Raw genomic sequence first — 69,543 nt, forward strand, 5'->3', positions numbered from 1 at the left:
AAGCTCGGGAGGGAAAGTCAAACGCTGGAGAAAAAAGTAGAGATGATCAGAAAGCAGATGAAGCTCCAAACGAGCGAACTCATCGTAAAGGTCTAACCGAAGGAGATTGGAGGTCATCGGAGAAGCCTTTTTCTGTGGAGGCAGATCAAGACGAGAAGCATAAACACAAACACGCACATAGTTACATTTGACAAGGCTGATAGCTCTGTTTGGATGGGGACCACGTCTCCCTATCTTGTGGTCTGACATGGTGGACTTTGGTATGCCTTCTTCTTCTTCGAAACCTTTCTTATTCTTTTCCCTGACTTCGCTTTCTGCACTGCGAGAAGAAGAGTTTCCCTGCTGTATTTATGTTTGTCTCTTTACCCTGACATTCTTACCTAACAAAAGAAACCATATTCCCACAGTTCCCCAGGGAGGACCTTCCTAGCTTTGTCCGGGTAAAGAGCAAATAAATATGTGTGCTGACCACAGAAACATGTGTTATTAACAACCTGTCAAATTTGAATAATAATAATAAAAATCTGATCTGCACATATTAAAAAGTGTTTCCTTATTTCATTGTTTGTTGTCTGTGTTATCATTCTCTCTTTAACTATCCACTTTATTTAAGGGCTGTCAAATGATTACATAACACCCTGATATTGTAGTGGTTGGTGGTGAGTAAACCTCAAATCAAAAGTCTCTTGTTCTGGTCAGGCCCACTCGTGTGTGTGTGTGTGTGTGTGTGTGTGTGTGTGTGTGTGTGTGTGTGTGTGTGTGTGTGTGTGTGTGTGTGTGTGTGTGTGTGTGTGTGTGTGTGTGTGTGTGTGTGTGTGTGTGCGCGTGTGATAACCGTCTAATCCCCTCACTGTGACTCTCACATGATGAAGAAATCCCACGGCTCGCAGCAGCCAGAGGCTAAGCACTGCATGGTTTCTCCACCTCGGCTCACATGCTCCTCTGTTCATGCAGTAGTGAGTGCTCCCCCGATGCTCCACTTTAGCTTGTGTCATTCAGACCCGCTAAAAGCACAGGAAGAATTGTCTCTAACATGAGGAGATATTTGGTGATAAAAAACATTTGTTTGCCGTGGTCGAGGAGGGACACCACGCAGAATGAGTCCAGTCCGCTCATACCGAAGGTAAGGAGTCACTCGTGCTACGTTGAGTTCTGAATATTTAGTACCTCTCTGTGTAGTTAAATGCTTGAGGCAGCATTAGTTCTCAAAAACCACGACATTTAGTTGCATTCCTGTGTGTCCATAGGAAAACTCCGCAAAAGAGGACGCTGAGGAGCTAAGCAATGTCTCTACTGAATTTCACCAAGCCGAGCCAAACAATGGAGAAGACAACAGCACCCAACCCCACTACAGATATTCTTTTATGGACTATTTCCTGAAATACTTCCTGTTCCTATGCAATCTGGTGTTCACAGTTCTGGGCCTGGTGGTTCTTTGTCTGGGGATGTGGGGCCTCATCAGCAAAGAGTCGTTTGCTCAGGAGAAGATCGGAAGTATCGGCACTGACCCAATGCTGATACTTGTGACTATGGGCTTCGTGCTGACTTTGCTCTGCCTGTCGGGCTGTGTGGGCGCCTTAAGAGAGAACTGCTCTTTACTGAAGCTGTTCTCTGCGGCGGTGTTGGCGCTCATCACAGCCCAGGTGCTGGCCGCCATTGTCGCCTACAATCTACAAGATCAGATTGGAGGCTACCTGCGGTCAGGGATGTTAGCTGCCATGGTGCACTACCAGGACGATCTGGATCTGAGGTTCATCACGGACGAGATTCAGTCTAATCTGCAGTGCTGTGGGGCAGACGACTACCGTGACTGGGAGCTCAACATGTGAGTAGAGGGTGACTTACTTGGGGGGGAAAAAGTACATGATGACTTATTGGTCATGAGGTATGAATGCCTTGATAGTTATTGGATATTCTTTCCCTTTCCTCAGATATTACAACTGCTCAGCTCCAGGAGTGTTGGCCTGTGGCGTCCCCGCGACGTGCTGTTTGGATCCTTTGGAGAACGGCACAGTGTGGAACTCTCAGTGTGGTTTAGGAGCCCAGCTGCTGGATGAGTTTAGTGCTCAGAGCGTGATCTTCCTCGGCGGCTGTCTGGGGGGAATCTCTCGCTGGATCGAGCAGCACGAGGGCCTGATAGGGACAGTTGGAGTCGTCCTACTGGGAGTCCAGATTCTGACTCTGTTTATCACAACACGACTGTTAGAAAGCATCCAGTGGCATAAAGTTTACATATAACATGGGATGATCACTATATTGTGTGCTGATATGTATTGTGTTCTAACTGCTTTTGGATCTCCACTTTATTTCTCATGTGTAGTAAACATACTGTAAACCACTGGTTCCCAACCTGGGGGTTGGGACCCACACAAGGGGTCGCCAAGCTTCTAGAAGGAGGGTTGCAAGGCCTTCTTGATTACGACAACTTTTTTTTTGTAAAACACAGTCGGCCTATGTCTCAGGATTTCATTCACTTCTGTAAACAAAACCTAATTAAATTGTTATTTTTCAAGTTTGGATTAATATTTAGGATATAAACTTTTAAAAATTTCACAGGATCATGGCACTTATAAAGCATCATAATGAGAATTGTGTAATGCTTCAAAACAGTGGCATGGTTTAATAACATGCTAAGTTTTGCAAAAAGGAAAAGAGGAAAAGAAAGAAAAACAAGAAATCCATGCTTTATATTGAGTTTGATTAAACTTGCTGCTGACAATTGTGTAAAAACATTTTTGCGTAACCAAGCTCCTTGTGGAGACTCCACTGCAACCTCAGGCAATGAAACAAGGACAAATTTAGCATCAGACATTAAAATGTCAGCTTGAGAGTCTTATGAAAAAAGATGATAAAAAGCCAATGTTAAAATCGTTTCTCAGTGAAGAGACTTTAGATGGCTGTATGCTTCTCGTGGGCAGATTACAGTGATATCTGAATAAGAAAGAACAAATAGCGAGTCAGATAAATTTACAATTTTTTGGGAATAATGATAAGGAGGTGTCCATCGGAGTCATTTGCATATTTCCTGTGGTATTTTCTCAGAAAACATCCTCAGTATCTCCTCACCACCTGCAATATTATGCAACGTCTGCAGCCAAGAACATTATAGCACAAACAGCGACAGCATTCTCCTTCCATCAGCAGGAGTCTGTAGTTCATTCATACACATATGGACACATGTAAGGACTCACAAACTCACCCTTATAATCACAATCACAAAAACATTTGGGTGCATTTGATACCAATATACGGTTTATGAGATCATTTTAGTTTTCTGGGTAATCCTCTACATTCTGTATATTGAAAGCCATGTAGGCTCAGGAGTGCTTATGCTGTTGGAAAACATGAATGGCTCACTGTATGCCAGATGTCTGATACATGCTCAGGGACAAAATGCTGAATGAGCTACATACATTACTAACTATGTTCTTAACAGCTGACTGTTGGGCTGCAACTTATGATAATTTTCACTGTTGGTTGTGGACAGTTGTGTTTTACTTTTAAAATAATTTGATCTATGAAATATCAAAATAATAGTAAACTAATAAAAATCACAATTCCTGCAACCCAAAGGTTACATCTGTAAAGTAATAATTACATTTACTCAAGTAATGTACTAAAGTAAAATGTTGAGGTACTTAAACTTTACTTGAGTGTTTTTATGTTATGCTAGGTTGCTTTATACTTCTACTTCACAACATTTAAAACTTCTGGGTCTCTGTCGTATTGAACAAACTGAAATAACGACGCCATCTAGTGGTGGGAGATAGAAGCTCCAGCAGTTATTCTAACCAATCAGGAAGACGTTTCCAGCAAAGATCGTTTATTTATAACAGTATCACTGTTATAAAAGTATAAAAGTATTCCACGAGGCGGAATTTCTGTCTTATCTTTTAAATTGGTGTGGTTTTTGTATTATTATTTAAATGTCGTAGCCGTCAAAATAGTTGTATGATTAATGTAATGTCATTCAAGAAAATCAAGCATAGGCCAGTTATAGCTACAGGTAAATCGGTGAAGGCGAAGAGCAATTTTCAAAGTAGTGATCTTTAAAAACCCTGAAATAATTCAAAGTGAAATTAATAAATAAATACACGGCAGGGAAACTGGATATATTTGTTCTCGAAACTCGGGGTGAAAGACCACGGTACCCGGAAAACAATTCAGAGTGAGAGCTCTTTAGTTCCTCCCTCTCTGTCGCTTGAGCTTTGTAGGTTAAAGGTTATACACGGTGCTCCACACGTGTTATTGTTTTGCTAAGATCATTTGTAATGCATTGTGCATAAAGTGCAGTATCATGGGGAAGAATAAGAAGAACAAAACTGAAGAGTCCGGAAAACAAGTGGGCAAGGCCGGACAACATTTAAGGTAACGTAAGGAAGCTAGTGTGTAACAGAAAAACAGCTAGCTAGCTACAGCAGCTAACTGTTATTAGCTCTCTGCGTTAGTTCAAGCACAGCTAGCTATCAAAATGAAATTCAACCTGTCAACATTATTCTCGTATATAACTGAAGACACGTACCTGCATTATATATGGCTTCCAAAGGCTAACTTGTTTCCCACTTTTCCCTTCTTGCTATGTGGACTGTATTGTGTCCAAACAGTGATAAGAAGCACCAACGAGATGGTAAACCCAAGAGAGCCAAACCAGACCACCTCGAGCACATCCCTTTTAGGCTCCGTGAGATAATGAAAAACAAGCAGAGAATGAAAACGGGAAACTTGAAGGTCAAAAAACTAAAAGACTGTAAGTAAAAAAAAAAAAGCTTCTTTATACTTTTGTGATGCATACGTTAACGTTACTTACTTTTTAACAGTCGTGTTTATTACTAGTGAGTAATGTGTTTCTGTCTCTTTAGCTGTCTCCCCTAAAGATAAACCAGAGGATTCCCAGAGTGGAGACATACCTGTCCCACATTTCAAGAGGGGAAAGACGGAAAGTGAGAAAGCATATGTTCGGCGCATGGAGAATGAGACGAAACACGTCCTCTTCCTCACCAAGAACCAAGTAGACAGAAAGCCTGAGCTGGATGCAGACCAACAAGAGAAGCCAGCAGACACGGGCAAGTCTGAGAAAAAGAAGCAGTGAGTACTCTTTGATTTGTAATCAGCAAAGCAGATGATATGTGTTCGTTCTGTTGTTGGATATTAATGAAGGGTAGTACCAATTAGGAGTCAATTAAACCCTATCCTCCTGCTTAGGGTCCTAATTGTATGCCATGTATGTGTAGGTGCTGTCTTCTTTGTTGGTCTGTGGCTAATATGTCATGTGCCTCCAAACAAGTGCAATGAAAATGCCCTACTGGGACAATAGAAATGTAATCTGTTGCAGTTTTATGTACTGTTTTTGAATAGTTTAAGTTTAAATTCAACAATATTGAACTTTTTTTATTGGGAAAAATGACATTATTGCACATAATAATGTTTAAAAACCCACCGTTCAGTTAAATGACAATGATGACAGTAATCGGCAACAGAAAATGGAGCACAGTGAAACACAGAAATGTAAAAGTGAGTATCATTCCTGGTTGATACGTGTCTAATGTATGTGATCTTCTTTGCTGTCTTTGCTACAGGCATGATACAAACAGATTACAGAGGCTACAGCAGAGAAAGTTGGACAAACAAGTAGACAAGCTGGAAAAAGAGATTTTTATAGGTAAGGAACATTGTGTATGTAAACGAGCAGTTATTTCTTGTGTCTCCTAAAACTCTAAGGGACTTTATGGCTTTATATTCTGCAAGTTTATCGCAGGTTTATCTTGTTTGGACAGCTAATGATTTTTGTTTGGTCTATTTTGGATCATTGTTGTAGTTTTCCAGCCCACAATTCAGCAAAAACGTTATATTCAACATACTGTCTGCTACCTGCACCAGCACCAAACGGGAAAGTTGCATTTAGCAACTAGCTGGTGAACATGTTGGAGAATTTAGTAGCTAAGGCGCCAGATATTTACTTAGTGGAGACCAGCACAGAGTTAAAAGGAGAGTAAGCATTGGTCTTAGATTCCTCAGGTGGACTCAAATAAATGCTTATGTTGCTTTGTGCCTGTTGTATTTGTAGATCGGTCATAATAACATAATAAGGCGACGTGAGTGTAACAACTTCTTCTGCTACTTCCTAAGAAGCCAAAACATCCACTAATGCTGCTTTAATCACAAAGCAGAATAGGATATAAACCGTGTTTGTTTATTGATATGAAGGACTGATTTGTTTGTTTTATTAGATCATGTTCCGTTCGGGGAAGTTTCGATGGCCCCGCCGTCTTTCAGCGCAAAACCCAAGAAAGCTCCGATCAGATCTCAGGTAACCAGCTGTGCAGTGTTCACACAGACTTATGCACAATTGACTTTTGTATTTATCTTCTGTTAGTAATTTATTTGTATTCTTGCACTGTGTTTACCTCTAAGTTACTGGCTGTGTTAGCATCTGCATCTGCATTTGTATTTGTTCATATATTTATCTTAAATTTGTATTTTATATTATCAATAGTAATTATTATTCTTGCACTGCTTTTACTATTTATGAATTAATTACTTTTTAATCACCTTGCATTTGATTTACCACCGTAGCACATACTTGTGACGGCTCTCTGTAGACGTGCTGGTGTCTAGACTATCACTTCTCTGCTGTGTGCTTTATTTTATTCTTGATTACTTTTGTGGATCATTGTTTTGAATGTGTCGTATTAAGCCACTGTGATTTATTTCTCCTCCACCAACATCCTCCAGAAGGCACCAAAGCAGCTGCTTCTCAACTCTCTCCTCGGCCACACGGCGGTCTCCACAAGCAAGCCCTCCATGGCCAGACAGAGAATCATGGAGGAGGAGAGGGAGCGAGCAGTGCAGGCCTACCGTCTTCTTAAGAAACAGAGAATGCAGGAGTTTAAGGACCGGACTGCCAATCTGGAAAAACTCAAGAACCCTCAGTGATGTTTCATGTCGAAGAGTTTATAAGACACTGACTTAAGTCTTCCGTGAATCTCAGATACTGAAACCGATCGTAAGATATCCATCAGCAGACGTGTTTGTGTTATGTAACTCTAGAACTGCCAGTGGGGGAGCTTACCACAGTGTAGCTACAGTGACTGTCAGGGAAACAAGCTAAACTTTGCATCCGCTGCCCACAGAATTAGGTGTAACCGTGTCCCATATTTAGCTCAAAAGAGAACCGGACATACACATTTTTAATTACATTTAAATGTCTAAAGATAAAGAAGACAAACTGATGATACCTAAATAAATACATCCTGTAAGGTGACTTCTCACCCCTGTGTCAGATGTTCTCTGGCAAGTGTTAAGTGTATTCACACTGTTTTAGTATTCTGCATCTTTAGGTTTCTACTATAACGTCATGTGTGGTGTGTTATACCATAACATTATCGAGGCAAAGATAAACCTTCAGCTGTCTGCTCTGGTCCCACTAGATGGCAGTCCTCCTGTAGAAAGCTGGTTTCATATGGTTTGTATGGAGAGCTGTCAGAACATGCAGACTGAATTGTTTTGGACTTTTTGTATTTCGATGGCACAAAATGTCTTATTTTCTATATGCATCCATGGCTGTAGACTTTGTAAACCTTGTTTCCCTTTGTACCTCCCCAAGAGGCTGGATTAATAAATCGCATCAGCCTTTTTAAATGCGGAGCACTTATTAGAGCCTGGCACAGCTATTTACATTTGTAATCCGTAAAAGGTTTACCCTCATGAACATGGCCTTTGTTTAAACATTGGCCTCTGGGACAAACTGTGCGAATACAAAGATGTTTGTTTAACAACTTCATCTTTCAAAGCATCCTCGATCTAAAAGCAAACATTACGCTGATAATATATATTTTTTGCAATAGTGACCTATCAAATAATATCACCAGATGGTAATGCCTAATTAATACGGAGGCCCTGTTGTCTGGACTGTGGGTCCACAGTCAGTTTGATCAGCTTTTTTTTTTGTTGTTTCATCTGTTTGTCCACAGAGGGTTGTCACAGTGACAAGGAAATGCATTAAGAGGGGACAGCTGCTTGCGATTGGTAGTGCTGACTCCCTTGAGCTGAGCTCAACCACCATTGGTTATGTACTCACCTGTGTCCATGTGCACAAGACAGCTATTCATATTACCAAGGGATTTCCAGCTGCTGCCTGTCAGACAAAGATGCCGTTTGATTTTTAGCTCAAGTCACTGATCAAGAATTAGTCAAGGTTAAAGTTATGTGTTTATTTACCCTCCTGAAAAGTGACAGCTTGCTAGTAACTATTTTTTTTATGAGATGAATTGGTAAAATCCAGCTTTGGCTCCTCTGGGACAGCCTGTTAAACATTAATCTAGATTTAGTTGGGTCAGTGACGTAAAACAGGTGAGATGTTGAAAATGCTAAGAAAACATTGTATCAACTGTCTGAATGCTGTTTTGTTTACATTTGGATATATTTGTCCTGCTTTGTTCACTCGGGTTTACTTCGCTGTCTAGCTGCAAGTTGTTTGCAGCTCTTTGCTTCTGTTCTGTCTGTGCGTAGGGGATCGAAGGGTGCAGGCACGAGGCATGACATGGTAAAATCGCCACATTCTTTTCCCCCCTGTTGTACATCTCTGATCGGCCTGGTTTCCAGTTTGTGAGTAATTTCCTTTCTGAACAAGTGGATGGAGGCTGCTGACAGCACAGGATGGTGGGAGTAATTCTAAGAGCGCGTACTCAGCCTGCTGCTAGGCAGCCACAGCTCGCTCAGAAAGTGTGTGTGTGTGCGTGATTTTATATATATTTATTAATATTTGTTCCTCTGTAGGGAAAAAGGAAGAACTGATCGTTAGTCAAAGAGAAAAAAACATTGAGAGAAACTCAGAAAGGAAAAGAGATCAAACACACTGTGCTCCTACACTGGCACGAACACACTAAGCTCCATGCTAATTTGTCCCTTCACAATAATGTTGTGATGGTGCTTACAGCGTGTTTATTTGCAGCACATGCAGCGTCTTATACAAACATGCAAAGAAGAAGATCTCCTGGCAGCCTTTTTACAAGTTCTGCTGTCGGACAATGTTGTTTTTATGAGATACTCCATCAAATTACATTGTAATGCCCCAAACTCAAAATGTAAGTGCATCCACAAGACTATTACAACCTTAAGTTCAAACTAGAGAAGAGCATCACATTTATTTATTGTCAGAGTGTACTGTGTGGGTAGTGTATCATTTCCCTAATAGTACTTTCAGTGCCACCTAAAATAGTTTTGTCTTCCAAACACTGCAGTATGGTAGCCAAATCGTGCCCGGGTGAAGCTGTTAAAGCTTAGCAAACATATGCAAATAACGGCTCGAAGCGGTGTACATGGTGATATTTGTGACATTTCCTGTTGCATTATCCAACATCTGCCTTCTCGTAAATTTGTCTCGTGTTACAATCAAAGGATCCAACAGCTACACAGTATTTAAGTAACCATTTATAGGTTTAATAAGTTAGAATTGACACCTTTTTACATACAATTCTATAAATTCAAGGCACTCTAAAAATCATACGGTTTCAGAGGATGTCTGAAAATTAACCTAATTTCACAAATGAACAAAGTATTACATATTTTACAGATGAACAAATTCCACTCAGTAGATTTATGAAACAAGATTATATTATATGGTGAAAACAACTTTCAATGTTTGTGAAAAATTAACATGGAACAGCTAAATTATAGACCTCGCCTTTGCTTTGAATGATCTGCACCTAATCCTGGTGTACGTTTGTCCAACATCAACCAACAGGAACAGGAAAAGACGGTTTTTGGTCTCTCTCTTAGCCTGAAGGCAAAGTTATTGCTTCCCCATAAAGATCCATACAAGCCACTCTTTCTCTTGATTGTCTATGTATATATTACTGAGCATTCAATTTTCGATATTGTCGGTTTTTTTGTATCTTTTATTTATGACACTTAGCCCTTAGTGCTTACAGAACCGACGAGCACTGCACGAACATCAAAGTAGAAGACAAAATAAAAAGGTCTGTGAGAGGAGCTGGGTCACATTACTGCATTTAGAGTGATTCAGGGAATATGTATTTTTTTGTAAGCGAGCCCAGAAGTTTGTGTCGTCCTGGTTCTCTCGTCAAAAAAGCCACTGGGGAGGGTTTTATCAATTGGATTTTTGATTATTGTAGAAAATAAGCTCTGAGGCGAACAAAGGTTTTTGTTACTCATTATCATATCACATATCGTAGTTTTAAAGTTCAGCATGATAATCTTCACAAATGAACATTTTTATGGTGTGTGTGAAGCCAACGTTGGGCTATAAAACAACTACACAGTCACATGACTTCAATGTCACCACCACGAAGCCAAAGGTGGACAAGTGTTTGGCGTGATGCCGTCCCTGACAACCTCTGTCGTCTCATTTAGCCACTTGTTAGCCACTGCCTGTGGGGTATTTACTGACATATTTTATGTCATAAAAAACAAAACGTTAAAACTTGTGTTAACAACAGACCTTATTTCAGGAATCAAAAACCCATTGACTCAACTCATTTCCAGGTTTTGGGACTACTTCCTGCAGCTGGCGAATCATCAGTGTGTTATTATATCAAGCCTTTTTTGCTATGGAGGAGAAAGGAGGGTACGTTACATTTGATACAAGGAACCCCGAGGGGAGAACAAAAAAAAACCTGTGAAGAATTCATAGCCGTAACATCTGAGTGTGTAGGTGCACTGTGCCCTCGACTCACGCTGCCTGCATGTGACAATCCTTAAAATGGCAAGGAATCTGAATCAGCTGAATGAGGCAGGGAGCTGCGACTTCCTGGATTGAAAGAGGGGGCTTTGACACGAGGCATCATCGCGTCTTGTTCCATCTGAAGCAAACGGTGAAGTTATTATCTCAGCAGATGTGACAGAAGATTAAGTTCTATGTTGGTGTTAAATATCGTGTGCTCACTCACCTTAGTCAGACCCTTGGCAATCAGGGCTAATTCAGTGGGCTGGTACACACAGCTTCGTAGCTGACCATTATAAGCCCCGTATGGAGACACTGGCTTTGTGGGCACTGGTAAAGAAAAGGCAGATTAATAAAATAAGAGTTTGTTGCCATCTAGTCCATTACTTTTGTAGTTTTAGACTTAACACAAGTTCCCCATTTAAAACAGGTAGGCTATGGAAAACAGAAATGGTACACTTTTAGGACATCTGCTATTGTTTAAACACTGCCCCTCTCTGTAGCATCGCACATTTACTCAAACTGGCCAGTTAAGTGAATCAATATTTGCTACGTCTCTCTGGATAAATTAGATGTCTCGCACAAGTTGGATATTGTAAAACTTTAAAAGCACCCTGCAGGAGGTTATACACTATTTTAAATATGTGACACTCAGACAATTTCCCTATATTTTTTACCAACCTGTAATCTAAATATTTTGATGTCACTGTTTTCCTCTTCCTACTTACTGTTCTGCTCTACAACCTACTGAAACTTCCAAGTAAAGTAAATGCGTTACGTTGTTTAAAGATTATATAACTGTAATGTGTGACTGATGGAAGTGCCTCATAATGTTGGCCAAGGACACAACCTTCAGTAAGTAGATCAGACTTTTGTCCAAAAAAGTGCGTATGTTTCCTGAATGGCACATATTTAGTTTTATCCTATAAGTAGATTCCCATCGGCACTGCCAGACACTAATACGTGTGGACAAAAAAGTAATTCACTGTTGGCGGGCCTGACGTCTCAGGCAGGTAAGTGCCAGAGAGAACGTGCATGTTACAATACACCTATTATGTTGTCTGCTTCATTTTTGCATATAGGCATCGCTCATAAAATGTTTGCATGACAGGTCCCACCTTTTATCAACATGTTCAACAGGCAGGACTACATTACACAGCAAAGCTGATCATTATTTCACAATCTTTTTCCTTTGTTGCTAGAGGCAACCGCAGATTAACGGTACCCCCCCCCCCCCCCCCCCCCCCATTAGCTACACTGTTGAGCTTTATTATTTCAATAGCTCACCTGTGCTTGGTTGTATATCTGTTGCAAGAACTATGTGCATGAATGCAATAATAATTAATATGTCATTCTAAAGGATTCAGCACCCATCATAATGTAGTTGAAGGCAATGTGACTTTGTCATTGAAAGTTTAATGGTAGAAAATAATGTGTCAGGCTTCACCTGTTGGAGGCTCGTCCATAGTGAAGGCTTTATTATCCATGTACACATTCTGGTGGGGTGGCTCCAGCTCCTTAAGGATGTTGCCATAAACATGGCTGCTGGCAGGATAAACAGGCTCTCCATCGAGTGGCTGCTCCTGGTCTGGGTCCTCCTGGTTCAGTAAGCAGATTTCTGGGATGATGTAGAGAAAGATGAACACCCAGGCATTGAACACTATGGCTACAGCTAGAGTAGGATCGTCCCAGCTGGGATCGCCGGCCATTCTGTTCCCGTGCATGTACATGACAATCCAAGCTACCCAGATAGCCATGGTGAAGAGCCCTGTGACCAGGATGAAGGCTCCGTCTCGGCGCCACTGCTTGTGCTTGTGTGTCAGTGAGAGCACAGCCATCAGCACCACAGATAACAACAGAACCATCACATAGACCAGTGCCGACACAAAGTCCTGGTTAGCAATGCTGCAGGTCAGATCAGGGATATTGACACCTTCGAGTGGGCTCCGGACCATAGTGATGATAAGCCACTCCGTGTTGATGATCACCTCGACCATCCACAGACCCAAGGCTCCCAGGCATAACATCCAGCACCTGGGCGCCCAGCCTCTCCGCTCCAGCAAAGCGAGCCACAACCCGTGCATCACCAGGCAGGCTAGACAGCCTGAAAACAGTACTCCGAAGAGGAACCTCCGTGCAGCACAGCTGGTGGCGTACTGACCCACAATGAAGGCAAACGTGAGTCCAAAGAGTCCCAGAATAAAGATCAGAATGCCAGCCTGCAGGGCCACCATGCCCTTCCTCTTCTTGTTTGTCACAAACGCTACGCTGGCCATGAGGATGACCAACAGAACAAAGGAAGTCACCACACCAGCAGCAGCAACAGCCTCCACCACGACCCCCCACACTGCAGTCAGGTCACACAGGTTGTAATATATGGAGCTGATGCTGGAGCCGCATCCATTTGGAGCATCGGTCGGTCCCATGGCTTTACTGCAGATATTGAAACGTGCTGCAACAAAATATTGATTGTTATTATTAAACATGCATGTAAATTCCTTAATGTTTGTTTTATAGGGACACATACAATTTACTTGGAGAAGTGCACAACTTTTTTCCAATACAATGTTTGTACTAGGCTATTATTTGCATCCTTCATTTTAAAAATAGGAATGGAAAGACAAACCACTGACTTTGCATGCATCTGAAACAAAAACATTTCCATAGAATATTACCTTTTCACAGCACAGTACATGAACTGTACCATCCACATACTATACCGAGCCAGTTGTGTCTCACTGCATTATACTGAAATTGCTGTCTACTTAAATTAATCAATTTGAGTCTCTGAAGAATCACAAAATTGCAGATAATCGTCTCCCTTGATTTTAATTACAACATCACATACAATCACAGCTCAGTGTAGCCTTGCTACACCATCTAATTTACATCATTATCATTGTAACATCTTAACAGGAGGCGTAATGAGTATTCCCCAGCCAGCATCTCAAATAGAGTTTAATTTATAATAACACTAGATTTTATTTATAAGTGCACTTTTCATTTGAATAAACAAAAATCAAAGTGCTACAGAGTAAAATGATGAAGCAAAATATAAAAAAAGCATATAATAAAAACATTAAAAAACATTACACAAGGCAACAGATGGATGGTTAAAGTCTAGCTACTAATTTAAAGAAAAGATTGTTTAGTATTCAACATTAATTCTAATCATTTCTCTACTGTCAATTAAAAATATATATATCTTGCAACATTCATAAATCTACTGTATATAAACATAGCCTCCAACTGATCGAAGGACATTGTCGATGTCCGGTTAAAACCACGTATCTCCAAATTGAGTGATTTTTTAAAGTAAACCAAGATAGCAACTGTTCATCTATGTGTAGCCTACCATAGCCCCCCCCCCCCCCCACACACACACACACACACACACACACAAACATTCATAAGATAAATAAACAATGTCAAAATTAATTGGATTATCTTTCACAAAGCTAAAAACAGGCCAGTTTAATAAACTCATGAAAAGTTTTGGCAAATGCTTTTCTTAGAATATTTTGTAAATGCGTACTAACAAAGACCCAAGCTAAAATCATTATGACAATGTCTACATAACCATAAACGGTAACATAATTATAGGAGTATTAGATTAGGCTGATATTATTATGACTTTCCGTCATGGGTTTCCTACCTGGACTTGAAGACAGAGAGCAGTTCCGCTCCAGCTGGTTCAGGTAGATTTCTCCCGGTAAGGATAACCTAACCGTGTCTGGAAAAAATATATTATTATTTTTCCTCGGGTATTATCAGGGCTCCTGACGGATGTTTCCACCAATTTCCGAGCGTTTAAAAGTTCACTTCTTGAATCCGCGGGTTTTTCCGGACATAATCATGCACAGTCCTCCATCTGCCCACTCCTTCCAAATTGTTATTGAACCATGTTATAATGAACTCAGCGGCAGTCGCATTAAAGTAGTTGTCCTGTAAAGTTAAACTATTATTATTGTGTGAATGTACGGACTCGGCTCAAAGCAACTATGTCTCTTCATCCAGCCTCTCTGGTGCTTGCAGCTTTGCATATTATGTGAGATTAGCACCCGGCCTACTTATTTGTTTCTGACAGTTTACATCCAAACAAAGGGACCTCTCACCTCTCAAAGTGAGACATTTCCACTTGAACACAGCAGGCTTTACAACACGGTCACACATGAGATGCGACATGTTTGACGTGAAGACGCTTTGATTTCAAGCACGATGATGAACTGTGGCTTTCACTGGTTTAGTAATTAGATCAGTTATTTGATTGGTCTTTAAAGGCAGTTTGTTTTGGAATGATCAGCTGCAGCATTTACAGCGGTTTATACTTTCAGGCCTACTTACAGTTGTTAAAATGAAGAATATTTAAACTCTAATGTATGTCTTTTAGTGCACTCAATTCAACTTTACTTGAGCTTTTTGTATGGAACATTTCATACAAAACATGTAAACAAACTACTAAAGGCTGAAACTATTTTTCTTTAAACAATAACATGTTAAAAATGAATAAATAAAAGTAAATAGAATAATAAAAAATAATAATAAATAATATAAAAATCAATGATTAAAGCTTTAAAACTAAGGCTATAAGATTGCTCCAAATTAAAAGTGAGATTAAAAAAGATAGGTCTTTAATTTCCTTTTAAAAATACTGAGTGAGTTTGCCATGCTAATATCCAGAGGCAGTGAGTTCCACAGTTTATGGGCATAAAAACAGAAGGCACTCTCACCGGCACTTTTATGGGACACATAAAAGTAAGTCAATGATTACATTAATGCTTTATACATACACAACATGCATATTGAGAATTATAATCGTACTTTGATCAACTTTCTCTTTTTTTAGGGATAAGTACTTCAGGGCAGTCATCCTCAGAGGGGAGGCTTTGCCTCCAGTTTTGCAGAGCCACCTGGTGGAACATTTTTGTTACAGGAGAGATGGACTCCTGTGGCATATCATCAAATCTGATTACACAACAACACAGATCTTGTTATTGATCTGTTGTAGGCCATTTCACTTAACAAACATTTGATAAATATTAACCTTGACCCATTGATTTAAGATTAAGATTTAAATTGTGGCTAAAAAGTTGTATTCGATATCATGGGATGCTCTTTTATGTCATACTTTAGTCTTCTAAGGCAAAGTAGAGTGTTTTTTTTTTTATATTTACTTACACTTATTGATTTCTCTATCTGTTTGCTTGTTTGCCTCGACGCTGTGAATATTCACACAGTCACAAAACTTCTCTCATCAGCTTTCTTCCTCATTTAGTTGTGAAATATGCAACTGGAAAAACAGTCACAGTATCACACAGAAATAGGTCTAATAATACACTGCAAAATTGAATTTACTGTCTATAGTGCAGTTTGGCAGATACGTTGACATGTTGGGAAATATCAGTGTGACACCAAACAACGGAATATAGTGTTTCAACCCATCTTTACGTGTTTTATTCCTTTTTTTGTTCTTTTCATTCATTGGACATGTGAAATGTGTGTTTATATCGAAAGCATCATGTTATGGAGACCTGGTTATCTAGTGCATCCCCTCGGGGTTCAGCACCAGAGTAAGGTCATCCAGGACACCTTACTGAAGCTCACTCTGGCATTTAGGCTGTACTAAACGTACTGTTTATACTGCGTGATGGAGCCCCCTGTAGTGCATCGATCCCTCAATGGATCCCGTCCCGAGGGGTGCTCTCACAAACACAGCAGCTCGTCAATCCAGCGCTTTGCATAGCATATTCTTAACAGGATCTGATCTCAAAGGAGAAAGCAATGTGACCTTCATGAAGGGCATGCCCTTTTCAGATGCACACATAAAGAGGGCTTTGGGTTTATTCAGTTTTCATTATGTAGCTCAACAACAGTTGCCTGAATTGTACTTACAACAATACTTTGAGCTGTAAACCAATCTAAGTCTAATAGTTTATTTTCCTCACCTGCCACTGACTTGTAAACTCTAGGTCAGTGGTACCAGGCAGTAGAAGAGAATATACCATAGCTGATTTTTTTTAAAGTTAGGAATCGTTTTCAAAAATAATGTTTTTAAATATAAGGAAAACCATTTTGCCGTAGTGGCAGGTGACCTGAATTTTTTTTATTTCATTCCCATATACTGTATAGAAAGAGAGCAGAGAGAAAGACAGAGCAGATACAGTGTTAACCAATATGCTCACACAAGTTTCAGCATTCATATAAAGCTCATGAATTATTATTAATTATTATTAGTGTGCATCTGAATCAACATTGAGAAAGTGAAACAAATAGAAAAGGTCACCATATACAGTTAGATGCTGTGCCTTGTTGTCTAGTCCAGTTTGCTGCAGCAGGCTTCATTAGGGCACCTCAGCGGCGCCGCTCTCCTCCGAGAACCTGTCAGGTTATTCATAGCAGTGGCTCAGGTTGGGGTTGTAGGACGTCTCTTCTGCATTTTTACAGCTGCCTGGGGCATCACCACAACCCAATTCACTCTGAAATGATGTCTCTTCTTGTCTGTCTCTATGCAGTGGGCATGGTAGATTTGGAGCTATTTTAAACACATCTGTCATATTGCAGCATGTTAGTATACATATTGTGATTGGACTAATGGCCTAGTCAGATGCAATGATTTTTTTTAAAACGAATATCGGATCCATACTTAGTTTATGTTTTTGAGAAGAGTTTAATTGGGATCTCAGTATTGACTGACCCATCTCTGACTGACAGATCAATGCGAACTGAGGGATACATCAAGGCTCTTCTAAATGGCTCTGTAAACATCTTTGTGGGCCATGATGACCAGAGGCGTTATCTGTTGTTGTCATTGCTGCCATTTGACAGTGAAACGTACTTCATGTTATTCTAGGATGTGTGATTCTCTCATGTCATGTGGCTCACTTTGAGTAATGTTTTGTATTGATTATCACAGCGGAGGTTAGTATGTTCCGTGCAAGCAGCAGACCATTAACTCCATGCCAAAGTGGAATTTTTATCACACACATTTATTAAACCCCTCTGCCTGCTGTGAAGTTTGTGAAAAGTGGACTTGATCAGTAACGTGACTACATAAGATCTTGATTGGCAGTTGAATTTGATCAACAGAGCTTGCCTTAAATTGATGAGCAGACCCAGCACCAATGAGATCATCCTCCCATTAGTGAGATTACCATGCCGTCAGATGAATAATTGCTCTCAGCTTAAAAACTGTGCAGCTAAATGAATAAAGAAATGTGACTGACTGCAGTTTGTCACACATATTGGAACCTCAATTACCTTTGGCAGATAGTCTCAGTGGCTAGCTACTGTAATTAATTGACTAATTATACGACCCTGATTGTACTTAACTTAGATACCATAAACAACATTTAGCCGTCCAGAGATTTGTTGCATTCTGAGTGCCATTAAACATGAAACTGAGTTAATATTGATTGTTAATAGTGCCTAACCTCCCTGACTTTTAAACAAAAAAACCCAACTAAAAACCATTATGCTGAGTCCTTGGCTGGCCCTGTGCCACTGATCAATGCCATGTAACATCCAAAAGGGAGCAATTCAAAATCAAAGCTGTCGCTATAGCAACGCCCCTGCCAGATTCCACCAATCAATGGAGTCTGTGGGGTTGCGAGATGCGCCAGGGAAAGGCCAGCGTCCTACATAAAGAGTGCGGGACAGGGAGCCGGGCGGCACACGGGGGCAACACACCTTTCTGCACTCACACGGCAAAGGCACAGCATCGAGAAGAAGAGTCAGGAGAAGAGAGGCACAGCGTGAGGAAGATAGGGGGAAAGGACAAAAGAAGAGAGGCAGGGAATAACTGAGAAGATATGGTACGCTCATGTGAACAAGGGATCCCTGCCTGGGTCGCTGTGGGCACCCTGCTCCTCTTAATCAACTCTGTCACAGTTAGAGGAGGTAAGATAACAAATGGCATCAGTAGTTTTAATTGTTTGCTTTTAAAGAGTTATATCACCTTTGCATCCTTCTTTTAGTACTCTACATTGTAAGAGAAGCTGTATTGTTCTATTTCAGTCCAGCTTCCCCCATACTGTCAGTGGGTAGTAGGGCACGGCATGAATGTGTGGCTCGTGCTCAGCCTCAGGGCAGGGGATGGGTATTTATCTATTCTACTTATCCTGTTCCTCATCTATCTGTCTGCTGGGTGCAGGGAAATACAGAAAAGTCCATTAGCTGGCTGGCTTTGTGTCGGTTCAGTAATACAGCACATACAAGTGCAGAGGTAAAGCTTTTCTTGCTCTTTAAAGAAGATCTGACTTTGACTGATTTTGAGCAAAGCTATTGAAGGCCACATTCCTGTGCTGTCCGATTACATTTCATTTGAAATTCCTCGTGAGCACAGACTCATCTAATTTAGGGACTGTGTATAAAATGTTTTATTTAATGCGTTCAGCTCTTCTCAGCTTGAGTGGGAAGGACACTGAAACATTTTTTTATTTTCTTTCCGAATCAGTAAAAAAAAAAAAAGTAACACTCGTAGTACATAGTATACACTGTTTCCCCAGGTGTGATGAATTTGGTGTTCTTTTTCCGATTGGCTGTGGGGTGCCAGAATCATTTGTAAAAATACACCCCCACACCATGCTCAGCTGGCTCAGGGTGCTGGCTGACTAATTGGAAAAAGGTTACTTTGAAGTGGGGGCGCTTGATTGTGGTAGAGATATGAAGACTGTGAGACATTCCAGGGAGCCAATGTGCTCCCCGTGTCTCATTAAACCCCCAGTAATATGCCAACGAGGCTGCTGATGGCTGTGGCAGAATGGAAACAGCAGCTTGTCCCGCTGAGTCTTTTATGTGGGATTCTCCAGTATGTGCTTCTTGTGCTTGCGAATAAGAGGGCCCATAGAAGAAGCCATCTGCAATGGCGCTGCAAACTCAGAATTATTTTCTGAACACCTGGTGTCGGAGGTTTTCTGAGTCAGCCACCTGTCTTGTCTTGTATCAATTGAAACCAGAACAATAGAAAGATCTGCCAGTCTTCCTTTTCCCTCATACATATTATCAGTTGTGGTTTAGGCGAGGAGTTAGGGAGCGCTTTTCCAGTTCTTGCTGCGTCAAAACTGATTTAAGTTGTAGATCAAACGCAGATGAATTTGGCTGTAAAATCAGAGCTGATGAAAATGACGGTGATCAACCAAAAAAAGGAATGCAGGTGCTAATGAATTAAAACAATCTCACAATTTAAAAAGTTCAACAAAAAGGAAAAGCTTATACTGTAGTTAATTGCAATTCCAAATATTTTTTTCTTTGCCTTTAAGAACTGATGGTTGTTTTGCTGTTAAGTGCTGCTTGTCCATCATCTTTATTTTCCACAGCTGCCCTGAAGCAGGAGATAGCATTGGACAATGGGGCCACGGTGCTGAATCACACCATGAGTTTGGTGCAGCGTATGGAGACCCTGCTGGCCCTGGGGAACGGCAGTGATGTCACTCTCCGGGTGCAGACCATCAACACGGACGAGGTGAAGGTGATCCAGGCCCACAGTCTGGTTCTCACGCTGCAGAGTGATGTGTTTGAGGAACTGCTGCTCAGTCGCAACAACAGCGCTGTGGTTTTGAGGGAGACTCCAGACTGTGTGGCTGTCTTTGAAAAGTTTGTCAGGTGAGGGTGACTCTGGTTGTAATCATTTGTTCAGAGTTATTTAGGTACAACCAAATGGAACCATACAAGAAAACGGAGCTACTTGTAGATGTGTATTGTCCACAAGTATTAAGTAACAGATCTTCACTCACCATTTTGTCTTTCTCCTTTGGAGAAGTGAGATGCTCCATCTTATGAAATATTCTAAAATTACACCTGCTGCTTGAGGCTCACAGTTAAAAATCGGACAGTGTGGGTTTATTCAGTGACTCAGATGTGAGGAGAGAAAACAAGATATGTTATATATAGTTTTAAAAATATCTTTAGATGACTATTCCAGCTTTGTTTTTCTCTTGCAGGTATCTGTACTGCGGTGACATCTCAGTGCGGCTAGATCAGGCCATTTCTCTGCATAGGCTGGCCAGCAAGTATCATGTATGGGGCTTGCAACAGGGTCTGACCCAGTTTATGACCCAACATCTGTCTAGTGATTCACCCACAGGCCATGTGATTGGCTGGTACAACTATGCATTACAAAATGGGGACATGGTCCTGCGAGACAGCTGCCTGCAGTACCTGTCCTGGAACCTGTCTTCTGTGCTGCAGAGCGGAGAGTGGAGCTCCATCAGTGAAGACCTTCTATTTTCCTTGCTCCAGCGCTCTGATCTCATTCTACAGAGTGAGCTGGAGCTCTACGAAGGACTGGAGGCCTGGATTAGCCAGAACCAGCCTGTCAGTTCAACGGTAGAAAGTGCCCTAAAGGCTGTTCGATACGGCATGATTCCCCCTCAGCACCTCTTCCGTCTTCAGAAGCAATCCCCCCTCATGCAGAAGCATTACGAGTCTATCCGTGATCTACTCTACCTAGCTTTCCAATTTCACTCCGCCTCACCTATCCAACTGGCCAAGTACTTTGATGTTAACTGCAGTATTTTCACTCCCCGTAACTACCTGTCCACCTCCTGGGGTTCTCCTTGGGTCATCAATAATCCCACCCGTGATGACCGCAGTTTCAGCTTCCAGACCCAGCTCGGACCTAGCGGCCATGATTCCAGTAAGCGAGTGACCTGGAACGCCCTGTTCTCCCCTCGCTGGCTGCCACTCAGTGCCAGGTCAACTTATACTGAGCTGGGTGCCCTGCAGCCTACACGCACAGATGGTGGTCGACCTCGCATCATTGTAACACCAGCCACTTCTAGCCCAGACTTTGCCGGTGTGAGTTTCCAGAAGACAGTGATTGTGATGACAAGACAGCAAGGAAAAGTGGTTGTTCGCCACGTCTACAACTTCCACCAGAGCACAGAGGAGGCCGGGGATTTCCTGGTGGATGCCGACCTGCAGCGCCGTGCATCAGAGTACCTGATTGACAGCTCCCTCTTTCTGCATATTGTAATAAAACCTCTCTACCATACCCTCCTTGTTGCCAGGAAGTGAAGGCAAGAATTTGGTCTGGCCTTGCCATCGGTTAGCCACCCTCCAGCCACACAACCACACGCACATATTCCAAAGTAAACTCATATCACAGCATGTGTTTATGCATCAGGTCTGTAGCATCTCTATTTGGCAAGGAGGTGTTTGTTACAATACAGAAAACTAAATTAAACAGCTCAGCAGTGATTATCACATAAACAATGGTAGGTTTTTCAGTATTTCATGTTAAGAAAAAGAAACACTTGTACTGTATTTGTTCAGGTATTCTATAGTCCAGCTCTTAAATGTATTAAATGTATGTGATCGTTATTGTTGTTTGCATAGGTATTACATAAGTCTTTCTTTAAAATAAAAAGTTATTGCTATTGATTTGATGTATTTCACTATTCAGCAGTCAAATATAGATTTTTAGTTCATGGCACTTATGACATACACGTATATACTTGTTTGTTGTTTACATTCCAACATGTAAAATAAAGTACAATCCCATTATCAGTGTTCCTTTGTATACTGTAGTTGACTTTCAAGACTTTCCTATTTATTGTTAGACATTATTTTAATCTAGCTTTTAAATAAACTGCACCAGTATGTGATTTCCACATGTTTGATTTGCAAAAATAAACTTTGTTGAAACAAAATGACTGATCTTCCTGCAGTTTAATATGTTTGGTTAATCACAGTAATTGTTGGGAAGCGATCACGCTTTATGTACAGAAAAAGTGCTCACACTATACAAACTACTTATCCCATGATGCTTAGTACGAAGCAGGATATGCGTCATCACGTCGTTGGACCCTTCAGCTGTCAGACTTTGGCCACCCTAAAAGTGCAGGTTTTGTTAGCAAACTAACTCGAACTGTACAACCCGCGCCGACTTTATTTAAAGTTGTGCATTCATCTGCTAATCGATCTTTGAACGCGCGAGCTGGTGATTGAAGCACTAAGATTGCACGAAGACGAACAGTTTAGTTTTAATCGCTGCTAGTTTTTGCACAAGCCAGCGATCCTGAGCGGGTGTAAGGCTAGATGCAGGGAGGGAGGGAGTAAAAAAAGGCAAAAGTCTTTGTGCTTCCCTTCCCCCTCATCAAAGCAAAGGGGAAATGTCTCTGTCTAAAGGAGGTAAGTGGGGTTTTTCCACTCTTTTTTTTAAAACAACCGTGCATATGTGTTAAATATCGAGGTGCAGTTTGCGTGGAAGTCATTTAGCTAGCTATGTTTGAGAAATGTAACCTTGCCAGGTGGAAAGCTGCATGTATGAGAGGAAGAAAAAAGAAGCTAGCCAGCATGTCTTTCCTGCTTTCTAACATTATATGAAGTCTCTAGACACACTGGTGTCTGAAGGTATTCATCATACACTTACTGATAATGTGCTAAATTATATGTTATTTTTAATAATTTAGCTAAATGCTAACCTCGCGTCTTCGTTTAAGTTGCCGTGTTGTGGTTGGCTAACAGCATTTTCACGACAATAAAAGACTTTTGCCAACCTGTAATTATCAACCAACTTGCCCCTCAGCTGGGAATCACCGCGCTGGGATTAGTTTCTCTCTTACGCTAAAGTGGGACCACAGGTGTTAGTGTTTTTCGACTTCCTGATAATGACTGATCGATTGTGTTGAGTCCATTTAGGTTTGGCCAGTGTATTCGCGCAAAAAAGTGTTTTTCTCCCGGTGGTGGAAATTCTTTTTATTTTAAAACAGACTGCGATGCCAAGAAACCATGGCGCTATCACACACTTGGCTTCCGCCAAGTCAGTCAGCGGGTGTGTGCTGTGTAATCACTGTACACTGTTGAATAAAATACACACCTTGGAAAAATCAAGGTCCTTCCTCTGCCACACACACACACACACACACGCACGCACACAGCATGATGATGATGATGATGATGTCAATTTACATTTCAAGTTCACCGCTTGTGCTGTTACACAATCATACTAGCGTTACCATGGTCGGGAGTACACACTGTTTTGAGAGGGCTGTGTAGATTGGCTGGTTGCTGCTGCTCAGGCAATCACAGCCTTTGGCCTACCATGGCATGTTTTGACTTGCAGCACCAATACCTAGTGCAGCCTCTCTTTGTTGACAGTTCACTGGCTGCTAGAAGATTCTCTATAGCTGCTACACAGGTTATGTGCTGTAATAATTGCGTGCACCAAAGCAGGCATAATGGGTCTTTGTGAAAGTGTTTTTTCTTTTCTTTTCCTGGTTACTACAAGGAGTTGTGCCTTTCGTGGTCCCAAGTGCATTGAAGGGCTTTCCATGGTATTGCTGAGGCATGTATGGAGATTGGGTTCTCCCTAACGGCACTGATATGGTTGTGTGCAAGATTATATGTGCATGAGTCATCCTTTTCTGTATATGGACGCACTCTAAGGGCTGGAGCTTCCTGATGGTGACTCGCCACACAGCTATTGACACTTTGATCCCGTGCACAATCCAGGAATTCTTGTTCACGTTACATACTGCACTCTGGATAGTTTCAACTGAACATATTTTGGATTTCTAAGAATGACTGCAATTACTGTCAAAGCGCAGCTAGTCACTGCTACGCTGTAGTAGCTGATACTGGTAACTCCAACACCGTATCAGTAAAGATATGATAAAGACACCATGATCAATACTTACAATCATAAATACTTAAGCTTAAGAAACCTCTTCCCATGTGAGGAAAAATATGCAATATTGATATATCTTTAAAAATATATATATATAGAATGCAACTTTGCAATGCAACTGTTCAATTTCCTGATATATCACTGACAATGGCATGAATTACAAGCAAGCACTGACACCTCTTTTTTTCTTCTGTGCTGCCTCAATATACTTTGACTACAGCTGATGTCATGGCACTATTGTGTCCTATCAGTCTCAGTCCAAGGACCAGGCAGGTCTTGCAGCAGAAAGCTGTCCTGAAGCTGGCCCCGGTTGGCCCTAACAGGGACAGCGAGCAGCAAGCAGGCCAAGTGAAGTGACATCATATTTCCCAAAGGGTCCTGACAGTTGTTGTGTTTTAAGCGGATGCGTCCAGTCTGTCTGGCTGTGACTCATATCCCACCAAACACTCCCAGCTACAGGGTCACTTCACATACTGCTACCTGAGAGGAGCTAGAATTTCAAGTCTATTAATATTTCACAGTAAATATGTCTTTCAGTAACTCAGACTTAATTGAAACAAAAAAAACTGCATAGATTTTTGTTAGTTCTCTATGTGTCTCAAACAGCTTAAAAACAGGTTTTTGCATGTCGGATGTTTTGCACTGCGCTGCCATGTTTGCGTGCTACACTAGTTTTGGTCCATGAACAAAAGGCTGTCTTATTTGTCAGGTCATCAGAAAGCTTTGAGTGCTCGTACTTTATCCCACACAGACGAAATGCAAAATCTATTTTTGACTGAGCATGTGTGAGTAAATCACACTTGAATCTCTCCCTACCACATGAGAATACCGTAGTCTGTCCAGACACTGTAGGCCTATTTTAGTGCTGCAGCACAAAATGGACCTGTCTGACGTTTCAGTGGTTGGCCATAAAATCAAAAATCTTTTGTAAAACTTCACTTCCCTTCCCGCTAATTTAACAAGAAGGGGTTTACCCAAATGTACTTCCTCTACACTGGAGAATTGTGACTCACTCAATGGCAAGCACAACCCCACAGTAATAATAAGAGCATTTGTTGCATTGGTTTTAAAGTGAAGGTGCCTGTGCATTAAACCACTTTCTCAGAACTGGAGTAGAATAATTGCACAGCCTGGCTTGAGCCTGGTTGCAGCAGCACAAGAACAGGAATAAACCAGCCAGGTCTAAACTGTATCTCATCATATCCCAGTGGGTGGAATTGTGGCCAAGTCCTAGCACACGCAGATAAAGGTCAAGAAAAGTGTTCTGTTTTTTCCTGTCGACCTTGCAACAAGAGCGAACACGCTGAACACGAGTGTCCGTGTCAAGAAAAGTTGAGTTGTTTTTTCTGTGTTGCTGCTCGTAGGCCCGGTAGCTGTGTCATTCTGGCAGGGACTTGCAGCCCCTTGCGGGAAGGCTGCCTGTAAACTGTTTATGAATGGACTGCTGTCACTGATTTAACACGGAAAGGTCCCAGAGCTGCAGTTTTAAAGCACTGTACTCCAGATATAAAACATGTTAACTAAACCTGATTTAGAGAAAAGCGACAACATGAGAAAACCCATTGATGGTTGATTTGATGGCAACTATCACAACAGTTTAAAAAAAAGAAAAAAAAAAAAAAAATCTTCCTCTGCTCCCCCCCCTTTCATTTGAGTCATCATACCAATGTCGATTAGTCATTTAGTCCACCTCCCTATTGCAGGGCCTCAGCTGTGAGTAAACCTAATCTCCAGATAACCAAACATTTGCTGCAGTTTGTGTCAAAGACAACTGCAAACTCATTACTACCGAAATAGAATAAAATCCCGTATCAATACCGATGTATGAAAACATGTAATGTTTGCACTTAATGACCCAAATTAGTACTTGGGTTCTCTGTTGTGGCAAACCTCCGCTCTAAACTCATGAGTCCGTAGATGTGAAGTCCATTTGCCCAAGTCCTTCTGCAGAACACTCTAGATTGTGGTTGCTGCTAAATACAGCTTTTATTGATCACTGCATGTCTACCACGAAGCTGAGATGGTAATGGCTTTTCTCATTTCTTGTCTCCAAGGGAAGAAGAAGAACCCTGGGCTGAAGCTGGCCAAAGAAGTGTTTGCACAGCCGCCACAAGCAGCACCAGCGTAAGGCTCCTTTTTACAATAGGGATAATATATTCGCCCGGTATTTACTTATTTCAGCTATATCTCTTATCGGTGTATGTCGAGCAAAAAGAAAGAAATGCAGACATTTAGCACAGGCTTTAATCAAGGTTTGCTTCAATTTAATCTCCTAAATATTAATAAACATGCACAATTTCTCAATATTGCATTGCTCAGTATTGTGACATGAAACTGACCACACACTGTTGCTTATGCTTGAATCTGGCTCTCTCCTCGCAGGCCCCCTCGAGATCTTGACTCGAAAGCTTGCGTCACAATTGGAGATCAGGTAAAGTTGGCAGCGTGTTCCCCTGAAACATGCTGTTCTGTGTTTATTTGATTTCATTCTGTTGCTTTCCTGAACACGTGCATTGATGTAACGTCTGCCTCCTCCGTCCAGAACTTCGTGGTGAAGGCCGATGACTTGGAGCAGATTGAAGAGCTGGGCAGGGGAGCGTACGGGGTGGTGGACAAGATGAAACATGTGCCCAGTGGTGTTATCATGGCTGTCAAGGTGGGCAGGGGAAGCTGGTACTCGGGTTACCTGATCTGTAAATGCACCGTGCTTTTTAAAATAGTACCATGACTCATAGATATGTATTCAACATATGAGCTCAACTTGTAAACATTTGGATGATATCTATCGGACCTATGACATGTTATATCGAGGGGGGGGTGGGGTTGTAGGACACTGGACACTGGACACCGGACACAGTTTAGATTTTTAAACTCTGTCTTCCCGCTGCTCACACATGTTTGTGTCTCCAGAGGATTCGTGCCACCGTCAACACTCTGGAGCAGAAGAGGCTTCTGATGGACTTGGACATTTCCATGAGGACAGTGGATTGCTTCTTCACTGTGACCTTCTATGGCGCCCTCTTCAGAGAGGTGTGTGTGTGTGTGTGTGTGTGTGTGTGTGTCAGTGAGTGGGTGATATGATATCATCTTGTCTCTTATTTTTGAGTGAAATCTTTTTTTTTATTGATTTTATTTTTCTCAGGGGGATGTTTGGATCTGTATGGAGCTGATGGACACGTCTCTAGATAAATTCTATAAGAAGGTTATTGAGAAGGGCAAAGACTTCCCGGAGGACATCTTGGGCAAGATCACAGTAGCAGTACGTCCTGTCCCGTATTTTACACTATAAGTTTTCGCAAAGATATTAAGTGCTTTTACATGTACATTAAAGGTCCAACATTTTGGGAAAGTATGCATATTTGTGTCCGAGAGCGAGACAATCATTTGTTACGTTCATTTACATTTCTGTTTGTGTATGGATTAAACAAAGGAACATTTATCGTTTTCTTTTTCTACTTGGAGATATCTCTGGGCTGAGGCTGCATCCATTAGTAACTTAGATATGTGTTGCTTAGTGGATTGGCAGATTCTAAAAACTACATATTTTGAAAATATTTTATTTATGTGCATGTAAAACACTCATTGAGAAATTATCTACATCCAAAGTTCTGGGTAATATTTCTTGAAGATTTCAACCTTTCTTGCATAATTTCCTCTCTCCAGATCGTCAAGGCATTAGAGCATCTGCACAGTAACCTGTCGGTGATACACAGAGGTAATCGGATCATCAGTTTACACAGTTTTCAGTTTCCTGGTTGATGTTTCTCATTGTTGGGTTGCTATGTTTCTCGCTCATCCTTTTCCCAACAATGTCCCGTCTCCAGATGTGAAGCCCTCCAATGTTCTGATCAACACTCAGGGCCAAGTGAAAATGTGTGACTTTGGCATCAGTGGCCACCTGGTGGACTCTGTGGCCAAAACAATGGATGCAGGCTGCAAGCCCTACATGGCGGTAAGTGGGGACTGGGGAATTCTCTAGAAATGTACTAAAGGGATTGTCTCTTGTCAGTGTTTGAAAAAACAGAAATCTACATTATAGGAAGATATTAATGAGGCCTCTGTTGTCCTGAGCCCTACGCTTTCAAACACCTTACCTCTGTGATGAAACCAGTGCGTTACTTTAAATCACGTTTTAGCCGACAGATTTGTTCTTCACCCAATTACATTATTCTCATTTTTTATCCTTGAGTGGGTGTTGGTTTTCTTTTCTTTTAGTAAATGCATTTTAAAAATAAAATAAAAAATAATATATTATTATATATATATATATATATATATATATATATATATATATAATATATATATATGAGATATATATATATTAATATTAATATATATATATATATATATTATATATATATATATATATATATATAATATATATATATATATATATATAATATATATATATATATAATATATATAATATATATATTATATAATTTATATATATAATATAATTTATATACTATAATATATATATAATTTATATATATAATATATAATATATTAATATTAATATAATTTATATATATATATATATATATATATCTATATATATATTTTTTTATATATATATTTATATTTCAAAGGGTTTTCAGATAGTGTTGGTACTTAATCTGTTAATGATTTCCATTTCAGCCTGAAGCGGATCAACCCCGACCTCAACCAGAAAGGCTACAGTGTCAAGTCAGACATATGGAGTCTTGGTATCACGATGGTGAGTAGGATTGGATATCAGTGGCTCCTGGTGCCATTTTAGAGAAATGAATCCGTGTTACTGCTGCTCTTCTCATGTCCACCACGCTCACCTTTCTTTTCTTTGGCCATAATAATTGAATGTGTATTCACTGTGTTGCTACTACTAGACTAGTTCATGCTAACACACCGATGGCAAACACTAAAATCTACATTTTAGTTTAGGCTTATGTAATCGCTTTTTTCAACTCCATTTGATTATTAAAAGTTATTATATGATATGCATGTAAAGTGTGTTACATGGAATAAAAACATAGAAGTGTTTCCCAGCAGTGAAATTTGAGCTTTTTATTCTGCAACCTCTTAAGTTCAGGCTGTGATGAGCACCTTATTTATTTATTTGTATTCACAACAATTTGGCAAAAATATCAAAAGTATATTTTGTCACCACGATAATTACTCTGATAATGAACACATTCACTAAACGATGTCAAAAGAGATCTCACAGGTGCCTCGTATTTCCAACAGTATTAATGCTGAGTCATGGTGTGCGTTGACAGTTTTGATACTTGTGCCCTGTTGATGCCAGATCGGTAGTTATCCATGCTGTCCTCAATTATTGACAGACAGAATTTACATACAAGTATATAATCGTACGACATCCAGACATTGTTGAACTTTTACAGAAGAGTAAATCCTTTTTTAATTCTTGATATAGTTTCAGTTGCTGCAGTCGGTGTCACTCACCTAGTGTCGTCAAGCATTGCACTGCAGTCATGTATGTTTCGCTCTAACGTGTACAATGCTTGTTAAATCAGCCTTTTTTATGTCTCCTCAGATTGAACTGGCCATTTTGAAATTCCCCTACGACTCATGGGGAACCCCGTTCCAGCAGCTCAAACAGGTGGTGGACGAGCCGTCTCCACAGTTGCCCGTCGACAGTTTCTCCCCAGAGATGGTAGACTTCATCTCCCAGTGGTGAGTCTCCCAGCCGATGACAAATGTGTGCACTTTTCTTTACCTTGCTGTGTGTGGCACTGAGGCCCAGCAGGGGTCAGTGTTTGCTCTGTGTTAACGGACAGAGGTGGCCTCAGTATCTGCGGAGCTGATGTTTATGTCACTTGACTATTTTTAGATGTGTTTTCTATGAAGTTGTAATGCAATTATATTTTGGTATTTGCCGTTTTTCTCACTTTTGCTTTCATCTCTTTGTTTTTACAGCTTAAGAAAGAAGCCAAATGAGAGACCAGCTTATACAGAATTAATGGTTAGTGGTTTTAAGATTATTTTTCTCTTTTTAAACGAGAACACGCATAACAAATATTATGTGTTTATGCTACTTTGCCACGATCAAAGTCCCTTTCTGAGCAGTGTGTTCTGGTTCTTGCTTTTGTCCACAAGAGGCCAGACTTACCCACTAAGACTAAGATGTGTTTATTTCCATAAATTAATAACAACATCATTAGATAAAACATTGTGTCATTCAAGAACACACCCCTAAATGTTTTCTTCCTTCTTTTGATGCAGCAACACCCTTTTTTCACCGTGCATGACTCCAAAGACACAGACGTGGCCAGTTTTGTCAAGGTCATCCTGGATGACTGACTGGCTCCCTCTCCGGGCCCCAGCCCATCGGGTCAGGCGGGACCTCTCGGCAAACAAACCAAAGGCCTACCTATATTCTTTTTTTTTTTTCTTTTCTTTTTTACTCACTGGAATGACAGACTCTCATGCCCCCCCGACACACACACACACACACACACACACACACACACACACACACACACACACACACACACACACACACACACACAACAGGGGGGTGGCCCAAAGACTGACAGCAGCCCAGCAGCACTGGAGAGAGAGAGAGAGGGAGGGAGGGAGAGAGTGGCAGTAATATGAACTCGTACGGTCAAAAACCAACTGGAGAGGTTTAATTCGCTCCTCCAAGCTTCCTGTGACGCCATTATTCAACATGACAAATATGAACTGAACCAGATTTTTTTTGTTTTTTTGTCTTGCTCTTTTGTTTTTGTTTTTCCCGCCCCACTGCCCATTTGTATCTCTCTCTACAGAACGGACAGAGCCAGCCATTATTTCTTTTGTGAAAAATATTGTATGAATACTTTGAATTTCATCTGCAAAAAGCAACAGTTAATGTGTATGTTGTTGTGTATTGGTCAGTGCAGTGAAAGATATCTACGGTCACTTTCTGAACGGGAGGCATTGCAAGTTATCTCTAGATCTCTTGGCGGCGTGAGGCGGGAATGTAAAGCGTCCTGTTTCATCTGATCCGAGCTGCGGCCCTTCATGCAGTGACCCCTCTGTACTCGTCTTTTAGTTTTTTTTGGTTATTAACGAGTCGGCTTCAGTGCTGCCATTGTTACTACCTGGAGGTATTCAGGGGTTGCCTAATCAAGCTCCCAGCTGTATCTCTTTCTGTGTGCCATTTTGCAAATCGTTCTCATGAATTACTGCATTAATTGTGTATTATTATTATTATTATTTTTATTTTTTTTCTCTTTGGACTTGTTCTGGGCTGCATTTTGGTTTTTATTTCAGCAGCATTTAAACTCATCGCTTTGCCTACCGTTCTCAATTCTGGAGTCAGCAGTCTTTTCATATGAGGCTCTTATGTTTTTTTTTTTGTTTTTTTTTCAGAGACATTATTATGCATTACACAGACAGTATGTTAGGGGAATAATTTATGTGTTGAAGATGTAAATACTATTTCCTTTTTTAATGTAACATGGCACTGTCCTTTACCTGGCAGTGCAGATGAGTGGTAGCGTGGTTGGTAGTAGTCAGTTTTAATGCAGTGTGACACGCATACACAAACACTCGTTCTCACAGGGCCAGCTGACTTATCTTACACTTATTTTTCGGACTGATGTGCTGTCAGGCTCAACCCGCTCAGGTTTCTGTGCTCTCCTTCATGCGGAGCCGGCCCCATTTTAATTTTTCCCCAGGTCGTACTCTCCTTGAGTGCCGGATCGAGAGCCTCTTTTCAGTCCATGGTGGGCAGCCATTATCTCTTCTGTCTGACCATACTATGCAGAGCTCCTTCGCCTTGGGACACACGGCAAGAGGCCCTTGTCATGTGGCAGTTTCCCCACTTCAAGTGTTCAGAGACTGTGATGGTAATGATGGCGATGATGACGGCCGTGCCTCTGTTCGTGGCTAGCGCTCATCGCCTCTCTGGTTTACACTGTAGTGCAACCTTTATCAAAAGTCAGTGAGTTAGGAGTATTTATGATTGTGAATAATAAGGGAAAGCTAGCAACGCCACAAAGAAGCTGCTATTTTATTTCTTTTTTCATTTTGTTTTTCTTTATAGTCGGCCTTCTTTGGACGGCCATTCCCTTGGTGTGTAAAAGTGAGTTTTTACGCTGATCACAATGAGAATGGAACACTTGCTCTACCTCTTACTCCTTCACTCTATTTGCCGCCTTTTCATTGGGTGGGACTGACAAACTTGAACTATGGAAAGACAAAAAATAAAGGCTTTATTGTTCAGTATGTCTGTTTATAGCGTTCCTTTCATGTTTGATGCTGTGTTTTTTTTATTTTTATTTTTATAAGTAGTTCCGGTTCATGTGCAGCAGTTACAACACTGTTTAAGGGATAAGGCTGGCCATATTCTATATTTATCTTATTGCCATGAAAAGACCAAAACCAACAGAGAAATATACTATATGAGCAATTTATACGGTTTACCTGCAATCTTCGCAAGAAGATAAACTGGTTGCCACAGTGGTCGGAGTCTTGACAAAAGCTGTGTTTTGACATCTGATGAGCCTTATAACTCATGAAGCTGCTTCTTAAACTGAACATCTTGGATTGGATTTCATCAGCCCACTGGTACCTGATGTAACATGCCCCAACCAAAGCAGGGAAATGCATTGTTCAAATGTAGGGCTGTTTTTGATCTGAATGCCCGCTTAATCCGCAGCTAAAAATAGTCCACGAATTACTGCTGTTTGAGTTACGTGTGCCAAAAACTATATCGTGCCCAGCTGTTTTAGGAAGTTACTTTTTCTTTGAAATCTAGCAGGGATATACAGGTATAGCCTTTTTGAAATGTTGTCCAGACACAAAGGATGGCTATAATCTCATTTTATGTAATTCAATATTGTTTTAAGACTTCTTGTCGCTGGACGTTCTGACTTATTTTAAGAAAAGAAAATGAAAATCACCAAATTTGATTGTTTGAAGCAAATCAAAGCTCGTATGTAAAAATGTTTTCTCTTAAATTTTGAAGGGGAATCTTTGCAGTATAATATGTCACTTTTCTACATGCATATTATGCTTGACCCACTTAATTCCTACTTCCATATCACTAACAGTTCCACTTGAGGCTCTCATTCCTTTAATCAAGATGAGAGATACTGGAGCTGACTGATCCAGCTGATAAAAGGAAGCCATGTCTTTGGGTTTCCAAGAACATCTTTTTCATCCTCTCGCATGCGATACTGTAAAGCAGGTATCGCGTAAGAAAAAGCCTGATTGACGCAATTGAGATGGAAATGGTCCACCTGTCCTCCGCACATGAGTATGGTAACTTAACCCCTCGTGCTGCATGGATACATAGCCTTGTCCCTCTGCAGTTATACGCCTGAACTTGATTTTCAAATCAAATTATTGCAATTAATTAGCTTTTTATATATATATATCACATGACTGTTGCCAGCAATAACACCGTTTCCATTTGTGTAAACATCCTTATGTAAGCACGCCGAAGTGAACTCACATTTCTTGGCATGTCGTGTTTCTTCAGGATGTGCGATGAATGGAAAAAAGAATCTCATTTCGATGGCTTCTTTCTGAGTGCTTTTTTTTTTGCTGTGAATGTTAACAACGGAGGTTAACAAAAGCTCATTACTCTGCTCTGAGTGTCTGTCAAAGACCGATGACTTCATGCCAGGATGAAAAAACTCAATGCCAAGTCTACTGCAGGCAGTGGGTCCAGTGTTGTGCAGCCAAACTAAAGACTCTTTTTAGGAAAAGAAGGCCTTTGATGTTGAGGACTTGCATAATGCCGCTCAAAATGGTGTGTGAGTGGAAAAATAGGCAACATCCAGTTGAATGTGGACTGTGATGCAGAAGTGAATCGCAACTTCTCTAAACTACAAATGGGCATTTTAGGAACTCGGCAGGGTAGCAGTGAAATGGTTGGGTAATTGTACCATATTTTGTCCATAATAACAAATGAATGTTCAAAACGCAAGGCATTAGAAAAGTTGTGGACTGTCACTGTAATACAATAACTCAAGTGCTGCACTTAAGTACAAATCAGAGGTACTTACATTTAAAGTGCCTTTATGTGACTATTTCCATTTTATGCTATTTAATACAGAGGGAACTACCCAATAGTGTAGTAAATAGATAAAGTTGGCTCTGTAGACCAGCTACAACAGTAACATACTGTATATCACTAGTAATAATCCAGTGCAGTGCAATACCAGCACACAGGTGCATAGGAGAAAGAAAGATGATACTGTAGCTAGTTATCACACACTTGTGACTTTTAGCAGCTCCTGTGATTTAAGTTGCTAGTGATGCAGGCCAGTCTTCCTTTTTGCTCAGCCTCCACTGGAGTTTTTTTTATTCTCAAGCAGGTCTGATCTCGCAAGCGAGTACAAGTGATTATATTTGTGCCTATTTTTTGCTCTGTGAAGTTTGGGAACTCTTGTTTGCCGTTACCCCAAGGGACCTACAAATGGACAGATGAGTGCCAGACAAGACATGGTGAATATGTGCACTCCATTTTGGAATTATTTCCTTAATGTTATGCCAGATCTCACAATCTCCTGACCTGCTTACATCCCAGAGACGGAAATCTGGTGGCAGCGTTTGCAACTCATCAGAGTCTCACAGTGTTCCATACAATTATCCGGCAGATGACAGCGATGTGCCAATTATAATAATTACGCGTTAGGATTTTTAAATGGACAGGTTGTGGGGGAACTTGGTACATTGTCCCTCATCAACCCTCATCAACCCTCCATGAATCTGTATCCCCTGCCCCTCTCTCTTTCTTGCCAAGGAAAATGTGGCCCTCACCGTGGCCTTAGATGGCAGACTTACAAGCAGCAGATTGCGTTGCATATGTTTCTCTTCTACAGGGTGGCCTGCGGTGGAAAGCTAGAATGGGAACCCTTTTCTGAGTAGGGTAAAATGGCATTTATTGAACCAGATCTTCTAAGGCCCTGTGCTGACATTGCACAACCTTATGCAACATGCTCGACTATAGAAGGGCTTCCTATTGCAACGTTGACAGGTTGAGGAGCCTTGAGTAGACCCATCACAGTCGAAGTTAGAGGGCGCCTTATGTCTAAACATATACTCAAACATGCACATATTATATAAGCTACAGAAGAGAAAATGTTATGTCAGAAGCCTTTTCAAAGCATGTTGTCCTTCATCCTTCCATTTCTGCACGTAGGAGACAGAAGAAATATGTCACGCGATAGGATTAGGCCTACGAATACATACTGAACCCTAAAATGAGTTTGTCAAACTTGGCTTTACTATAATCAAATGTTTTGATTCTATTCGAGAGTGTATCATGAATATTTGTTCTTGAAATGAAGACTTTACATTACAATTGGCAACATTTTGTTATAGGGAATCTAGAGAAAGTTTCTTCCAGTGGTAGAAAGTCACTTTTTTAAGTGATGTACTTTGAGGTACTACACTACATTTTGGAACCCAATATTGTACTTTTTTTTTTAACATTAGTTACTAGTTTGAGATTATTAATACAAAGTATTGATCAACTAATACATTCTGGTGTATGTCTATGGATTAAGCTACACAGCAGTATATAAAATCTTTACCAACTGCAACATAATTCATGCATCACTCATTGTAGTCAAGTTAAATTGGTTATATTGATGGTAATAGTTATATATTTGTAATTAATGGAAACTATAAATGCAGGACTTTCACTTATAACATAGTACATTTTCACTGTATTGCTACTTTTACTTAAGAGATGAGAACTACTTCCACCACTGGTTTGTTTTTATTGTTTCGGAAGTAAGGATTGTAACATCATTTGATAATGTTTTCATTGCTGCCATATTGGAAGAGATTCTTCATATTTCACAGGACATATTTGGCTGAAATTGATATAAAATAAAATGAGATAAAAGAGGACATACACGTTTACCAGTCCCCTAAGTAATTTAGGTGATTACTTGAAGGGTGAATGCTGCAACTGGTTAACTATAATGAACAGGTTTGAATATAAGCACATTTTAATACAATGCTCGTGCTATAATGCTAATGCTAGTGTAACCTAAAGTGTACTTCTGCAATGTTGGGCGTAAACTTCCTTCCTTCTATCAAAAGCCTTCAGGGCAGTGCTGTGCTCTGTGGATTCAAAGGATCGGGTGACAAAGCAGACGGCACACCATGAATAAATCTGTTGCAGAAAGGAAAATGTCTCAGAGCAACTTATTCAGGATGAAGCAATTACATCATTACATTTCGGTAACATCTTTGGGAATAAGAAAGTGGCTTGGGAATGTGTACTGCTGTATTTTCTTTTTCAAGCTTCTAAGACTTCTTAACCCAGTTGGCAACGAGGATTACAGCTATGATACAGCTCGTACATCGTATCACAGACAAGGTCAAAGCGATGCGAATTAAATATGAGGACAAAGCTGGATTATGCATTGAATGAAAGCAGTAAAGGGCATCTTGAATCACAAGTAGCACCTGCTTGAGAGACCTTCCTTAACTATGGTAGCTTGAGAGGACTGTGTGCTTCAAATTGATATCCCGAAACTAACTGCCTACCTTCTGTAAACAGAGTTCAAAGAAGGCTGAACTCACTAGAAACACAGCGCTCTAGTATTACACCGTACACACCAAAACGGCAGCTTAACTTCACTGGTTTGTACTTGAACTGTAGTTATTCCCTCTTGTGTTGAAGGTGATACTTTAACTGATTTGATAGCTGAGCCAGGATTTAAACCAATTTGTAATTTTAACCTCCGAAGTGTGTGTGTGTGTGTGTGTGTGTGTGTGTGTGTGGTGTGTGTGTGTGTGTGTGTGTGTGTGTGTGTGTGTGTGTTGTGAATAAGCAGACGTCAACCTATTAAAGCAAATATTTGCGATCAGCGCTCCTTAGAAAAAGTAGTTGACAACATTTTAATCAAACTGGCTAATGTGGGAGATGTTCTGTGCACTCTTTCCTGACACAGATGCAACTCTGTTGAATGGGCAAACTTTCTGCAATTATATTTCAGCTCTATTTATTGTGCCAGTTTATGACTCCCAACAACGTGTGTGTGTGTGTGCGTGCGTGCGTGCGTGCGAGCGAGCGAGCGAGCGAGCGAGCGGTCTGCACTGCTTAGCATTTCAAAGCCTCCTGTCTTTAGTTATGTTTAGTCAAGTAATCAACTAAGAACTCCTCATGGGAAATAAACATACCTAAGCCACCATATACAGTATGAAACATTAATAGAGACCATATATATATATATCAATAATAGCCAATAAGATTGCTGCTATGCTATTACATTCAGAGGATTCTGTAGGCTGAACAAGGAGGTGTTGTTTACTGCATGATTCGGAAAAGTTGGGACTATTTTAAAACCCGGGAAAGCAAAAGAAGGTGAAATGTAATATCATTGCCAGAGAAGAAATGCAGTTGGCTGATGTCAACAAATGGAACAGCTGCAACAAGGCAAGGCACCCTCTCCTCTCAAGCCACAGCTGAAGGCAGAGCCCACACCTTCCAAATCTGGTCAAACATCACCATCGATGAGTAGTTACTCAGTACAAGTCTGTTAGTTTGTTTGTTTTTATTGGAATTTGTTCCACGTCTTTTTATGCCCCTGTGTTTTTTGTTCAGCCAGATCTAAAGAAGAAGATAAGGATTTTTGTTTTTTGCATCACATTTCCCATTTGTCTGATTACATAAATGTACCGTGTTTGCATTGATGACCTCCAGCATTACTGACAAGCATCTATTGATCTACCAGTTTTGTTGTCGTTGGCAGCTGTGCAAATGAGCAGAGAGACTACTCACACTGCTGCACACCACTCAGACTTCTACTCCAACTAGCAACACAAATAAATGCACAAGAGTTTTTGGAGCCTGCGGCAAGACTGTAAATAGACAACTTTTTTCATATGACCCATCATAGTGGTGTGGCTCTTGGGACGGGAATGTCAGCTTAGCTCAGACTGAATATCTTAACAACTATTGGATGGATTGCATGTGGTAGCCTACAGACATGTCCGCCACATGATGAAATTCAATGACACTGTGATCCCCTGACCTGACTAGGTCTAGTGCCTTCTCAGGCCACATTTTCAATACTCTGGTTTAAGCTCAAATAGGCTAAGCATACGTTGCATTGTAACATTGCATTGTAATACCTGCTAAACATCAACATGCTAGCATTTGTCAGCTGTCTAAGCATGCTAATATGCTAAACTAAGATGGTTTCCAAGGTAAACAAAACCTGCTAAACATAAAAAAACTAATAATTTATCCTGAACTATGAGTTTTTTCAGTTCAATTCAAAATCAAATGTAACCAAACTGACTCGCTCAATATGGTTTAAATGGTGTCACTGATATATGCCTAATATGAGGGATCGACAAATGCACAGTTCTGACACAGATAAACTGTAAATGTATACAGGGGCAAAATGTCACAACAATAAATTATTATTTATGTGACAATTTTCCCAAGGCTGACATGTGTTGCTATTGCTAGCTCTTTGATTTAGGTACGCCTAGGTACATACTTATTAAAGTTTTATTTTGTAAAAAGCGCATGTGCAAAAGTAAAAACTTTGTACTTTAATGGTTGAAAAATATGAAACATTTTCTCACCTTCATTGAAGGTGTTGGTGCTGGAGATATAACCAGTGTGACAACTTACCCATGTGACAAGATGCCCCACTCTCCCCTATAGCTGTGGACTATAATAACCTAATTTCTTGTATTACTATAACTTATTATGAGTCACTTATAGTAACAAGGAGTGTGTGAGACTCAGTCTTTTAACATTCCAGTAGGCCTGTTTGTTCAACTGAGACACTGCAAACAACTAAACATACAAACACATAATCAACCAGACTAATGCTCAGATTTCTTGAAATGGGTTTTCAGCCACAGATTAGGCTGATATACTGTAATGGATGGCTCTTAATGCTTACAGCTGTCTAACATCATATTCAATTTAAAAGGATCCTTCTCCAGGACAGATTACAGTCAGTGTAAACAGTATTTATTCAGCCTCTGCACACCTGTTACTGTTGACACAGGAGTGAGGTCATCAAATGAGTGTTTTTTTCTTTGTTGCCATCACATTGCTTCTGGTTTCTCATGGTGGGGAGTGAAGCACAGAGCGGTGCCCCCCTAATCTGGGCTGTTTTCCTGAAGGAGAGCCGATGCGTTCAGAGCCCAGCTGGTCCAATGGAAACATGCTTGTCCCCAGTGAGAGTAAGTGTAGAGAGATGCTTCTCATCAAGGCCGTCTCTCTGCAAGTCTGTGCCTGTTAATGCAAAACAACCAGGACTAAACAAGCTTCCGACCGCTGCGGCTTCATTTTATATATACACCTCTTCTAGCCTTCTGAATGTGATGAAGCCTGATCTGATCATGAAGCTATCAGCTTGTTCCTCTGAGGATTCTGTCTTTTTATATAGCTACCCTTGCAATACTTCTGCATCATACTGTAACAAGAGATGCCGAAAATGTGCAGTCAGGTCAACTGTTGATGGTTTTAAAGGTGCAATGTGTAAAATATTGCCAGAAATTTCAATTAAAACATAAAAAAAAGAAACTTACATTATAAACAGAACTTAAAGAAGCAACGGTTTTGACATTATGTCAAATACTGATATATAATATTTAGATTTTTGATAGTTTGTTTATTGGATTAAATCCATATTTTAGTTTGGTCCTCCCCGCCATCAGGAAACCACTTCGCCTTGAGAAGAGCGGGCGGCAACTCCAGGAGACGGATCTTCAGTTTGCAGTTAGCAATTAGCTCGGTTGTCTGATCCCGGGACGGACCGCTCCTTTCTGTTGCCGGCGGTACACAGGATAGAGTGCTGTGACTCCACTGGCACTGGGTCTTTTGCTGGCTGAATTCAAGTCGCTGCAGCTGCTAATTGAAGGTCCCTCTCCAGGAGCTGCCAGCCCACTCTCCTCCCAGCGAAGTCATTTCCTGGCGGAACCAGAACACTTTTGATTGAATCCAAGAACTATTAAAACACATACAGACCAGCCCCCGGTTAGTGGGACAGTAAACACAAAGATGGCTAACATTAACTACACGTCATCAGCCCACGTGAAGATTATAAAATGACAGTGCTATTTTGACCAGCTTTCGCTTGTGCGTTTTCCTGCCCTGCTGTTTTTTTAGTAGTTGGCGTCCTTTTTTCATACAGTAGTAGGCTGTATAACTGATAACGCTAAATTAAGATTGTATACAGACAGTAGTAAAGGTGAAATGCTAGCTGTAAGATAAGTGTGTATGCGGCAGACTATAGAGTGTCACAGTGATGGAGGCAGGTGTAGGCCTACAGTATGTTAGGGATTAAGTTCCACCGTGGAAAAGTGGAAGGTCTTTCTTTCCAATTATATGAATCACTTGCAGGAACAAAGCCAGCCAGCCGGTCCTGCTTCCGAGGTCTAACTTGATCCACTGGGAAGTGATTAGTGTCCATATCCCCCAACATGCCCCCGTTCACAGTTTTTTTTTATTGGCGATGGAAAGTAATCGTGCCTCGTGAATGGGATGATGTATTGTTCCTGAAATAGACTTGGCAAAGCGTTTGACTTTTGTCCAGATTATTTCCAAGTCTGCCAATATCTAAATGACACAAATAATCCTGGTTTCTGGGAAAGGGATGGTGTCGTATGCTGTGTCTCCTTTTCAAAGTAATCTTGGCAAAAAAGCACAGAACATCACATGCACATACACACCGGAGCCGGAGCATGGCGAGGGCATGATCTAAATCTAAACTAACATTCTAAGCTGACACTTGTGTTATTCTTCCTGTCTTCATATCAGCAGCTTGACTTTTAATCGACAGGTCCTTGTGTGACTTGTTTGGTGTTGTGAGTGATGAGGAAAGTCAAGAGATAAGAACACAACATTGATTACCTGAGCCCAAAGGTGTAACACTGAGCCCTCTTTCTGGCGCGGAGACGTCCTAAAGTGATGTGCCGCTCGTCTCCCGTTACCTGTTCCTCTCTTTGTACATGGAAAACTTCTAGTAGAGCAGAGATGGCTTTCATTACACTTGTGGTTCTTGTACACCGCATTAATTAGACCGCGCTGAAGAGTCTTTTCTTTGGCCTTGTAACGGGAGAGTTGCTGTTTACAATAGTTGCTATATTTGGTACTGATTTAGCTGTATATTGCAGAGCCATTAGATTGCCTTTAAAAAGATAATGCTGATAATCATAATGTGTGACATAAACCCGTGGGTTTGATTTTGATCATTGCTCTTTGCCCACCCTTTGTCTCTCTCCCTTTCTAATCAGAGGTCACATCTCATCTCCTGCAGCGCTTCTGCGGTATTGTTTCCCTTATAACAGACCTGCTTAAACCAAGCATAAGCCACCTCTATAATCTCAGGAAAGGAGAGAAAATTATTTTGTGACGTAAGGAATAATCTTCTTGTTGGGAGAAATTGCATTCTGAGCAGACTGCAAAACATCACTTGTTATTTTTAGAATGGAGTCACTATATGTGTTCACTATACCACCCCGGGAACATCATGGACCCCATTCACACCTCTGCATTTCGGGTCTCAGGTAGCTCGACACCATGGGAAACTCAGCATCAGCATCCCGCAGACGGGTGGCAGAAAGGCCACTGTCGCCACCCTTGAGGGACGAGGAGATAATCTCACGTAGAAAAGAGAGAAGATGATATTGACCATCTGCTCGGTCTAGAGGGGATTTTATTGGCTCGCCGCTGCAGAGCGGTGCAGTGGGGATGATTAGGCCTCCCTGGTGTCCCATTCCACTGGGTGCTCGGCTCAATGTCACCACTGATTGGATCCTCTAATCTTGTTCTGTGTGAATGAAATCTAAAGTGGGGAGGAGGAGGATGGCATTCACTTTGCCTTGTGCCCGATTCTTTGTATAAGTATAATTCTGTGTGTGTGTGTGTGTGTGTGTGTGTGTGTGTGTGTGTGTGTGTGTGTGTGTGTGTGTGTGTGTGTGTGTGTGTGTGTGTGTGTGTGTATGTTGCTGTAACTCTTACTTCCTCTATCCCATGATTAGCAGTTACAGTATGAGACAGCTATCCAGGCTCTGTACAAGGATCTGTATCTTTGACACCCTTTCTACTTGAGGTTAGCAGACGTTTAGGGTCATTTAAATTCAAATGCAGCTCCCACACAAACCAACATGTTCTCTGGTTAAACCCATATGGGGAAATGTCTTCATAAATAAGAGGTACAACATAAAAGTAATGAGCATTTTGATAAAGAAAAATTATGCAAGTGAATGCATCAAGGAAGCATGTGTGCTTAAATTGAATCTAGTAACCTATAAGTTTAACAAGGAAATCAGTATATCAAATTAAGGTTACCTAGGTGGGTAGCACAATCAAATGCAAAATGAGCACTGTGCACTCCAAAACACACAAAACGTTGGTTAACGTGTGAGAGACAAATGAACAAGACTAAATCCATGCTAGCAGCTCTGTGAGGCTGTACTGGCACAGTGGTGCTTTGAGCTAAATGTTCACATCAGCATGCTAACATGCTCACGATGACAAAAGCTAGCATATTGATCTTTAGCAGGTACAATGTTTACCATGTTTCATATTAGTTTAGCGTGTTAGCATATGTGCTAATGAGTGCTAAACACAAACAGCAGAGAATCTTTCAAACTTCACCTCCAGTTTCTAACGCAGGCTTTCTGTTAAACATATGTCTTGAACCTGAGCTGAGTTTACCCTTTGCGCCATCATCATGGGTTTTCACAATTTTACTTTGACATGCAGATAAAAATCAGTCTCCCAACTAACTCAGATACAAATGACCACATTTCTATTTTAGGCTATATTATGCATTATTCATTCATTGAATTAAGGAGAATTAAAGCTGTCACAGTTACAGTTAAAGGAAGTAACAGACATAAAGGAGCACAGAGGATTTGCATTTCCCACTTGCTTGCCAATATGAGCCCCTAAAAATAATCAAACATGCCATACTTTCACCACCCCCATCTATCTTTGGACACTGAACAAACAACAAGATTTTCATTCCAAGTTTCTCTTCGTCTCTCCTCCAGAGAGATCCACACTGGAGATGACGTCGCCGGTTGCCCCGATATCGTTATAGTAACCCTGGCTGTGGGCCTTTCTTGGCTCTTTTAGGTGCGGAAGCTGCTTCGTCCTTCGGGGGCTGAAGTGCCACACATGCAGTGGAAAGATATCAGCTCCATTCACAAAAACAGGTTTACAAAATTGAGGTAGCAGTTTGGTTCTTCGAACATGGAGCCAGCAGCAGAGCAGGATACAGAAACAGGCTTGTGGTCTAAATGAATCCCCGGGGAAGGATGGGAATGCGTAGGTAGTGAAACACGGTATTCATGAATTTGACCTTGCCTGAATCTTAAGAACATATTATTTTATTATGTTGTTTGGCAGACATCAACAGACAGGGACTTACAGTTGGTGGACCTCAGTGTAGTAACATAGTTGCTGGCTGGCAAAGACCAGTTTGGTGGTAACCTTTATCACTGAAGGGCTGGACACAGTTCAGAGGTATCCATCTCTCCTCAGCTGTCCTCCTAAACAAGCCCCTCTCATGTATCCCCTGTACTTTAAATTCTCCAATCGCCCATGTTTTGGAAAGACTTTTCTCGTTGAATTTTGGTATTTTGAGAGATGACTTGGCAAAGACCCCGGCAGGATGACCACAGACGAGACAGAACAAGAATAAAATAATAAATCTCAAAACTAAATGGAAGAGTAAAAAGGTAATGTTTAAGAAAAGATAGACATAAAAAAGCAACCTATAATCGCACTGTGTTACTGTTGAGTTTTTGTGGATTCACATTACCTGCAGGGCCTTGTTATGACGGAGATAGGCTTCATAAATGGAAGTGAGGGAGTGTTAACCATTGTGGCTCACTCGCTGATGCACCTCCATTAGAGGCAACAAAGTGCAACACCATGCAGAGCCAAGTCCTCTCAGTACAAGGTGCCGCTGGTCAAAAGCCAACAATGAGCATAAAGGAGGTATCGCTTTTATTTCCTGGCTCTGGATGTATTTGTCAAGGTCAGAGGAGCCTGAGCCAGAAGGATAAAGGTCAACGGCACAAATAGACGACGTGTAGTTACTGACGGAAAAAGAGCGACGGGATTGCAATACTGTAAATGCATTCTGCCCCAATGACAATGTGCAGAAAATACATCAAACGTAGATATATTTGCATGTAGCATGATCAGTAAGTATAACAATAAACTAACAGTGCACACACAGACAAACACACACGATTGCATGTAGGCTGCTATGTGTCAAATGCCTTTTTGTTGCCGCTTGTGTTACCAGACACACCCACGTGAATGAATATTGTCTTTCAGCAGGCGCGGGGAATGGAAAAAACCTGAATCTTGTCCAACATATTGTACCTCTTGGATTCTCCTATTCCTCCCCCGAGTATCATGAGACACTCAGCTGTCAATGATAGAGCCAAAATGAGTGTCAGCAGGTGTATGTGTGTGTGTGTGTGTGTGTGTGTGTGTGTGTGTGTGTGTGTGTGTGTGTGTGTGTGTGTGTGTGTTTGTTTGTTTGTTTGTATGTGGGTTATTATAGTTAAAAAATCTAAAAGTATGAATACATGTAAGGGGAAGAGGGAGGGGAACAAACAAGCAAAGCAGAAAAAGAGAGGCTGTTTGTAAAGAGGTTAAAATTGCAATCGTCTTTGAGGAAAAAATATTCAATATTCTTACTTAAAGCTGTCAAAAGTGTTGTCAAATATGGAAGTATTAAAAGATAACTGATACAAGAGAGAAAAACTACTAAATTAGACCAATTAAACCAGTAAACCCCACATGGCGCTAAAAAGAGATGGAATATGATAATAAATGATGCTCACTACAGGGGATTCACTGTCATTAGCCAGGAATCCCCTCCTCACACACACACACACACTCACACACACTAACACACAGCATCAGAAGGTACAAGTTAGTGTGTCAGCTGTTGGCTGTTTGGTAAAACACATTAATCTGTGACCTGATTCCCCAGTCCTGCTGTAAAACGTAATGCTTCCAAAAAAATGGGGGCTTTAGTGTATTCTTATATCTCAGACATCCAATTTAGGCTTCTTCAATTAATTATTTGTGCTCTCGCCGGCCTCTTGCTCAGTCACTCTCTCTTTTTCACTTCTTTTCTTCCTCCGCCAACGTCCTCTTCGGTCAATTGGCCTCTGCCATGATGTCCACACAGAGAACATCTTATAGCTAGCTAGTGATACCCAGTCCTCCTGGGAGATCGTACCCACTCACCAATGGTACATAGAGCCACAGGAGTTTGGGGCGCAGAGTGGGAGAGAAAGAGCGGCCATTCTTCCTATTACAAGTCAGTGCATCATCCAAATGATTTTGAAGCATTTAATCTACGGTAAATTCTGCAGCACACATAGGATGGATGGCAACACCTTACGTTTTCATCAGAGTTTTGCCCCCTGTGCAACAAGTCCTCATCTGCTATCATTGACTGACTGGCTGGTTGTATGAGACAGCGTGTCTCCGCTGCACCGTCAGACCCACCAGAGGTCTTACGCAATGACAATGTCATCAGGATTATATAATTACCTCATTTTTTGACTGAATTAAAAGTTATTTATGTGCACATTCAAAGTGACCTGACTGTATCAGATCACAGGCTTCAGCAGGCTGTTAGTTACAACCTCACCATGATAATAACATCCCTCAGACTTGCATTGCTCTGAGAAAAGTTTGCCGTTCGCAGGTTCTGTCCCACTTCCGGACTCGTTGAGGCAATAAGCCATTTTGACGTTGTCATTGCCACTGCAGCTTTCCTTTACCGTTTAGAAGTAACAACAAATGCAGAAGTTGAGCCTGAAAGAGACGTCTGTCTGTTTCCTGCATTGGAAACAAAGTCTATGATGATGGGATACACCTGCGTATGCTGCAGTTCAGTCATGTCCTGAAGTTTGATTACCTCTTTTCAATCCAGCAGTCGTTGACTTACTTCTACCTCATGACCTAGAAGACTGAGTACCTTCATAGATGGATATATTACACTCTTCTTCTGACACATGTTGTTTTCTGACCTAATCAGCACACACAAGACAAGCATTCAGGCCAAACACATACTGTTACAGCTATTTACAATGTTGCAGGCTGTGGACATGTCCCAGATCATTTCTCTGATATTATACCCTTTCTAAATAAGTTTGGAAGGAAGTGTGTGTAATCCGGACAAAGTCTTTTGTGAACATATTCCAGACTACACATTACTTCCTCCTGAGCGATAAATATGCCTGTGATTTTAACACCCTTCTAAAATAATGTGTATAAACTGTCTCTAAGTGACAGTCACTGAGATAAACCAGGGGTGTTTCTGAGCTTTTTCAAGGGGTAACAAGAAGAAAAACGCTACATTTCCACTGGTCATATCTTTATGTTTGATCAGTTCATGCTGAGGTCTGGAGCATGGGATATGTCTGCTTGCCTTTACGTGTTTTCCCTCCAAAATGCTGAAACTGTGACATTATTTAGCACTAATTAGAATCAAGTGTTTCTTTGCTCTGCTGTCTAATTGCTTATGTTTATATTCATCCATCTGATCTGAAGGTCAAGCTGATCAGCCTGTTTTTAATAGTCAGGGGAACTTGTCATTGAGGCGTCATCAGCATCATCGACAGGAGCTCTCCGGCCAACGCTGGCTGTCAATTTCTATCAAACTCTGAACCCGCCATGACCTGAACAGCCACCAAATTGTCCAGTTAAACGTCATTTCAGAGGTTCTCAGGAGTTTAGGTGCGACATTGCTGAAGGAGACTGGAACTAAATGATCCACATGTTTCCCTTAACAGCCTCACTGCAGAAAAACTTAATCTGCTTCATCAGCTTTTACAATTAAGGCAATGAGAGACCGACTTGTTGAAAATTAATTGAAATATCTTTTCTAAAAGGAAAAGGGGCAGTCCCCATTTTCACCCCAAGCCGGAGCTTTGTGGCAGTTTCATTGGCTAATGTGGAAAATGCCCCGAGGCAGCACCCACTTCCTATGTAGAACCAAATCAAATCGGCTCACTGCCTCTCTGCGGACGTGTCTGATCAATAGATCCCTCGACTACTTCTCATGCTGGCAGAATGCTGCTGTGGATGGAAACTAACTAAATTTGCTGACAGCTATGTCATAGTGCAAACCCAACCTCCTAGCCCCTCTGATAAAACTATATTGATCACATTTTGTGATGTTTTGTGCATATTTATGCTGAATTAAAGAAGTGGGTGAACACACAATGCTGCCTGCATCCTGGTGTGTAATGCAAACTGTGAGTCCATGTGGTAGACGGATCACTTCTTTTTTTATCACCGATTGAAAATCTAAAGATAAAATGTATATATATTATATTACAGTATATACCCCTGTTAATTCCACATGTTGACATCATATTTCAGGATACTTCGTAGTGCAGAATATACTTATTTTCCACAGTTTACTGAAAGAGATTGGGAAGAAGTGAATGAGGCCTTCTTTCCATTGCTGTCACTAAAAAAGAATTACTTCCAGCGGAACCGACTGATATAGCATGGGGTCTCTGTGGGCTTTCACAGAACTGGAGTGAGTCAGCTTGGTGAATGAAAGTAAATGATGGTGTGAGCTCTGACAGCTAGCAGTCTGGAATTTGGGCCACAGCTCCAAATTAGAGGAGCACATCTAAAACAGTCGAGCGGGCCTCACTTTTTGGGTCAGAATTCAAATTCTTGGAAAGATACAGATCTATCGCTTAGCTCATGTAAACATAGAAGGGCCGCTAATAAATGTTATTAAGTTAAAAGGTCACGCACGCAGTATCATCCGCTGAAACTGATTTGTTCTTTACAATTCACATCAACGTCAAACTGATTTCTTTTCACATTTTTATTGAAAAAAAGAACATAAACAGTTTTCAGCAACTGCAATATCAATATACAGTATTTTCATTATAATTTACAAAAGATAAAAAAAAATCTGTACAGTCTCTGGTTTGTGCAGGAAGGTGGGAAGACCTTGGTAGAAAAATAAAGACCTAAGACAGGAGAAGTGTCAATGTGAGAACAAATCAAATGTTTTAATTGAATGATTTGCTTACCAGAGAGGCGGTACTGTGATCAAAGCATGAATGTGTCACAATGACAGTTAAAAAACATTAAAGCTCAATCTTGTGTAAGACTAAAGTCCAGTGTGCTACATTGTGACTGAAACATGAAACGGCAGACTTGATCTACAGAAAGCCAGGGTCCGTTCAGAAATAACAAATAACTTCACAAGACCCGCAGTGGTTAAGTGTGAGGGTAAACTACTATGTGTCCAAATTCTGCACGTCTGCCACGCCGAGAACACTGATGTTAATACAAAGCAGACAACGTTAAAATCTATTTCATTAATGCAAATGTTTGAAGAGCCAACCACTGTAAGATGTGGAAAAGGTTCCAGTTCCAATCAACATCAATTAAATGAGTGACGTTTTTTTGTGTCCTATATATGTACACATTTGGCTTTGGGTCATAAAACTATTTCTGCTGTTATGGGGGGGGGGGGGGGGGGGGGGGGGGGAGGGGTGATTCTCTGGCGAGGAAAACAAGTGCACTAAAGCTTTGGAACACACTGACAGAATCATGCTTGTCTACATCTAGAAATAACGTTATAGGCTGCATCCTGCACTCTTCAAAATCGATACTTTAAATGACAAATAATACATTTTGGCTCCTAGATTTCCCTCTAAACATACAATATGTAACTTAGCAGCACTTATCATCAACATTCATAACCTCGGCTCAGGGTTGAGCTTCATGTCACGTTCTACCACTACCTGTATTGCACATAAGAACATGAAGACCTGCAAGGAGTGGCAATATACTTCACAGTGAATCTCCTCTTAATGCTTCTTCTTCCTGTGACATCTATTGCAGTGTGTGCTCAGAGTGCCTCCACCAGGACTGAGACTTTTGTTAAGGCACACGTTGCAAGAGATGCTATACTTAGACAAGATGACGGACTGAGGAGTATAGTGTACTTGTGCTCGTAATCTGAGTGAGACATCTCTTTCCTGAAAAAAGGAGTGTACATGTACATCCAAAATGTATAGGGCAGGTTGCTGAGCTGAAGGTGAGCAGACAATGAGAAACGAATAAATAGCTTGCACAGTACAGGGCTCCATGGTTCTCTTAAGTGCAATAAATTGGTGAACATTGGAGCCCTGCAGTGTGCGAGCTATTTATCCGCCTTTCACATCTCCTTCATGCGTCACGTCATGAGAGCAACACCATGCAAACCACACTGAAGAGGACTTTAAATACACTTTGCTAAGAGACCAGCTCATTAACAAACCGCAGCCTTTGTGCAGGTGGTTTAATGGGTCAAAATATATTTTTTAGTAACTTTGAAACAAGATTCTTAAAGTGACGTGAATAAATATATGAATTTAGGTGGGAATTTAAAAATACATTTTAAAAATTTTGTTTTTTTTAGTTAATCACAACCTCATGTGATGTTTAGGCCACCATAAAGACCTATTATAGCCAGAATGCAACTGTTTTTTTATAGCATACTTAGTTATTTTTCTGAACCAAAGTGGCTATTCTTACTATTTTAAGAAGGGCGCACTGCACAGTGAGTCAGTGAAGGCATCTAACCCATTTTATCCCTCTAGCTCCATGCAACCAGTTCATTTATCACCACTTTCATCATAAACAATATAACATCTCCGATTCCCATGATGTCTTGTGCGTGAGCTTCTGCGTAGAGAAGTTCATACTCAAATCACAGTCTTTTACAAACTGTCATGCAATATAAACAACAGCCATCAGGGCCAAATTCAACAGTTTTAACATACCATGTGGTAGTTTTTAACCCTTCTTTATCACTGCAGTCATATTTCAGATTCTGCTGTCAAAGGCCTTGATTCTAAAGGCAAAGAGTCCAGATTGCATTCAGAGTCTGACACCACCTCTGTGTTTGTGTCCTCCAGTGCACCAACCTCAACAGCCCTCATCTCCCTGTTTTCCTCCTCCTCGAACTCCTCCTCCATCTCGACTTTTTCGAGAGCCACCTCATTCTCGTAGCAGAAGGAGTTCTTCCTCGAGCTGGAGGCGCTGGATTTCTTTTCGGCTAGTTCCCTGGCACTACAGTAGGGTGTGCTGGGCACCTCATACGTGTTTTCAAAGTGAGAGTAGTCCACTTTGTAGTAGTTCTTTTCTTCAAAGAGTACTGGCTCGAAGCGGTAGCCCCAGAGGATCTCGCTGGAAATGTAGGAGCTCCGACACTGAGTCGTCATGGCTGTAGCCTCGACCATGCCCTCCAGGATCACTACAATCTCAAACTCTGTCGTCTCCAACTCCTGTTTGCTCATCTCATAGAACGGGCTGTCCTCATCAATCTCATGCACAATGGTGATTGGAGACACCAGGAAGATTCTGTCAATGCCACTGTCGAAGCCTACGTCAATGTCTACCTGATCCAGAGGGATGAACTCTCCCTCGGCGGTGGTGCGGGACTTGAGTAGCTGGGCCCTTACGTGGGCCTCCACCAGGTGACTCTTCCTCAGGTTCCCCACACGCCACATCAGGCAAAGTTTACCGTCCCTCATGGCCACTGTCGCATAATGGCTGAACACTAGGGTCTCATTCCTCTTTTTGGGCTTGGCCATCTTGGCCATGACTGCACCGATGATGAAAGCATCGATGATGCAGCCCACAATGCTTTGGAAGACGACCATAAAGACAGCAATGGGGCACTCCTCTGTCACATAGCGATAACCATAGCCAATAGTGGTTTGGGTCTCCACTGAGAACAAGAAGGCAGCGGTGAAGCTGTCCACATTGGAAACACACATCTGAGTCTCATTGTTTAAGTCCCCGTAAGAGAGGGCCACTATCCAGAAGATAAAGCCAAAAAACAACCACGACAGCAGGAAAGAAAGGCAGAATACGAGCAACATCCAGCGCCAGCGGATGTCCACGCAGGTGGTGAAGATATCAGCCAGGTACCGCTGGCCTTTCTCACTCATGTTGATAAACTGCACGTTGCAGTGGCCATCCTTCCTGACGAAGCGGCTCTGATGTTGGCGCTCTGTGTGCACCTTGTTGACATTGCCGTTTCCATAGCCATTCGGTACGGCAATAGTGGCCAGCTTCATGCCGTCTTCCTCAGAGGACACAATGCTGTAACGGTGGCTTCGCACACTCCCCATGACTTCCGCCTGGGAGGGCTGGGCCGATTCTGCTTTGGAAAACAGTCTAAGTTTTTGGTAGAAGCGTTGGAGAAACAGTTTTGAATGATCCCAGGGACAAACTCAAGCAGAAAATGTGGACCACGGGACTAGATCCTGCAGGGAACAAGGCCTGTGCTACTGCAGGCGTGCTGTGCACCTTTGGTGAGGGCAGGTTACTCCTATCTGGCGGCTGCTTTGGACCTCATCAGTGAAGTTGGCTGTGGAAAATACACAGAGAGAAAAATCACTTTAAAGTAATCAGCAGGAACCAGAACAAAGATCAGTGTATGTGGGTGTGTGGTTACCTGCTGTCTAAATAATGCAATGTACACTCAAAGTTAGCAGCGCTATTCTTGCATACACAGACTACACAAACAGTGTTTGCAGTGCAGTCAGACAACAGAGGGAATACATTGTGCATGCATTATCAGCAGTAGATTAATAATATTAGTCAAGCTTAGATAAATGACAAAGTGGGAAAGAATGTTTACCCTACTTCATGTTAGTATTAATTAAGCAGCTCACACCATGGGGAGCTGAGTCAAATTACAGATCAAGTTTATTTTAATCCAGTGAGCCACTAGAACATAGATACAAGTATTAGTTGTTTTTCAGATGTGTCTCTAAACACTGCACAGACAGAAGTGAGAAATCAATGCATAAAGTTATAATATGTTGCATGCATTTAAAAACTGACAGAACGTTTACTAATTATTACATGTAATTCTATTTAATCTCAGTTAAGTGCGGAGTTTCAATAACACATGTGCACTCAAATAGCTAAAAGTAATTTACAACTACAGCTTGCACCACTACATCATGGAACAAGGTTTAATTAAACTTGCTGCATTTCAGAGAGGATGGGTCTCTTTCTCCGAAAGCGACAGTAACCTTGCGTCATATGTAATAGAGCAACAAGGACAACTAAATTACAAAAGCTATTGACTTGGTGTGTGTGTTCTGAGAGGTCCATTAAAATGCAACACCACAGGCTACAAAAGGCCATGGTCGGCCAGACATGCTCTGCTGGTGCCAAAATAACTCCACATCTCCACTTTGAAACTGTCTCATCTGAGAGACACTATTGCGTCAAAGTGAAAAGATCCATTAAGTCTACGAGACATTGTCAGTATAAACTCTGAATATAATATACTTGATATCATTTCTAAAACATAAAGAAAGGAAACTTTTTGTTGACATTGGTCATCTTTTTATTCCATTATCGAAATTTGGAAATTGTGGAGGACGTGGCCCTAAATCACCCCGCATCATCTTTGTCTTTCTCAACTAATGATGTCACTGCGGGGTCGACTACAAATAGCAACCTGTCACGCACACTTTTGGGAATATGGCGCTCCATTCATTCAGTGGTTTTATATGATATTGAAAATGCTGTATCCATATCTTAATTGCTCTATGTTTTCACTAATTATTTACATTTTCTTAGTGAGAAAGACTTATTAGAAGTATAATATCCAGTTTACCTGATGAGCACGCTGGCCATTCAGTCACCTTTTTGTTTAAGTATTTTCTTTATTCTATCGTGGCACCGAAACAAGGCGGACAGCCCAAAAGCATAGAAGCATAGATCAGAAAGAGAGTATTTGTGTGATGTCTATCTAAAGCAGCCTGCGGTGCATACATTTTAAACACAGGTAAACTCTAGTGCGAATCAAGTATCTAACTTTGTGGTGTTGATGCGCTGACACTTGGCTCATAATTACATAATTACATTACATTACATTACAGTTCATTTAGCTGATACGCACTAAGGTCCCTCTCTCCTCCTCTCATTGCAAATTGCTTCTTTGTCACTGAGCACTCTTTTATCTGTGCACTATATCACATTACTTATTACTGCAGGTTGGTACATGGTGACTGACCAAGGCTTCCAGAGGCGACACAACCTGTGATTGTTTGTTTTGTGTGTGTTCTCAATTAGAGCCAACAGCTGAGGCAGATGGAAACTGGTTACATAAAGCTGCTCTATTTTTTATTACACCAATCAATAACTAAGGCCAATCATTCAGCAGACAACATATTTTGTTATAAGCTTTTACAACACTTAATAGAAGCATATTTAAATATTTGCAGAAATTTCACATGCCTGTATCAATGTCATTTATATTTTTTTACTCAATAGGGTCAGTATAGTAATAAAGAATTCAGCTCATGCACAGATATCATGAGCTATAGAGTTCAATTCAAGTTAAAGACAGGGGCAACCATGCAATCCAATCCAATGGCAGAAAAAACAGCACCTAATAATAACAACAACAACAACAACAACAATAATACTAATAATTAATAATACTTTTCCGTAATTGATATTAATCTCGTTACAGGTTTTAGCATTTAGCATTTTTGCAGTGAGACTGCACATAAGTTATTAAAGTGTGTAGCTTTATTTATCACTCCACATCACGCTCGTAATAAGAAATAAATCTGTCCCTCTTATTACACCTACCTGTTGGTCATTACGATGCAAATCTGCCATTTCCTTGTTGTAATAAGTCCCATATGAGCAACACATGCACACTGCTTCCCTTTTAAATATGATGCTCTTTTATTATGTTCACTTAGCTTCCCATCTGGCGCAACAAATTCTGCCATAACCCTCTCCAGCAATACTGAAGTAGATGTTTCTCGTTGCAAAGACGTACTTTAAAAACACGTGTGCATATCCCCGCCCCTGTGACGGCGGCAGCCAATGGAAAACTGCAGCGCCTGTTGGAGGGTCTCCACATGGAGCGTTTACATTATGTGTCTGAGGAATGACACGGCGACTCAAACCCCTTTTTCTCAAAAGTACGCTGCAAACATGACGTTGTAACAGGAACCAAGTGTCAGTTTGAGTGCAAAGCATCTCCAGAGTCGACAGAACTGTAGTAGTCAAACTATTAAATATAATTGGAGTTAGTGTTAGTCATTTTCTTTTTAGGAATAAAGCAAATATTCCAGGCAGTGTGTAGTAAACGTACTTTGATTGTGAAATATGTGACAAATAATCACCACTGCTGAAGTGCTGTTGAGTGCACTCAGTGAACACAAGGTGGCGATGTAGAGCTGCAAAGAGGATAATAAACACACCAGTGCTGGCGTCACATACTGTGATTGACATTATTACTATAATTTATGTTTCAGAGTTTGACAAGGACATCTTTGACTTGTCTTACCTGTTCTGTAAGAGATTGGATACATTCTGATCAACAAAGGATATTTTGTAGATGTATAAAGGTGACTTGATTATTTGTGAAATTATTATTTTAACCTAGTACACTGTGGTATTATTTCTGTCTGGTTTGTTTGAGAGTCTGGTGTGGAGGATTTATATCCTGAACATGAACAATTTCAATCAATTGTATTTGTAGGAATTCATTTTATTCCTCTGAAGCAATACAAACAGGCTATAAACAATGTATATACATTCACATATAAATATATTTACAAGCGCACACTGTCCATCACAATCCATCCTATATTACCCTACAAACAGGTTTGATGCATCACCTCTTCAGTGGTGTCAGGATTCCTCTTGCTAGTGTGTCCGTTTCTCTTGCCTGATGCTACGAGAGGTCCTCGGGACTGACTGCCCTCTACAGGACGTCCCCTTCTGTCCAACTTCTCTGCACTGAGCAGTGGCACCTGCACCCACGTGGTCACATTGAAAAGAGCATAGTTCACCTTGTAGTGCTTCTTGCCCAGTTTCAGCATGTCCTGGAAGCACTGGCCCCAGTGGATGTCTGCTGCTGTGTAAGAGGTTCGACTCTGGTGGAGCATACCTGTAGAGTCACCATTGTAGGTGAAAGACACCACCAGCTCAAAATCTTCCGCCTGCATTTCGTCAGGGCCCAAGCTGTAGAGGGGACTGCCAGGCTCCAGCTTGTGGATAATGGTGGCTGGTGTGGCGAGGACAATATCTCGATTCTGGATGTGCAGGTCCTGGTATGACATCACAACAGACCCCTTTGGCTGTTTCACATGGCGGACTAACATGGCCTTGACGACACCCTCCAGGATGTGATTACCCCTGAAGTCCCCGAGTCGCCATGACAGACACAGAACCCCGTCTCGCAGGTTGACCACTGCACATCTGCTAAAACCAACCGTCTGAGCTCTCTTACGAGCAGATGCCATTTTCGCAACAACAATACCAATGATGATGGTGTCGAGGAGGCAGCTAAATACATCTTGAACCGTCACCACAATAATGGCCACCATACAGTTCTCAGTCATCCCCCTGAAGCCATAGCCAATAGTTGCCTGGGTCTCCATTGAGAACATAAAGGCTCCAGTAAAGCCACGCACGTTGTCCACGCAGGGTGCGTTATATACGTTGTCAACGTCACCGTTTACATACGCAATTAACCAATAGCAGAGACCGAAAAAGAGCCAAGATATAATGTAAGACAGTGAAAAGAAGAGGAGCATCACCCTCCAGCGGATCTCCACAAGAGTGGTGAAGATGTCCATCAGGTACAGGGTCCAGTGTCCAGGGGCCTTCTGGAAAACCACTGGGAAACTGCCATCTTTCTGCATGTATTGCAACCGCCTGCCCTCATTTTGCTTGCCAAGTGTGTGGACTGTCGTGTAGTAGGTATCAATGATGACCTGCTCGCCCCTCTCTGTGCTCATTATGACTAGGGCTGCCTCTCAAAGACCTGTAGGAAGACAGAGATGAAATGGAAAATGCATGTTAGGATGACAGATGTTTTAGGAGGGACAGCATTTTACTCATTACATGTGGCTAAAATGGAAAAGGCTCTCAGACTTGTTTGGCGAGCTGAATCCTTCATGTTTGAGCAAGCAGCCCAGGTCACTCCATGCCTCAGGCGACCTGCAGCAAATGACTTGAGCAGTGCACATTTCTGCTTGTGATAAATGAACTCCCAGAGCACAAGTTAATTACTGGTTGATTATTTACCACATGTTCCATTACAGTCTGGACACATTCCAGTTGTGATAAAAGCTCTCTATAAACACTTTAATGGCTGCATTATAACCACAAGTAATCACTCAGAGGATTCTTTTTCATTCAGCTTGTTATGTTAAAAAAACAACTCAGTTGTGACCAAATTAAATTAGTTTCATAATTCAACATAACTTAAACTAAGCATTATAATATGCAAGGTCAATACAACATATTTGATCATTAGTTTTAATGTTTTTATATGTATTGTTTGTACAGTTTGCAATAAGGTAGTGAGGGCCCAGAACAAACTACCAAAACCATTGTTATCATATTCATATAAATGATAAGCTTGGCATGTTGTTTATGGTGGCTATTTGTAGACTTTGATATAATATGTAAATTAAAAAATTACTTTGTTTTCTCATACAAGCTTTTTTGCCATGAGCCTGAGACCTCATATCATTTACACACTGAGTGCACCCAGACACAAGTCCTTCGTCTTGACCTTGTTCAGGTGTTGAGCTTAGCCCATGATTATACAGTATATATATAGATGTGGTCATGGCCATCTGACAAGATTAACGAAGGACTTTGGGTCAGAGAAATCTATTTCCCACAGCGAATAACCTCTTTTTAATCAGTTTGGCTTATCTCTTTAGTTTTGAGTTTTGGCAAAGTCTGTTGCCTTCCAGATGTCACCCAAAACAATGGCAAAGGGGACAGTCAGCAGCAGCCTTTTGACAATAGTCCTAAACTGACTTATTTAAGAGAAATCAGTTATGTATGCTACTTTGTGTCACAGTCCATACAAACTTGTTATGTTTTTGCCAAACATGACGTTTTTATATAATCTGTCTTTATTCAACAAGTCCTGAGAAAGTCTGTCTCGGTTAATTAAGCAAAAACTCAACCTCTATTGTTTTTATGGGGGTAAATTATTATCCTCCAATCACCTCTAACAGCTTTCACCTCCAAATGTTTCCTCAAATGTCAAACTTTAACCACACCACTATCTTTTCAGTAGTGTATAAAATACTGAAAAAAAAGTCTCAACATTGTTATCACTTTCTTATATCCTGTACTTCAGTAATCTGACAGTTGTCACTGATGAAAGGCATGCTATCTCACGGATCGATGTGTTTTTTAAGTCATGTTCTTCCTTGCAAGAAATCTCTTAGAGTTTTATTGCTTAATTGTCTCGCCTGAGAGCACGTAGCCCATAAACATCAGTTTATGATAAATGCCTTTTTAACTGTTGAGGAGTTTAACACTTGCAATAGTGCCAAGTGAAGTCAGTAAGACACAGTGTTACTCTCAGTCAGACAACTGTTGATCCAAATAAGATTTTCCTGTTGTATAAATGGGCTCCGGTTGGCAGGTAAACAGTAATTGAATTAAACAGTAATTCAATTGAACAAAAATACTCCAAATCCAAAATCACCGTCATGCATGATACCTTCAGGATCAAAACGGGACAAAACAAAAAAACAAAGTTTTGTGTTTCAATAAAGGTTCATAAAAAAAAGCAAAAAAAAAACCTCAATTCAAACTTCTCATTTCTACTGTTGTATAATTAGGCTACGTATATCGTTTACATTGACACAATGATGTTCCAGCAGGTGGTGACGGTATTTGATAAATAAGTAGAGGAACATGCGTCGACAAATAGTAAGTTATCACATCAACATGCATTATAAGAAGGTCAATTATTGCATCATAAGTGTCACAGGTGTCAGACTGTGGATCTCTACACAGCAATCAAGGAGTCCATGGACGAGGAGGAGAACAGGTTACAGGACAACCAGGTCAAGGAAAATGGTCACTGGGGCCCACCTTCCCTCCCTCCTTGTATGACACAATTACAAAAGCAGCAGTGGAAATGACCAAGACAAGCCTATGTTATTAAGGTAAGGTGGTTCCAATATTGTTCTATCTATGTATCAACATTTTCGTTAGTCTCAATTTATTTACCTTATGTTTTATCCCTATTATCTTTTTCTTCAGTTTTTTCTTTCCTTCTGTAAGACTGAGAGCTACTGACACAGCAGTCTGTGTTCTATGAAAGCACACTGTACTAATAAGCTTGAATCTGAATCATCGGGGAAAAATGTCACGATTCCGACAGAATTAGCCTACCGAATGTTTTCTTGCGTATTTCTTTTTATACCTCTCACTGTAGCTATTTCTTTTAGATTAGGGTGTATACACACAACACTCCTAATCAGTGCAGTGGATGTACAAAAACATGTGGATGTTTCCCCATAGTTGACATGAAATCAAAAACAATATATATTTAAAAAGAAAAGTTAATCACTTGTTCTCGTGCCCTATGATTTTCCATGATGTTTCTTCAGTTCATGCATGGCAGCACTTAATTATTGCTATTATATTTGTTTATCAATGAGTTATAATGTTTAATTATTACAACTTGTGGTTAAGTATTCCCCTTCTGGCTGGCTTTGACTGTTGCTAATATTTTGGAACATTATTATGTGGAATGTGTTACCTACACAGCTGCACTTAATGATTAATTATTTACATATTTAAAACAACTTTACAAGTAGTCTAGTAAAATCATTGATACTAGAGATGCTAGAAATCTTTTTAAATAATTCTTGTTTATTACCTCTTTAAAAAGCCCACCTAGTATATTTCAATATTCACCTTATTTGCAAAGTAGAAATTGGAGTTGTCAGCTGTCACATAAACCCATCAGTTCTGCAGAGGATTAAAGCGAAGTGTTGCCACAGTGAAGGTAACCTCCGAGTTCAGTTGGTCGCAGATTGTTGTGGGCTGGCCTGGTCCTGAGGCAAAGTCCCATTTTGTTCTGATACCACAGCAATCCCTTCCCTCTGAAGCCTGATTGGACAATGTGAAAGAATTTATGACCTGTGGAATATTTTAGAATTTCCTCAGGACAAAAACATCAAATGTTAGTGTTTCCTTCTGGATGTCGAAATTGAAGTTGCGTAATTCAAATAGTATTCCACAAAATGATAAAAGCAGAGAAATATTGATGCTTTATGATATTTGAGTCATTTCCCTTTAGATTTCCGTGATTCATTAGACAGGAAAGTTAACCTTTGAGTCGCCGTCATTGGGACAAGGATTTGCTTTGTCTCAATTATCCTCAATTTGGTTGTGATAAGACAAGAGGGATCACAACTGAGCGGCCAGGAAATACTTAACTTAAACCACATTTATTGCAGGTCATAAGAGCATCCAAAGCTGTTACGCAGAGGTCGGAAACACCAAAACGATCTTGTGTTTTTAAAAATAGATTATGACCTTTTACCCTTCGAAACCAAACTGATTCATCACATATTGGTTGTTCAAGATGATGTGTGAAGACAGAGATAAGAGACATTCCTATGAGAGATAACCTGGAAAGAGCAGTTCATTAGTCTGTCATTTACAGGCAGCAACTATATATCGAATGAATGAAAAGCAAAGACAGAAAGAAAATTGTATCACTTCCGTTACTGCAGTACATAATAAAACCATAAACTGTGAAAGTACAGGACAGTATTTTGATTATTTATTGATTTAAATGTCCCGCACCATGTGGCACCACACAAGACATTACAACAACATCAAACAAAGACATTTCTTTTTATTCTTTTTATGTGGCTCAGGACCATGATCAGACCATAATAACAGATGTGAGCCAAATGTGTGTGTGTGTGTGTGTGTGTGTGTGTGTGTGTGTGTGTGGTCACTTTATTAGGTACACCTGGACACTTTATGAGGGACACCCGGGCACCACATCCGTGCAATTTAAAGCAAATAGCTAATCAGACAATTATGAGGCTGCTGATTTGATATCTCACTGGATATTTTCTCTTTTTCAGGCCATTCTGTGTAAACCCTAGAGGTACTTGAGCAGGAAAATCCCAGCAGATCAGAAGTAAAAAAAAAAAACTCTACGTTAAAAGTCACTGAAATCCTATTTGTTCCCCATTCTGATGCTCGGGATTGAACTTCAGCAGATCATCTTGACCACGTCCACAGGCCTAAACACATTGAGTCGCTGCCACAGGATTGACTGATTAGTTGTGTTAAAGAGCAGTTCAACAGGTGTACCTAATAAAGTGAGACTATTTAATGACACATAATATCATGTCATAGGTCAAAATTAACCGTCTTCTCCAGAACAACTATAACTGTACTATAAACAATACACGCTGCAACATGTCAAAAGAAATAAAATAAAAACACCCATGATGTCAGCAGAAAAACAATATTATAAAACAGCAAGTAGGAGACAGAGTAGGGGGGCAGCTTAGTTTTACCTATATCAGACTTTATGTGGTGAGAGGACACTGATTTAAAGATAGGAGTCAAGAATGCAGAGAATGTAAATAGAGACAGGCGAGAGGCTATACTATGGTATGTCTTCACAAAACCTGAAGCAAAAAAACTATGCACATGTTTTCCCAGTAATCACAAGGTGCCAGTTGTGCCAAGATGGAGGTCGAGTCAAACACAGCAACAGGATGAGAGCCCCGGATAGGGAGGCAGCGTCTCGTCTGTCTGACATATTTAAGACCAGAAGATGAAAACCTCAGCGGTGACGAATAATGATCCGGTCAATCAGGTATGACACAAAAGCGGAATATTTAAGATAAACCACCTGTTTCGCAATGGTCCAATAATACAGAAAACAATGCACATTAACACACCTTAAAAGTGTATGAATTATTTTTTATAATATTTTTAAAAATCCCTTTTTAAAAAGACTCTGCTCTGGTTTTGGTTAAGTTTTGCCAACTTTCAATAAATTCGTTTTCATCGTTGTTTACAAAGAAGCCTTTAAACTGCCCTTACCCAATGTCTATTGTATTATTTTTCCAGCACAAACTCAGCTATAAATCTGACTTTTAACAAAGCATGAAGATGCCAGGAAAAATAACATAGGCGCCTATAAAACTGTACAAGTTGTAAGTGACCGACCAATCAAAATATTAATAGAGAACATGTCAAGGTTGTAAAAAGAATTGAGAAATTGACTATTTATGCACACGAATAAAACAACAATATGGAAATAAAACTATAATACTGTCTATTTATATGTAGGTGTTTTGGGCCTTTTTTATTGAAAGTGTATGCCTGTAAATAAAATCAAATATGAATAATTCTCAGATTTCAAAATTCCTGAATAAAATGTTTTTTATGATCTACAGATATTGTGTAAAAGCCCTACATCAGATACACATTTATAAATAGTTACATCCTCAGTAAAGTGAAAAAATATTCATCTCTCACTATCAAATTATAACTTTTATTTTTAGAATAAAAATCTGTTTTTTAATGTTAAATCATTATATCCTTGCAGATGACACCCCCATGATGTAACACTCATAAATAAATGTTGTGGCGGTGCTAATTAACTTTATATAACCTTATGATCTTGTAAGTCATTGTTGTCAAAGGTAAAAAAAAATAAAAACAAGGACAAAACCTGAATTCATCAGCAGCTGTCAAAACAGATTGTATGCATGTATAGACAATTGTGTGTGAAGCCACATCCCTTGACCACACTGAAACCAATCTTTGTCTTGCATCCATGAATGGCAGACTTTCAGGTTAACATCCACAGTCCTATAGTAATGCAGAGTAGCGTGACACGCCATAATGACAAACAGCAGCTGGACCTATACCTGTGTCTGCTGGCAGGTAAACAGAGTAATTCTGACTATTTACACAGGAGCACTGAGGGGTGTGTTGAACATGCAATTGTCATATTGTCCTGTGGTGTGCCTACCAGGTGTCACAGGCCTATTTAAGTGTCACGTCAGGCTGAAACCTCAAGAGATGACACACAGCTGTCAGTCAATCTGCAGATATTAATCACACGTGAAGTCTAATTGTCAGAAATGATAATATTTCTTATGCACCTTCTGTGGAAGCCTCTCTTCCTTCTGAGTTTACTAACAATAGGTAAGTGTAACTTATATCTCGCAAAATAATGTTTAGATAGATACAGTAGCGGAAGTATTTCTACAAATATTCAAAGCTTTGGTTCACTTTTATCTCTAATTCCAGGATGTGGACATGCTGTCCCCACCTGCACAAAACGCCGATGTCTGGCTCAAATGTTGATCCTGAAAGGCCAGTTATCTCAGCCACAGAGCGATGACTGCACCCAAAAGATTAAAGTGCCAAGCATTGAGTACGAGACTCTGTCAGTTGTAAGTATTGTCTATTTTGTAGTGCCGCTAACTGCAAACCTTGTTTTTCCTTTCAGAGCTCTTAAAACGTATTAAACATTACAGTTATTGTCGATGATATTGTTCCTACTTTCTGTGTGTGTGTGTGTGTGTGTGTGTGTGTGTGTGTGTGTGTAAACCTGCTGAATATGTTTTGAGAATGTATATTGGTATATTAAAAAATGCATACAGGACGTTTTACAAAATGTTATTTATCTGAGCAATATGTTGAGACGCGAGCACTCCAATGATATCGACACTTTGCCTAACCACATTTATCATCTGTTCTTAACAGGACACAAAGAATCTCCGCCTAATAAGTCGTCTGCAAGCTTCACTTGTAAGCTTTTAAGATACTTACAAATGGCCAAAAAGAAACAAAGAGGATGCTTCAATCACATTCATTTTGATTTGAAACCACAGGTTTGGTCAGATCCTGAGTTAGGATGGAACACATCAGTTTACCCATATGATCACGTGGTCTTGCCTGTAGATAAAGTCTGGACCCCAGAGATCCTTGTAACAAATGGGTAAGTTACATAACACAGTCTAAATATCTTTTACAAATTCAATTCATTCTTGATATTCATCCCACACATCTGTTGTCTTTAACCTGTGTAGAATAACAACAACTATGACGCACAGCTCCCGTGAACTGCTGGTAAGCAGTAATGGCACACTGCAGCACTCTGTGATCATAAATGCAAAGGTGGACTGTGAAGTCAACCTGTTCAACTATCCCTTCGCTAGTGATGAATGCCCTGTCGCGATTCAAAGCTGGTCCAAGGAAAGTGAGTTGATAAATTAACTAATGCAAATATTATACAATATTTTTTAGAGCAAACTGGGTAACATTTGCTTCATTTCATCATTATCATTATTTTTCCTTTATTTTCTTTTGGTCATGAATGATTTTGGTGTTTTGGTTACTTTGTGGTTTGGTTATGTTTTATTAATGTGTTTTTTTTACAGTTATGCTTTAAAGAAAATGTGCTTTATCTTTATGATGATGCTCCAATTGTTAGGAGATTCCCATAATAATGTGTCTTGAGGCCGTGAAATGACTTCAGTGTGAAATTATTACATTAGTTTACTGCCTATTTAAACACGTTGTGGGAAATGTCGCCTTACTTGATTACTGTCCATCATGAATGTGTCAATGTTATAGGATTGTAATGCATATCAGTGGAGTGCTCTTTCAAAAACAGGCTTCATTTCATTCAGACTGTGGTACAGAGCTGGTATTCGATCAGTTGAAGATGGTTGATGGTAGCCATGGAGATTGGCAAACTGACTATGTGGAGTTTCAGAAAAAGGGAGATGACCGTAATTACATCATGGTAAGTTCATGAACCTGTGGAATAGTCATTTCATAGGTAGGTATTCGCCGAATTCTTGCAATAGTGGTATTGACCTATATTTATATATATAACGGTATTTACAGGACAAATTAAATAATTTAACTACGCCACCTCGGACTGTATTATTGACCTTTTCCACTATTCTGTGACTATTTAAACAATGAAAAGCGGTTTCTATATCGTACTATGAATTTCTGTCTGCCGTGCTCCTCAGGTGTCATTGAGCATTAAGTTTAGCAACCCCTTCATAACGCTACTGCTGCCCAGCATTCTGATCGTCTTGGCTGATGTGGTCAGCTTCGCTCTGCCGCTGGGAGGTGGTGAACGCAACTCTTTCAAGGTCACTCTGGTGCTCAGCTTCACCATGTTCCTCATCATCCTCAACAATGTGCTCCCCGGAGACAGTTCCTGCAGCCCCATCATCCGTCAGTCAGCTCACATGCGGACACAAAACACAATTTAACAAACCAAATACATGAACAGCAGCATCCTAGCTGGAGTCACTAACCGCCTTGTCTGTGCCGCCCGCAGGATCCCACTTCTGTGTTTGTCTGGTCCTCTTGGTGTTGAGCATGCTTGTGTCCATGGTGCTTACACGGTTGGCCAAAGACGGCAGCTTCATCTTCTGCTGCTGCAACAAAGGATTAGTCCCAGAAACCACAGCAGACAACGACGATGAGGGTGAGGAAGACTCGAACGTTAAACAAATACTGCATGTGTTGAGTCTGTACTGCAATATTTTACTTTGATATTGAGAAGGGTGTTTCGATGCTCACAGATGAGCAAAAAAAACTATGTGTGATCTGATCTGATTTCAGCTTCAATCCCTACAGAAGTCAAAGCTGACATTAGTGTGGATCAGACGAGCGGCTCAGAGGAGAACAGTCAAATGCTCAGAAAGGTGGTCAACTTCCTGGAAGCTATTGACGCAGAGACACTGAAAAGGGAGAAATATGAGATGTTTGCCAACAAATTGGACCAGACATTTTTCTGGTTTTATTTGAGTTTTGGCACCGTGTACTTTATTGCCATGACATGTGTGATGGTAAAATATACATGCACAGTTAACCATTTCGAATTCTGGAGTGATTAATGAAGTAATGAATTCAAATTCAACATACAAATACAAAGATCGATGCCAATCTCTGCTCACATTTATTACATTGTTCACATGTTTAACCTCACATTCTCTATATGTCAAATACTGATGATTTGTACTCGTAGTTCGTCCGTGTGTTAGCATAGTTCTGAAAATCTATCAAATAAAGGAGTGTCATCCTTCACTCCTGAAATCATTTTGAGTCACATCATGCATGCAAGTATATTAAACTGTTATTTAAAACATATGTACACATGACAAGACCATGTTCCTTTACCCCTCAGAAATGTGAATTGTATTCTTTATTCTAGATTTTACAATGAATAGCATCGTCTTTGGGACCTGTCTGGCATTAGTCCAAGATTACCTGGATATTTTAATGGAGTAAAGTGCTTATATCATGATGTCTGTATATACACATACAAAAATATTAAATGCAAGGAAAAGACATAATAAACGGTGCATGAGCTAAATACTGACGTTCTTTGTTGCCACCTAGTGGTCGAAGCATTCACTACAGATAGACTGATTTACCGACTGCACTTGATTAGTTTCTACTCACGAGACTTGAACCTGTTGACATTTCAACCAGCAGGACTTCAGCTTGAGTTGAAACATTCACAACTCTGTTTAAAATGTTATGTTCTGTTTAAAATGTTAACTGTTGAAGGGCAGTTAATGAAAGGTGAATATACTGTTTTTTAATAACACTTGTAATACCTTATTAAACCATTAAACACACCTTTGTTATACTATGTCCTTTAGAATTACAGTTAAATAGACAGTATGTTTAGATAACAGGACTAGTGAGCCATTGGTAAGATTGACATTTCCAGCCAGGATTGATGGTTATACGTTTATTGTTGTATTTATTCATTTATTTTCTTTGTAAAACACAACAGTTTCCCAGAGAAGTCTGGTGTACATGACCAGTTAGTTTATAGAATTAAACCCAAGTAGCAATTATTTAAAAACATTTCAAACTTTACAAACTTATCCCCACTCTACGTTACAAAAAAATTAATTGGATTAAAACAACATGAATCAGTATTAAAACTTTAAGGTCCACAATCCAGGTTTAAATATTTACCTAAATAATGTAACAAATCTATCTATATGTATTATCCCCAAAAGCCCTCTTCACAACAGTAGACAATACATTAAGAAATTCTGTCAAAAAAACAAAACTGCCTTGAATTTAGGGCATTGCTTTGATCCAAATCCTATCAGGAATACCTTTTTTAATTTATTTTATCTTCTGAACTTCGGCTTTAAGGTAAACAAATCCTATTAGGGTCTGTGCCAGTATTGTGGTAAACTCAGCTCATCAACAAGGGTTTGGGTAGTTATTCAATTTTACAATTACCTTTCATCAGTAAAAAATAACTCTCCTGAACTCTGAACTGATGCAATGCCAAAGCTACTGTATAAAAAGGTATTCTGAAAAGCAAAATCTATTGAATTTTATTTGAATTATTAGAAAAGTTTTTGGCAATTTTTCCTGAATTCGTCAGTCAATGAATTTGGAGGAAACAACACATACAAAACCATTTATCAAAAACTTGTGAAATTACAAAAACCTATACACCCTCAGAAAAGACCAACGGGAATCAAGTAAATACAATGCGTCCATCACACTGCGGATGGGTCGTCACTCGTCATCTTCAAGGTCTCTCTGTCCTCTTCATTGCCTTTAGTGAAAAGGAATACATTTGGAAAAGTTAATGTCATTAAGACAAAAACGTATGGAGGGAAGTACGATAACTCTTCACGTACCTGTTTAAAAATCTGGGCACCAAGATAGTTCTTTGCCATGTTTCCCAGGTTGGACTGTCCGCCCACCTTGCATCTGACATAGCCATACAAGTTGGCCCCTTGTAAGACTAAGCCCATAATGACTACAGCCTGTGGGGCACAAAACAGGAATGAGACATGAACATCGAATGAGACGCAAATTAAAATCGACATTGACTTTCAAAAACTCTGAACAGACCAGCCATTTAATCTTGAAAGAGAAGATGGTGCTGAACACGAAAACGACCCAGAAGATGGGGCACACGACGAGTCCGAGCCAGAAGATCCGTGACTCAGCACTGGACGTCTTGTTCAGACTGTGTGTCTTTTAAGAAAGGGAAAGGAGTTTTCATGTCAGACTATTCAATACAATCCAAGATACAAAACTATAGATGTACGAAATTCATGTCCAATGCCCATTGTGCTGCACGATACTGTATTTCTAAGGGAGGAAAATGCAGACGTTCTGTGTTACACTATCTTCATTTGTCCAATAAGGTCATACAGCTACATTACACTGAAAAAAAGGCTTTGCAAATGTCACAGTTACTTTAAAAGAAATAGCTGCAAGGTGTTCTTGGCTATCCTGTGAAATTGTAGACGCACATACAGGAATGCAGTCATGAACATCCTCATATTTACTGAGATATTTCTCGTAACCGGAGTTGAGCAATGGTAACATTTAATGAAATGTAATACAAATAAAAAGTGATAAGGCTCACAAAGGATATTGTGTTTCCAAATGTGTTTCTTTCACCTGAAAAACCATTGTTAAGAAAACGTTTTCCGTTCTCTTTAGCTGAAAAGAGCCTTGTGCTAATGCCCACTAGGCCTTTTAAGACTGTATCTGATTGTTTCTGCTTACCTTCCTCGACTCAAAAACCCAGTGGCTCTTTCCATCTTCATCCACTTGATTCCACCAACGAAGGCCCACCAACAATCTGCCAGATACATTCTGGGGAAGAAAGGGGATCCATCTGTAAATTAAAGTCTGGTACTTTGATTTAATTTGACAAAACCCCAGATTAAATCTAACAAGGGACACGGACAGAGACATAAATGTGACATGAAATAAACAAAACAAACAATAAATAGCATGTTACTAAAGTTATAGTGGTTAGAACATTAATCTGCAACAATTTGAATAATCAATTCATCGTTTCAATTATTTTTCGTGTTATAGTAAACTGAATATATAGGCAGGTGGCAATTATAACAGGAACTTTTCAAAACTAAAATGATTAATTGATTGTTTGAGAAAAGAATTAGCAGATAAATCGGTACTGAAAATAATAGCTAATTGCAGGTGTTGCGTCTGAAACTGAACATTGGATCATTTATTTCCAGAGTGGTCCACCTGACCTGCTCACCTTCACGGTCCAGAAGTCACACGACAGCAAAAGGATGATGGTGACCATACAGGCAATGAAACGGCTGCTGAAGAGGTCGCACAGTAAGTAGACTAAGATGGCACTTGTTCGGAAGAAGAGATGGAAGAAAGAGACCAGCGGATGTCTGAAACACAGATTTGATTATTTAACAAAACATTAGGTCAGAACAGGAAAGTTAGTGAGGACAATAAAGCTAAAACCACAAAGAGTAGCACTCCTCACCTAATGTTGGACTTTCGAACCCGCATGTTACCGTCGTCTTCACCAAAAAGAGGAGCATCTTGGGAGTCCTGAACACATAAAGCAAACATTAGCAGGTTAACGCTAACGCTAATGTCCCAAATATCTGTTTCCACAGTTTAGTTGGTCATTTTGATCTGAAAGGTCATGCATATTAAAGTCTAAAATATCAACTATCTTTACACCATATTCAAAAAACAAATATAGTTTCTAATTCATTACAAAAATCTAATTTAGGATCGATTACCTGTCTCTGCATTTTGAGACTTCGGGATGTATTTCCTGGTGACGTGGTAGTAAACAAAACCGTGTGCTAAGGACCCAAAGGAGGCGTGGCTTTAAATGTGCCTGATTTAAAGGTAAAACGAACATGTCCAGCTAAAGTAAATAGCCACTTACAGTGCGGATAAATGTTTTTTTATTTCAAGCTTGTAAGCTCCTCCAACAGGTTAGGGAGAGCATTTGTTTAATTAGACTCTTTGCAAAGGTTTTATTTGATTTATTGTATAACTCATAAATCAAAAGTCTACAATGTCATTTTTAACAAACAAAAAAATGACTTTAATATCTACAATCCAGGTTTAAATACAGCCATAAATACTTAACAAATCTATCTATAATATAAAGCCCTTTTCAGAACAAAATACTGTACATCCAAAGCCCAATAAATAATTAAGGTTGCAACTAGCAATTATTTTTATTCATTAAGCAAACTCATTATTTTCTCAATTAAATCATTAACATTTTGGTCAACACAATGTCAGATAATTATGAAAAATACCCATACGAATTTCCTTAAATCCAAGATTAAAAAGAAAAAAAGAAACATTGAGGCTGGAACTAGAAAATGTTTGGTATTTTGTTTTTAAATGAATTTATCAAAATGTTGTTTAATTTTCTGTCTGTTAACTTATCAATCAATCGACTAATTGTTTGATCTCTGATAAACATCTGTGTTACAGTAGATGCTAGCTAGATATAGCTGCTTTTAGACTAGCTACGTCTTTAAAAGTATGCTGTTTTTACTATAGCTTTTGCATTGTGTCGACTACTAAACCTGTGTATACTCCAAATAA

At 40.3% G+C, this 69,543-nt stretch overlaps 9 protein-coding genes across 9 annotated transcripts; 5 read left to right on the plus strand and 4 right to left on the minus strand.

The window, feature by feature from the left end:
• The first annotated feature begins 1,033 nt into the window (after positions 1 to 1,033).
• tspan10 (tetraspanin 10) lies at positions 1,034 to 2,238 on the plus strand. The gene is made up of 3 exons (XM_029438396.1): positions 1,034 to 1,123; positions 1,248 to 1,825; positions 1,932 to 2,238. Exons 1-3 carry the CDS (start codon positions 1,034 to 1,036, stop codon positions 2,236 to 2,238), a joined length of 975 nt encoding a protein of 324 aa, XP_029294256.1.
• Positions 2,239 to 4,157: 1,919 nt separating this feature from the next.
• On the plus strand, positions 4,158 to 7,638 carry ccdc137 (coiled-coil domain containing 137). The gene is made up of 6 exons (XM_029438397.1): positions 4,158 to 4,368; positions 4,605 to 4,747; positions 4,860 to 5,085; positions 5,577 to 5,659; positions 6,228 to 6,307; positions 6,733 to 7,638. Exons 1-6 carry the CDS (start codon positions 4,298 to 4,300, stop codon positions 6,931 to 6,933), a joined length of 804 nt encoding a protein of 267 aa, XP_029294257.1. The 5' UTR covers positions 4,158 to 4,297; the 3' UTR covers positions 6,934 to 7,638.
• Positions 7,639 to 9,416: 1,778 nt separating this feature from the next.
• Positions 9,417 to 14,440, minus strand: LOC115012672 (G-protein coupled receptor family C group 5 member C-like). The gene is made up of 4 exons (XM_029438395.1): positions 14,337 to 14,440; positions 12,129 to 13,133; positions 10,908 to 11,011; positions 9,417 to 10,820 (listed from the first exon to the last, which is right to left on the minus strand). Exons 2-4 carry the CDS (start codon positions 13,105 to 13,107, stop codon positions 10,716 to 10,718), a joined length of 1,188 nt encoding a protein of 395 aa, XP_029294255.1. The 5' UTR covers positions 13,108 to 13,133; positions 14,337 to 14,440; the 3' UTR covers positions 9,417 to 10,715.
• Positions 14,441 to 18,333: 3,893 nt separating this feature from the next.
• btbd17b (BTB (POZ) domain containing 17b) lies at positions 18,334 to 22,183 on the plus strand. The gene is made up of 3 exons (XM_029437914.1): positions 18,334 to 18,577; positions 19,996 to 20,281; positions 20,620 to 22,183. Exons 1-3 carry the CDS (start codon positions 18,490 to 18,492, stop codon positions 21,692 to 21,694), a joined length of 1,449 nt encoding a protein of 482 aa, XP_029293774.1. The 5' UTR covers positions 18,334 to 18,489; the 3' UTR covers positions 21,695 to 22,183.
• Positions 22,184 to 22,719: 536 nt separating this feature from the next.
• Positions 22,720 to 32,525, plus strand: LOC115012637 (dual specificity mitogen-activated protein kinase kinase 6-like). The gene is made up of 12 exons (XM_029438336.1): positions 22,720 to 22,810; positions 26,363 to 26,432; positions 26,691 to 26,739; positions 26,851 to 26,964; positions 27,219 to 27,338; positions 27,451 to 27,567; positions 27,972 to 28,023; positions 28,133 to 28,260; positions 28,957 to 29,028; positions 29,845 to 29,984; positions 30,228 to 30,273; positions 30,534 to 32,525. Exons 1-12 carry the CDS (start codon positions 22,792 to 22,794, stop codon positions 30,609 to 30,611), a joined length of 1,005 nt encoding a protein of 334 aa, XP_029294196.1. The 5' UTR covers positions 22,720 to 22,791; the 3' UTR covers positions 30,612 to 32,525.
• Positions 32,526 to 50,120: 17,595 nt separating this feature from the next.
• On the minus strand, positions 50,121 to 51,440 carry LOC115012283 (inward rectifier potassium channel 2-like). The gene has a single exon (XM_029437831.1). The coding sequence runs from the start codon at positions 51,438 to 51,440 to the stop codon at positions 50,121 to 50,123; it is 1,320 nt and encodes a 439-aa protein (XP_029293691.1).
• A 3,507-nt stretch (positions 51,441 to 54,947) lies between these two features.
• On the minus strand, positions 54,948 to 64,522 carry LOC115011769 (inward rectifier potassium channel 16-like). Its single transcript, XM_029436995.1, has 2 exons — positions 64,452 to 64,522; positions 54,948 to 56,122 (listed from the first exon to the last, which is right to left on the minus strand). The coding sequence occupies exon 2, from the start codon at positions 56,094 to 56,096 to the stop codon at positions 54,948 to 54,950; it is 1,149 nt and encodes a 382-aa protein (XP_029292855.1). The 5' UTR covers positions 56,097 to 56,122; positions 64,452 to 64,522.
• Positions 61,983 to 65,188, plus strand: LOC115011770 (5-hydroxytryptamine receptor 3A-like). Its single transcript, XM_029436996.1, has 8 exons — positions 61,983 to 62,049; positions 63,076 to 63,112; positions 63,204 to 63,373; positions 63,807 to 63,922; positions 64,158 to 64,368; positions 64,475 to 64,624; positions 64,762 to 64,988; positions 65,168 to 65,188. Exons 1-8 carry the CDS (start codon positions 61,983 to 61,985, stop codon positions 65,186 to 65,188), a joined length of 999 nt encoding a protein of 332 aa, XP_029292856.1.
• A 778-nt stretch (positions 65,189 to 65,966) lies between these two features.
• Positions 65,967 to 68,805, minus strand: LOC115012288 (Golgi apparatus membrane protein TVP23 homolog B). The gene is made up of 7 exons (XM_029437836.1): positions 68,715 to 68,805; positions 68,450 to 68,517; positions 68,207 to 68,351; positions 67,702 to 67,791; positions 67,036 to 67,161; positions 66,819 to 66,947; positions 65,967 to 66,733 (listed from the first exon to the last, which is right to left on the minus strand). The coding sequence occupies exons 1-7, from the start codon at positions 68,724 to 68,726 to the stop codon at positions 66,707 to 66,709; spliced, it is 597 nt and encodes a 198-aa protein (XP_029293696.1). The 5' UTR covers positions 68,727 to 68,805; the 3' UTR covers positions 65,967 to 66,706.
• Positions 68,806 to 69,543: the final 738 nt, after the last annotated feature.

Source organism: Cottoperca gobio, chromosome 8, assembly GCF_900634415.1.
Source record: "Cottoperca gobio chromosome 8, fCotGob3.1, whole genome shotgun sequence".
Taxonomy (NCBI): domain Eukaryota; kingdom Metazoa; phylum Chordata; class Actinopteri; order Perciformes; family Bovichtidae; genus Cottoperca; species Cottoperca gobio.

Excerpts from the sequence above, each read along its gene's own strand:
- LOC115012672 (XM_029438395.1), bottom strand. The coding sequence starts at position 13,107 with ATGGGACCGACCGATGCTCCAAATGGATGCGGCTCCAGCATCAGCTCC. Across the intron at positions 11,012-12,128 it reads TATGGACGAGCCTCCAACAG|TGCCCACAAAGCCAGTGTCT; the intron begins GTGAAGCCTGAC and ends TTTCTTTACCAG. Across the intron at positions 10,821-10,907 it reads TTGCCAAGGGTCTGACTAAG|ATGGAACAAGACGCGATGAT; the intron begins GTGAGTGAGCAC and ends CGTTTGCTTCAG.
- LOC115012288 (XM_029437836.1), bottom strand. Across the intron at positions 67,792-68,206 it reads GTGACTTCTGGACCGTGAAG|AATGTATCTGGCAGATTGTT; the intron begins GTGAGCAGGTCA and ends TTTCTTCCCCAG. Across the intron at positions 67,162-67,701 it reads GGGTTTTTGAGTCGAGGAAG|ACACACAGTCTGAACAAGAC; the intron begins GTAAGCAGAAAC and ends CTTTCTTAAAAG.
- LOC115011769 (XM_029436995.1), bottom strand. The coding sequence starts at position 56,096 with ATGAGCACAGAGAGGGGCGAGCAGGTCATCATTGATACCTACTACACG.
- ccdc137 (XM_029438397.1), top strand. The coding sequence starts at position 4,298 with ATGGGGAAGAATAAGAAGAACAAAACTGAAGAGTCCGGAAAACAAGTG. Across the intron at positions 4,369-4,604 it reads AAGGCCGGACAACATTTAAG|TGATAAGAAGCACCAACGAG; the intron begins GTAACGTAAGGA and ends GTGTCCAAACAG. Across the intron at positions 5,660-6,227 it reads GGAAAAAGAGATTTTTATAG|ATCATGTTCCGTTCGGGGAA; the intron begins GTAAGGAACATT and ends TTGTTTTATTAG.
- LOC115012637 (XM_029438336.1), top strand. Across the intron at positions 26,433-26,690 it reads CCGCCACAAGCAGCACCAGC|GCCCCCTCGAGATCTTGACT; the intron begins GTAAGGCTCCTT and ends CTCTCCTCGCAG. Across the intron at positions 28,261-28,956 it reads GCTGCAAGCCCTACATGGCG|CGGATCAACCCCGACCTCAA; the intron begins GTAAGTGGGGAC and ends TTCAGCCTGAAG.
- LOC115011770 (XM_029436996.1), top strand. The coding sequence starts at position 61,983 with ATGCAGAGTAGCGTGACACGCCATAATGACAAACAGCAGCTGGACCTA. Across the intron at positions 64,625-64,761 it reads AGCAGACAACGACGATGAGG|CTTCAATCCCTACAGAAGTC; the intron begins GTGAGGAAGACT and ends ATCTGATTTCAG. Across the intron at positions 64,989-65,167 it reads TTGCCATGACATGTGTGATG|TTCGTCCGTGTGTTAGCATA; the intron begins GTAAAATATACA and ends TTGTACTCGTAG.
- LOC115012283 (XM_029437831.1), bottom strand. The coding sequence starts at position 51,440 with ATGGGGAGTGTGCGAAGCCACCGTTACAGCATTGTGTCCTCTGAGGAA.
- tspan10 (XM_029438396.1), top strand. The coding sequence starts at position 1,034 with ATGAGGAGATATTTGGTGATAAAAAACATTTGTTTGCCGTGGTCGAGG. Across the intron at positions 1,124-1,247 it reads CCAGTCCGCTCATACCGAAG|GAAAACTCCGCAAAAGAGGA; the intron begins GTAAGGAGTCAC and ends GTGTGTCCATAG. Across the intron at positions 1,826-1,931 it reads CGTGACTGGGAGCTCAACAT|ATATTACAACTGCTCAGCTC; the intron begins GTGAGTAGAGGG and ends CCCTTTCCTCAG.
- btbd17b (XM_029437914.1), top strand. The coding sequence starts at position 18,490 with ATGGTACGCTCATGTGAACAAGGGATCCCTGCCTGGGTCGCTGTGGGC. Across the intron at positions 18,578-19,995 it reads CTCTGTCACAGTTAGAGGAG|CTGCCCTGAAGCAGGAGATA; the intron begins GTAAGATAACAA and ends TATTTTCCACAG. Across the intron at positions 20,282-20,619 it reads GTCTTTGAAAAGTTTGTCAG|GTATCTGTACTGCGGTGACA; the intron begins GTGAGGGTGACT and ends TTTCTCTTGCAG.